The sequence below is a fragment of the Tenrec ecaudatus genome, chromosome X (genome assembly GCF_050624435.1).
Source record: "Tenrec ecaudatus isolate mTenEca1 chromosome X, mTenEca1.hap1, whole genome shotgun sequence".
Classification (NCBI taxonomy): Eukaryota; Metazoa; Chordata; class Mammalia; order Afrosoricida; family Tenrecidae; genus Tenrec; species Tenrec ecaudatus.
Window position 1 is genome coordinate 146,493,157 of NC_134548.1, and position 72,089 is coordinate 146,565,245.

General features: G+C 39.8%; 1 pseudogene; it reads right to left on the reverse strand.

Annotated features, from left to right (window-relative positions):
- Positions 1-35,130: 35,130 nt before the first annotated feature.
- LOC142434516 (cyclin-dependent kinase 2-associated protein 1 pseudogene) lies at positions 35,131-38,472 on the reverse strand (annotated as a pseudogene).
- Positions 38,473-72,089: the final 33,617 nt, after the last annotated feature.

Here is a 72,089-nt window from a genome sequence, read left to right on the forward strand (position 1 = left end):
TACATAAATCATATTGTCTCAAAAGATCTGGAATTTCAGAATATCTGAATACATAACGAATGGACAGAATGAATGCGTTTGTAGGTAAAGTAAGTAGTGGCTTACTAAGTACAATTTAAGATTCCTCAAAATTATTTGAAAAATCCTAGGCGACACAATTCCGGGATTATATGTCTAGAAATAAGGAAACCCAATGTGTTTGTTATGAACATATCTGCTTACAGTGCTCTCAAAATCATATAGGTGAGATAGTAGCTATCCCAGGGAGGTTATAGTTGAAAAAATGTACCCTTGATGTGCACCAGCAGCAAACAAAGGGAAAGAAAACACATGGATCAAATTCACTGGTAAATGAATGATTCTTCAATACCCGTAACCAGATTAAGAGTGGAATGTCTGCCGGAAATTATGCCAAAGGAGAGACTTCTGGGAGCAAATCAAGAGAGATATTCAATAGACTTGGCTTTGAGTCTCCACTCTGAGTTCCAGCTGAATAACCTTGAGAAAATCACTTAGATACTTCCTGATGTGAAAACTAGGAGAATAGCACACAGTTCAATGATTTGTTTCAGGGATTCAATAAAAATTTGGATCCATGGTTTATGATACATGCTTATTAAGTATTGGTTTTCACTCTTCTTTTCTTTTTTTTTAAAAAATATTTTATTAGGGGCTCATACAACTCTTATCACAATCCATGCATATACATACATCAATTGTATAAAGCACATCTGTACGTTCTTTGCCCTAATCATTTTCTTTTTTTACATTTTATTAGGGGCTCATACAACTGTTATCACAATTCATACATATACATACATCAATTGTATAAAGCACATCCGTACATTCTTTGCCCTAATCATTTTCAAAGCATTTGCTCTCCACTTAAGCCCTTTGCATCAGGTCCTCTTTTTTTTTCCCTCCCTCCCCGTTCCCCTCTCCCTCATGAGCCCTTGATAATTTATAGATTGTCCTATCCGGACATAGCTTGTCCTATCCGGAGTCTCCCTTGCCACTCTTCTTTTCTTAAATGGTTAGAAACTGAATGTACAAAAGGTCATCAATTCTGTTACAGCATGCCGGCATGGAGCAGGGGGCCAGTGGAGGGGTCTGAGGCCCGGCCCCAATCTAAACTACAAGAACAGCCGCCCCTCCCCAAGAAGAATTTATTTTAGAGGACAGCACTGAATCTGCAGCTCAAGGAGAGAGACATGTCTGATCAGAACACACAGGAGCAAATGAAGGGGGAGGAAGAGAGAGTGGAGCACATCCTGGCTGACCAAGCATTCAGGACGATATCCCCATTCAGAACAGCCAATGCACAGAGTGCACCATATAGCTGGTGACACTTTGAGACATGAGGTCTCTCGCTGACCCATGGCCTTATGGGGGATGACACTGGAGATGCAGTGGCAGGATTGGTCTAGTCTGGCCCCACCACACTGAGGCAAAACAGTAAAGGCCCGTGGCAGATCTACGGGGGCAGCAAAGGAGGGAGGTCTCAAGGGAGTGCCAAGGATAGATTTGGGGGCCATGATGTGGTACCCCATTGAACTCGACTGGAGGACATTCCTAGAGGTCAAGAAACACACCTTGGTCTATTTACAGGTTTTTCTTTAATTAATTAATTGTTCATTTTTGTTATTGTTTTGTTTTCTTTGGTCACTTTATTTGACTACATCTTGTTTTTTGTGAATATTATTATCTCTGCAGGTCTACCTAGATAAGATAGGCTGGATGATCAGTCTGGAGGAGAAAACAACAGAAACCACAGTTCCGGGGGGACATGGGAGAGTGGAAGTGTGGGGTGGGGCAGGAAGTGGTGTTAACAAACTCAGGGACAAGCGAACAATAAGTGATCCAAAATCAGTGGTAAGGAAGGTGTAAGAGGCCTGGAAGGAATTGATCGAGGGCAATGTAACCGAGAGAAATTATTGAAAACCAAATGAAGGCTGAGCATGATAGTGGGACAAAAGGAAAGTAAAAGGAAGTAGAGGAAAGACCTAGGAGGCAAAGGACATTTATAGAAGTCTAAATAAAAGCATGTACATATGTAAATATATTTATATATGAGGATGGGGAAATAGATCTACATGCATATATTTATAGGTTTAGTATAAAGGTAGCAGATGGACATTGGGCCTCCACTCAAGTACACCCTCAATGCAAGAACACTCTGTTCTATTAACCTGGCAAGATAATCACCTTCACAACACGATCACTGAAGACAAATGGATGCATGAGCAAATGTGGTGAAGAAAGTTGATGCCCCACTGTGAGACATGACATCCCTCACTGATCCATAGCCCTACAGGGGAGAACACTAGAACATATCTTAAAATTTTTGACAATGACAATATTTTGACAGTGGCAATCACTCTTCAATTTGCCATTCCAAACATAGTTGGCCACAGTTGGTGTTGTTATTGTTGTTCGTAGGTGCTTTTAATGCATTCCATCTTCTAATTATTAATGGATGTTTGCAGCTGTTTCTTCTCATTTTGAGTTGTGGCTCATTGGCAGGTGAAGGTCTTTTTCATTTTCCTTTGTTTTAATTTTCCTTTCTTTTATTACACTTAGGTTATTTAATTTTTTCTTGCTGTTGCATGCTACTTTTACTGTTGAATTGCAATTCTGTGCAGAAAATGTTCTTCTTTTAATTGCCTCCTCCAGAGGTGACAGCATCCACCACACTGTCCTTGGTAGGACACTGTCCCATTGCAACTTTATTAGCATGCTAACAACCTCATCAATGTTGGATTTGTGACCTGTAAACTATATTTTTGTGGTTAGGGTGGTGTTCTTCACTTTTAGTAGGTAGATATTGTTGGTCATTCAGGGGACCTACAGTTTATCATAGAGAAGGGTGTCATGAACGTGAAGTAGGGGGACATGAGGTAAGAACCTGGTTGTCTTTGGAATAGCACTGCCACCACAAATAACTGAGTTCCTCCCAATACACACACACGTGCGCGCGCACACACACACATGAACACACACAAACTGACACTACCACCAACACCAAAATCAAGCACCTTAGACGCCTAAGCTGTGGGTCATTGACGACATTTGTCTCCAATACTTAGTCTTAACTCACTATCTGGTTCAGCAGCCCTGGGAGAGTCCCAACAGTAACTTTAACACATTTTGGTCTTCTCCTCCTTCCCTCCCTTCCCTCCATCAAAAAACAGACACATGCATCTCCTTTTTACAACCTATGGAATTAATTTGAATCTTCAAACAATCACCAATATATGCCCATAGTGTATGATCTGGTGTCGATATAGTTCAGGGTTTCTCAGAGCCTGTTCTGAGGCTACATCAGGTACATTAAGGTTGTTAGCAGTTTGTGAGCAAGAGCTGTCATTTGAAGGACAGCAGTTTGGGACCTTGTCTTTCTCTTGCGGTGCAAGTTCGCCTGCTTTGTTTTTCTTCCCATAGTAACAGACTACAATTGCTGATTTCATTGTTAAGTTGGTGTTTTCTTGAATTTTGCTCAAGAATATATTGAAACTTTTCAACCTCTTCTCCATCAGGAAGTGAAATAGAGAGAGGCCAATAATTTGAGAGAAAATGGGAACTGGCTAGCACAGGGATCACCATGAGAGGCGCCATAGTTTGGGGAGGGGTAGCTGGCAGAGAAACACAAGGTCAGAATATATGGGGGGATATTGACAAATGAAGAAGAATCTGAGAAGCATGAATTAGACCATCTAACCTTGTCCTTGTCCATAATTCCGTTTGCGTAGGGGTCCTTCCTGTTTCTCATCTTGCACTTTTACATAATCCTTTTCCTACTCATGCTAGTCCTTAAGGTGGTTTGATTTTCATTTGTGTCTGTTTAGTCCTTATCTATGAGCTCTTGTGTCTGCTCAGCCATGTCTGTCTTCTCAGTGATGTTGTCCATCCCGGAACCAACAGTGAATTGCTCCTAAGTCCTATCAACTTTTCAAACATACCCTATCAGGCATGGAGAAGTACAGTAAGTCAATGTTGTTTAGTGGGTTGGCATGGCAAAGCCATCAGACAATGAAAAACCTGGAGAGGCTCAGACAACACAGAGGCCCTCTCCATTAGCAACTTGAAGGGAAAGAGGAGACCCTCGAAGTAAGTCTACCTGATTGAAGAGGGGAAATGTACCCTCAATGCCATTTGAAAAGCTTTCCCAAACTGGCCCGAGACCCCTGCCATCACATTTCCCTGTGCTCACATGGTACATGGAACAGAGAAAGGATGTACCATGGACCTCCCCTTTCAGTGGTTCATTCTTCTCTTTCTCAACTGTCTCCATAACCTAGCATTTTGGATGTCTCACAGAAAATCTCTCCAAGCAAAGGTGGCCCTGTTGATATATCAGCTTATTGGGGGGGGGGGAAGGGGGGAGGGTGTCTTACAGCTCTTAGAACAATTAAGATATCAATAGGATCAAGCACATTGGTGCATATATTGCCATCATCATTTTCTTAATCATTTACTTTCTATTTGAGCTCTTGGTATTGGCTCTTTTTTTCTCACCACTCACTCTCATGACACCACGACAAATGATAAATTATTATTTTTTTCATATCTTTCACCGACTGCTGCCTCCCTTCACCCATGTTTCTGTTGTTCCACATGTGGGGGTGGGGGATTGATGATCATCGATTGATCATTGTGATCCGTTCTCCCTTCCTCCCCTCTTCTCTCCACCTTTCTCCCACTCTCCTGGAATCACTAGTCCCATCCCTGTTTCTGAGGGATTTATGTAACCCGGATTTCTTGTTTTCTAAACTATTATCTGTAACAATATACATGCTGCAGTCTAGCCAGAAGAGAAATGTAGGGCTGGAGTCATGATAGTGGGGGCATGAGGAAGCCTCAAAGCACCAGCGGAATTTTGTGTGTTTCAGCGGTACTAAGCTGCATGCCCTGGTGGATTCGTCCCTTTCTTGTGACCCTTCTGCGAGGGAACGTCCTCTTGTTCACAGATGGGTTTTGGGTACAAATATAGCCAATGTTAAGTTTCGGTGGAAAATGTGAATTGTCCCACTACATTCTTGGGAATTTCCTTTATGGTACTTAAAGACAATCCAGTTCTTGGGTACTGCCTACACATTGTCTTATCCTACTGCCTTTTCCCAGTGTCAACAGTTTTCAGGTGTATGGCTTTGCATTCATGTTTCAAAAGGATATTTCAGAGTCAATTTTGAAGTACATCCACATCTAAAGGAATCCATGGAATAAAAATAGTATACACATGTATGCACAAACCACAAAAAATAGTTTGAAGAAATTGAAGAATTCTACCAAAGGCTTTGGTCAGAAATTGACCAAAAGTGCAATCAAGATTCATAGATAATTATGGGCAATGGAATGCAAAATTTGGAGACAGAGTGGAAAGAAGAGTTTTTGGACAATGTGGACTTGATGATAGAAGCAAAGCTGGAGATGGTGTAATAGAATTTTGCAAGACTAGAGACTGGGTCATAGCAAAGGCCTTTATCAAGACAGAAAGCTGACTGCACACATTGGAATTCTCCAGATGGATTAGACGGATATCCAATCAGTTTCTTCTGTGGGAAGAGAAGATGGAGAAACTCAATCTCAGCAGCTAAAACAAGGGCAGGGATTGACTGTTGAGCAGACCACCAATTGTTCATTTGTGAGTTCGTTGGTGACATTTGTTGATGACTAAATTTTTGATGATATTAGTATTACGTTTTTAGTCCTGAGCCACATTCAGAAGCTCCAAGACTGAGGGAGTGGCCACCTTACTCTCTACACATCTTGGTCTGCTCTTCCTTCTCTCCCTCCCTACCCTGAAAGAAATCAGAGACACGTATGTCCTTTCACAACCTGTGAAATTTATAGGAATTTCAAGCAATGACCAGTAGAACCTCATGGTGTATGATCTGAAATCCACATCATTCATGGTTTCTCCAGAGTCTCCTCTGAGGCTACATCCATTAATACAAAGTCTTTAACAATTTGTCAGCAAGAGGTGTCACTTGAAGGACAAGGCTTTCCCCAAACCTCTTCTTTCTCTTGTAGTGCCCATTCAACTTCTTTCTGTTACTTCCCACAGTAACAGACTACTCTTGCTGACTTCTTTGCTTGGGTTGGCTTTTTTCAAAAAAACATTTTCTCAAGAACAGATTGGAACTTTTCCAACCTCTTCTCCATTTAGAAGGGAACTAGAGAGAGACAATTAATTTGAGAGAAAACAGGGACTGGACTGGTTATCTGAAGGATTATCATGCGAAGTGGCAAGTTTGGGGAAAGTGTGGCAGGAAATTACAGGGTCAGACAATTGAGGGGAAGGGAATGCAGGTGAAAAAATAGAGTAGGACCACGGATTAGGCCATCCATCCTCGTCCTTTTCCATAAACCCGTGTGGATGAGGGTTCTTCTTCTTCTCACTGCCACCAGTGTAGGCAGTGTTTGCATTTTCCCTTTTGTCTGTTTGGTCACTATCTATGGCAGGCTTTTGCGTGTTCGCATTCATGTCTATGTTCTCAGTCACATCGTCCAGCATGAAACCAACCCTGAACTGCTCTCAAATCTCCTCATCTCCTTCAGTAAACCCTCTCAGTCAATGAGAACCAAGCAGCTTCATATTGTTTGGTCAGTCGTCATGGCAATGTCCTCAGCCAATAAGAGCCATTGACATCACAGAGCACCTCTCCCATAGCTACTTGGATGGAGACAGGGGAACCTAGAAGTCAAACTGCCTGACTGTAGAGGGGGGAATTTTCCCTCAATGACATTTGAAACGTTTTCCCAAATTGGCCTAGGACTCCAGCCACCACATTTCCCTGTGCTCATAGCAGACAGTATACGGAGCAGAGAAAGGATATACCATGGACCTCCCCATTCAGTGGTTCATTCTTCTCTTTCTCACCTGTCTCCATAACCTAGCACTTTGGATGTCTCACAGAAAATCTCTCCAAGCAAACGTACCCATGTCTTTAAAATCAGATTACTGGGGATCTCTTACAGCTCGTATACCAATTCAGACCAATAGTATCAAGCACATTTGTAAATACATTGCCACCATCCTTTTCTAAAACATTTACTTTCTATTTGAGCCATTGGTATTAGATCCTTTCCCCTCCCACTCTGCCCATCCACCCTCTTGACACCACGATAAAGGATTAATTACTTTTTTTCATATCTGTATGGCCAGTTTATTGGGTGGGCTTTTACACCACCCCCACCCTTCTGAAACCACTATGAATGATTATTTTTTCATATCTCACACAGACTGCTGCCTCACTTTTCCGATGTTTCTGTTGTTCGAACTCTGGCGTGTGGGGGTTGCCAGTTATGCATTGAACACTGTGAACTGTTCCACCTTCCTCCTCCTCTTCTTACTTTTCCCCTACCCTCCTGGTATCACTATTCCCATTTCTGTTTCTGAGACGTTTATGTTACCTGAATTTTTTTGTGTTCTGAGCTATTATCTGTACCAATGCACATGCTCCTGTCTAGCCAGAACCGAAGGCATGACTTGGTTCATGATGTGGGCCGATGAGGAGGCCTCAAAGCACCAGGGGTATATTGCGTGTTTCAGAGGTGCTATACTGCACACCCTGGTGGACTCACCCCTTCCTTGTGACCCTTCTGTGAAGGGACGTGTTCTTATCCACAGAAGGGTTTTGGGTCAGAATGTACACAATGTTAAGTGTCAGTGTAAACGTTAATTGTCCCACTACACTCTCAGGAATTTCCTTAATGCTGCTTAAAAGCAATGAAGTTATTGGCGAATGCCTGCCCATTGTCTCATCCTACTGCCTTTTTCCAGTGTCAACAGTTTTCCAGAGTTATGGCTTTACATTCATGTTTCAAAAGGATATTTCAGGGTCAATCTTGAAGTGCAATACTGTCCGTGACAGGATTCTACATATCCACATCTAAGGGAATCCATGGAATACAAATAGTATACACATGTGTGCACCAACCACAAAATCTAGTTTGCAGAAATTTAAGAATTCTACCGACGGCTTCAGTCAGAAATTGAGCAAATGTGCAATCAAAATGCAATGATAATTATGGGCAATGGAATGCAAAAGTTGGAGACAGAGTGGAAAGAAGAGTTTTCGGACAACATGGACTTGGTGAAAAAGCAAAGCTGGAGATGACGTAATAGAATTTTGCAACACCACAGACTGGATCAAAGCAAATGCCTTTCTTCAAGACACAAAAGCTCACTGGACATAAGCAGTTCTCCAGATGGATTAGATGGAAATCCAATTGACTTCCTCTGTGGGAAGAGAAGATGGAGAAACTCAATGTCAGCAGCTAAAATCAGCCCAGGGATTGCCTGTGGAGCAGACCACCAATTGTTCATCCGAGACTTCCTTGGTGACATTTGTTCATAAATAACTTATTGATGATCTTAGTCTTCCATGTTTAGTCCTTACCCACAGTTGGATGCTCAAAATAGGATGCTGCAGGAGCAGCCACCCTCTCTCTATACACCTTGGTCTGCTCTTTCTTCTCTCCCTCCCTACATCGAACGAAATCAGACACATATGTCCTTTTCACAACTTGTGGAATTTATATGAAATGTCCAGCAATCACCAATAGACGCTCATGGTGTATGATCTGATATCCACATCGTTCATGGTTTCTCCAGAGTTTCCTCTGAGGCTACATCCATGAATTCAAGGTCATTTAAATTTTGTCAGCAAGAGGTGTCACTTGAATGACGGCGCTTCCTCAAAACCTCCTCTTTCTCTTGCAGTGCACGCTCAACTTCTTTCTGTTATTTCCCACAGTAACAGACTACTCTTACTGACTTTTTTGCTTTGGTTGGCTGTTTTCAAACAAACATTTTCTCAAGAACAGGTCGGACCTTTTCCAACCTCCTCTCTGTTCGGAAGGGAAATAGAGAGAGACCATAAATTTGAGAGAAACGGGGCAGGTTTAGCTGAAGTTTTATCAGGAGAAGTGGTGTAGTTTGAGGGAAGTGTGGCAGGAAAACACAGGGTCCGAAACTTGTGGGGAGGGGTGTGGCAGGTTAAGAGAAAGAGGAGGGTCACGGATTAGGCCATCTGTCCTTGTCCTTGTCCATAATCCAGTGTGGATGAGGATTATCCTCTTCTCACTGCCACCGGTGCGTGCAGTGGCTGCATTCTCCCTTTTGTCTGTTTGCTCCTTATCTATGGCAGGCTCTTGTGTCTTCCCAGGCATATCTGTCTTCTCAGTCACATCATCCAGCATGAAACCAACCCTACATTGCTACCAAATCCCCCCATCTCCTTCAGTAAACCCTCTCAGTCAATGAGAACCAAGCAGGTTCGCATTGTTTGGTCAGTCGTCATGGCAATGTCCTCAGCCAATAAGAGCCACTGACATCACAGAGCAACTCTCCCATAGCAACTTGGAGGGAGACAGGGGACTCAGAAGTCAAACTGCCTGATCAGAAAGGGGGAATGTTTCTTCAGTGCCATTTTAAATGATTTCCCAAACTGGTCTGAGACTACGGCCACCACATTTCCCTGTGCTCACACCAGACAGTACACCAAGCAGAGGAAGGATGTACCATGGACCTCCCCATTTAGGGGTTTCTTCTTCTCTTTCTCACCTGTCTCCATTACCTAGCATTTTTGATATCTCATTAAAAATTTCTCCAAGCAAATGTACCCATGTCTGTAAGATCAGTTTATCAGGGGCTCTCATACAGCTCCTATAACAATTCAGACATCCATGGTATCAAGCACATTTCTAAATACGTTGGCATCATCCTTTTCTAAAACATTTATTTTCTATTTGAGCCCTTGGTTTTGGATCCTCCCCCCCTCACAGCCCCCCACCCTTGTGAAAACAAGATAAATGAAAAATTATTATAATTTTCATATCTTACACCGACTGCTGCTTCCCTTCACCCATTTTTCTGTTATTCAACACCAGGTGAGTGGGGCTTTGATGATTATGCCTGGATCATTGAGATCCGTTCCTCCTTCCTCCCCTCCTCTTCCCACATTTCCTCTGCACACCTGATATCACTACTTCTATTTCTGTTTCTGAGGGGTTTATGTGACCCAAATTTCTTATGCTCTAAGCTATTATCTGTACCTATGTAAATGCTCGGGTCTACCCAGAACCGAAAAACAGGACTGGGGTCATGATGAGAGGGTGTTGAGGAGGCCTCAAAGCACCAGAGGTATATTGTGTGTTTCAGACGTGCCATATTGAACGCCCCAGTTGACTCGTCTCTTTTTTGTTACCCAACTGTGAGGGGAAGTCCTCTTATCCACAGATAGGTTTTGGGTCAGAATGTAGCCAGTGTTAAGTTTCGGGGGGAAACTGAATTGTCCGACTACACTCTCAGGAATTTCCTTTATGCTGCTTGCAAGCAATCCACTTCTTGACTATTGCCTGATGATTTTCTCATCCTACTGCTGTTTCCCAATGTCAAAAGTTTTGAAGAGTAATGGTCTTGCATTCATGTTTCAAAAGGACATTTCAGAGTCAAACTGCCCGATTGATGAGGAGGAATGTTCTCTCAATGCCATTTGAAAAGCTTTCCCAAACTAGCCTTAGACTTCTGCCATCATATTTTCTTGTGGTCACACCAGACGGTACATGCAGGGAAAGGATGTACTACAGTTACCCCCATTCAGTGGTTCTTTCGACTCTGTGTCACCTTTTTATATTACCTAGTATTTTGACGCCTCACATAAAAATCTCTCCATACTAGTATTGCTATTTTTTAGTTTGGGTGGAAAGTAAAATGTTCCCTTACATGCACATAAATCTCTCCTATGTTTCTTGAAGACAATTCACTTCGTGGCTACTGCCAGACCATTTTTCCATTCCAATGTCCTTTCCCAGTGACAATACTTTTAAAAGGAATGGTTTTGCCTCCATGTTCAGAAAGCACATTTCAAAGACTATCTTGAGGTACAATAGTGTCTGTGATAGGAGTGTATCTATCCACATTTATAGGAATACATTCACTACAAGTATTATAGAATTGTATGCACAAACCACAAAATCTAGTGATGCAGAAGTTGAAGAATTCTATAAACACTTCAATCAGAAAATGATCAAGCATGCAATCAAGTTATATTGATAATTATGGGCAACAGAAATGCAAAACTTGAGAATAAAATTGATGGAAGCGTATTGAAGGATATGAATTGGGTGATAGAGGCAAAGCTGGAGATTGCATGACTGAATTTTGCAAGACCATTAACTTGATCATAGAAAATGCCTTCTGTTAACAACATATAACCTCCTCCCTGGGGGACAGACAACAGAAAAATGGGTGAAGGGAGACGTCAAGATATGACAAAATAATAATTCATAAATTTTCTAGGATTCATGAGGAGGGGGGCCTGGAGGGAGGGGGGAAATGAGGAGCTTATGCCAGGGGCTTAAGTGGAGAGCAAATGTTTTGAGAATGAGGAGGGCAATGAATGTACAAATGTGCTTTACACAATTGATGTATGTATGGATTGTGAGTTGTATGAGCCCCTAATAAAATGATTTTTTTAAAGAAGGAAAGATTATGTTGGATATATTGAATAATGCAAGAACTTTAAAAGGAACTGGAAGAAAAGCACAGACATTGTACCAAAAAGAGCTAGTGGACATTCCAGCATTTAAGGACGTAGCATATGTAGAAGAACTGAAGGAAGTTATTCAAGCTGCACTGAAAGCACTAGACAAAAACAAGGCTTCAAGAATTGCTGGAATACAAATCGAAAACTTTCAACAAGCTGATGCAACCCTGGACGCTTTGGGCTTCTCTAATAGGACATGTGGGAGACAGCTCCTTGGCCAACTCACTGGAAGAGATGCATATCTGTAGCCATTCCAAGAAAGGTGACCCAACAGAGTGTTCAGACTATGGTGTGGTATCATTGATACACACGCAAGTAAAATTTCTCTCAAGATCATACAACAATGGTTGCAGCAGAACATTGGCAACGAGCTGCCACAGATACAGGTCTGATTCACAGCAGAACTTGGAACAAGGAATATCATTGCTAATGTTAGAAATATCCTAGCTGAAAGCAGAGAATACCTGAAAAAATGGTTACTTTTGACTGTTGACTCTGTGGCTCATAACACACTTGGTGGCCTTGTGAGGAATGAAAATTCCAGAACACTTCAATGTACACCTGGGGAACCTGTCCATGGATCAAGAGGCAGTTTTGAGCACATAACAAATACTACCACATGGTTTAACATGAGGAGAGCTAGGGGTTATGCTTGTATCCTCTCACCATATTTATCCAATCTATATGCTGAGCAAATCATCTGAGAAGCTGTATTATCTGAAGAAAAACATGGCATAAGGATTTTAAGACACCTTATTAAAACCTTTGATATGCAGATGACACAATATAGCTAGCTGTAAATGAAGGCGACTTGATTCCCTGGCTGATGAAGATCAAACTTTGCAGCCTGCTGTATGAATTACCCCTAAATGTAAAGACCCCAATCCTCACTACTGGACTTATAGGTGACATCATGCAAGTGGAGAAAAGGTTGAAGTTGTCAAGGATTTTTTTTCAAGCTTGGATTCACATTCAGTGGCCATGGAAGCTTGAGTCAAACAAAGAATGTATAAGGGTGCTTTGCTCAATTGATGTATGTATGGATTGTGATAAGAGTTGCATGAGCCCCAATAAAAAGATTTATTAATTTAAAAAAAGACTCCTTTCACTGGGTGAATTTGCTCCATAAGAACTCTTTAGAGAAATAAAAAGCAAGGATGTTATTTTGAGGACTAGGGTTCACCAGACTTAATCCATGGTATTCTCAATTGCCCCATGTCCATGTGAAAATTGGACATTGACTATGAAGACTAAAAAAATTGAAGCATTTGAATTATTGTGCTGGGGAATATTGAAAGTACCATGGACTACTAAACGGATAAGCATATCTGTCTTAGAAGACTTACAGCCAAAGTGCTCTTCAGAGGCAACGGTGGCAAGACTTCATCTCACATCCCTTGAACATGTTGTCTGGTGAGATCAGTCCTTGGAGAAGGACATGATGATTGTAAAAGTGGTGGGGCAGCAAAAAAAGAGGAACCCTCAGAAATATAGATTTTATTTTTAAAAAGGAACAAATATAATTTATACAACCCACACAAAGAGATCGATTGAAACAGTGGATGTAATCATGGGAACAATTGTGAGGACAAGGCAGTGTTTTGTTTTCTTGTGCATGGGGTCTTCGTGGGTGGGGACAGACTTCATGGCAGTTAACAACATCATGGAAAAGGTTGCTTGCTTTTTGTTGGGTCTGCATTCTGTACCTGACTCATGGATCTCCAGTTCCTCGACTTGAGCTAATGACCTGCCATATGGCCTGCCAAACCTTGGAGCCTTCTCTGGTTTGCCACCTGACCTGCTGACCTTGTATTCATCCCTTTCTGCAGTCATCAGCCTTCCTTCTGATCTTGAGTTCATCACCTATTACAGCTAGGTGAATCAGGAAAAGCCTCCAGCCTTACATCTGACCTTGTGACCTGGAAATTGCCAAGGCTATGATTTTCTCTCATCTACAAATATGTGAGACATTTTCTTGATATTGATAGATAGATAGATAGACAGATAGAAGTAGATTGAGTATATTGATAGATACAAGCTTCTCTCATTTTACTTCTCTAGAAAACTCAGTCTAAGAAAAGAACAGAATTTTTCCATAAACTTTTTGAAATCCCCTTGCCTTACCAAATGAATTTTCCGCTCTTCACTACCTACCTTGAGCTCCAAGATATCTTTCCTGTAATTAAAGTGAACTTTCTTAATCTCTGACCTCCATTTGGTTTTTGGCAATGAGAAAAGTTCACAGAGGAATCCTGGTGGTATAATGACTATGATTTGAGCTGCTAACCTATAAGGTTATTGGTTTGAACAAATTACCCATACTGGAGCAGATGGATAAGGCTTTCTGCTCTCGGCTCTATTCCTCAGCATGTATTTTTCCTCTTTTTATTATATATTTATAGTTTGTGCCTGTTGCTTGCTTTTTTCTTTTATTTTCTTTTGCTGCTGCTTGCCCTATCTGGTTAAAGATAACAAATGTGCCCACACAATCCAACTCAACGACCTACTCTGTACCATCTAGTAAATGATACAGAATGGTCAAAACTAGATTAACCTGCTCTCCACTGCATGACACAAACAACAAACACACATTCATTCAACACACAAACTTCACCCACTCTCACATTCACTACCATACCAGATAGGAAATTAGGTGTCACCTTGTGGAGGCTACAGCAACATACAATCACCAATAAATAAAAATACAGCAACATTGCAATGCCTCAGAGAGAGCAGAATATTCCAATTCACATGAAGAAACAAGACAGAGTGGCTAAAGTGAACAAAATTAAGAGTCAAAATAATTTCTTGAAGGAACAACGTTGGAACTACATGGTGAGGAATTAAAAAGAATATGCAATTTCAATGACTTGGGAGAAAAATCAAGTAAACTGTGTATGAAATCAATGAAAGTATAGATACAAATTTAGATGATCTATCAAAATTTCTACAAGAACAATATGACAAAATAAATGAAAACTAGAAGCTACACAAAACATTAAATAGAAATTCATACTGTTTATTCTATGATTTAACAGACACTTCATTGAAAAAGCAAAGGAGTAGAAATTTATTAATGGAAGAAGGAATTATTAATTTGAAGACAAATCCCCAATTCTAATTTGCTGCAGGAAAATAAGAGAAAACAACAAAAATCTTCATAACTGGACCAGGAGATAACTTTAGAGATTTTCCAATCCTCTCATATGCATGTGAAAGTTGAACAATGAATAAGGCAAGTAGCAGAAGAATTATGGCATTTTCATTATGGTATTGGCAGAAAAATATTGACAGTACTGCAGATTGCTAGAGAATAAACAAATCTGTCTTGGATGAAGTACATCCAGAATGCTCCTTAGAAGTAAGGATGGAAAGACTTTTTCTCACATACTTTGGACATGTCATGAGAGGCAAGTCCCTGGAAAGGACATCATGCTTGATAAAACATAAGATAGGTACAAAAGAGAAAGATCATGAATAACATGGATTGACACAGTGGCTGCAATAATGGTCACAAACATAAAAGCAATTTTGAAAATGGTGCAGGATTGTTTGATCTGTTGTGCATGAAGTCACTATTAGTTGGTCTTAGGACCATGATCTTGGATGACAGTAAGGTCAATTGGCATGCCATAGTCCACAAAAACACAAACACTTTTGTGGTAGTTATGTAATCTGTTGTCAATTTGAAAATGAAGAGTGAAGGGGTGGAGTTTAGCCTGTCAATAAGGTCTCAGCTTGATGACCTCATTTGGAGGCTCTAAGGAGATAAATAGCTCTGTGAGACATTACTGATGAAGAGCACGATGGAGCTATGCTGATGCAGCCAGAGCCCTGTGAGGTGGAGGAGCCACGTGAAGACCCCTGCAAGCGCTGAGATGCCTCCACTGCCACTGGCTCCACAAGACTTTCCACCCACTGGCCTGTGATCTGCCTACATTCAGCATCATTGCATGTGCTATTTCAGTTTGAAGAGGAATTTATAGATTGTCTTCTGACATATGGACTAATATGGAACTTATGAACTTGATCTGGACTGGGATGGAATGTTTTCTCAATATTCAATTGCTCTTTCTTGTATACATATGAGTGTCTATTAATTTGTTTCTCTAGTCAACCCGGGCTAGCACAACTTTGGTAAGGAGTAATTGAAGTCTTAAAAGCTTGTGAGCAGCCATCTAAGGTGCAACTATTATTCTTTCCTTGTAAAGAAGAAGAACTTTATCTGGTGGACTAATGGACTACATGAACACTGGTTTCCACAACCCTGAGACCAAAAGAACTGGATGTTGCCCAGGTCTCCCTAACAATTCCTCTGAAAGGAATCACATTATAAGGTCTAGAATAAAGTGGGAGAATAATATGAAACAAAGCGCAACCTCATCAAAATACCAGGCTTATTAGTTAAATAGCAATTGATGGAACCTCCAAGACTTTCAATCATGGTTCACATCTGCAATTGAACCTACCCTATCACTCAATTTTGAGGCAAAAAATAGATCCAAAAGCTGAATGATTACTTTCGAGAGGTATGCACATATTATAATAATCAATTATTTGAGATCAAAAGGACAGCACTTTCCCAAGAATGAAGTTAGAAGGGTTAAGAAAGAAGGAGAAATGGACACAGGAAAAACAGGGTAAGAATGGATATGTGATGTTACATTGCAATCAAAGAGATGGAACCAAATATATATGGCTTGTTGAGGAAAACTGGTCTGCACTGTGAAACCTCATTCAATGCATAATAAAAAGCTAAAAATATTTTTACATATGCACATGCCTTTATTTAGACCTCTATAAATGCCCTTTGCCTCCTAGCTCTTTCCTCCATTTCCTCTTGTCCCACTATCATGCTCAGCCTTCATTTGGGTTACAGTTATTCCTCTCGGTTCCATTACCCTTGATCATGCCCTACAACCCCCTCACCACCGATTAGGATCACTTGTTGTTCCCTTGTCTCTGGGTTTTGTTAACATCACTTCCTCCCCCCCCCCATCTTCCCCTCTCCCATGTTCCCCCAGAACTGTCGGTCCCATTGTTTTCTCCTTCAGAGTGTTCATCCAGCCTATCTTATTTAAACAGACCTGTGGAGATAAATAACATGCACAAAAACAAGACAGAACAAAACCAAGCAACAAAAGAAAACAAAACAATCACAACAAAAAGCCAATGACAAAAAAACACACAAATAAAACCACAACACAGCAACAAAAAAGAAAAGTTTGTAGTTAGTTCAAGAACTGTTTTTTTGGGCCTTTATAAGTGTTTTCTGGTTGAGTCTGATAGGGTGCCAAGACCTGGCCCCCAAATCTATTTTTGGTGTTGCCTGGAGACTTCGTTGCTCTGTTCCCCTTGCAGCTCTGTTGCATGCCCTTAGTGTTCTTCCTCATGAACCCAATTCCACCTCACAAATCTGGCTACACCAGAAGATGTACACTGGTACAGATAGGAACTGGAAACACAGGGAATCCAGGACGGATGATCCCCTCAGTACCAGTGGTGGGAGTGGCAGTACCAGGAGGGTGGAGGGAGGGTGGGATAGAGAGGGGGAACCAATTAAAAGGGTCTACATATAACCTCCTGCCTGGGGGACGGCCAATAGAAAAGTAGTAGAAGGAAGACTTCGGATAGTATAAGGTATGACAACATAATAATTTGTAAATTATCAAGGGGTCATGAGGGAGGGGGAGGGAAGAGGGAGGGAGAAAAAAATGAAGAGATTATGCCAGGGGCTTACATGGAGAGCAAATGTGTTGACAATGATGAGGGTAATGAATGTACAAATGTGCTTTACACAATTGATGTATGGGTGGATGGTGATAAGAGTTGTATGAGCCCCCAGTAAAATGATTTTTAAAAGCTAAAAATAAACACAGTATTGATAATACTACTAATATGTAGCCAATGGTTGGTATCAATGGATACAGCAGCTAAGAGATAATGTTCAATAGTTACAAAGAACAAAATTGTCAGCATGTGGCTCACACAGCTCAAAAAGGAAATGGTCTCACCTTCTCAGCCAAAAAGTTCACCAGTGTTAGCAGCAGCAGAACAAAAATCTCTGAAAATGCAGTTTCAGAGAAGTGTAAGGGATTTGAGATGGGTCTGCATGTATCAATAAAAGTAACCCAGAGTGAACACTTGCATTTTGTGATCAACTGATTTCAAAGGAAAGAAATTTAGTCACTAAACCTATTGTTTTTGGGTATTCTTAGTCATAACTGGTGTGTTTCTGAGCACAATGCAAACTATAACACTTGATTTAAAACCTCCCAGACCAATCAAATAAGGTTCACTTTGGAGTTTAGTGTGTGAAGGAGAAGTTTTAAACCATGGCTGCTCATCAGAATCCTCTGGGCTGCTGTGATGGTCCCACACAAAATCTATAATTAGAATCTAGCAGTCGGCACTCAATACATGTTTTGTTTGACAGTAAGCAACTTCATTGTGGTCTACTTTTCATCCCAAAGTGCATCTTATAAGAGTTCAGTTCAAATAAATATGAACACTATCATTTCACAATTAAGATATCAAACATTTCCATCACTCAAAAAAAACAAACAAACAGGACTTCCAAACAATTCTTCCTAGATCAGTCATGGCTGAAGAAGTTAAATGAGAATTTGTAAAATTTATTTGTAAAACGTGTTAAGTGGGACAATAACTGGAAAAATAATGGATCAGTGCCCTGCTAGAGACTTAACCTCTCTCTTAGAAAACAAGGGAAACGTGTGCATTATATAAAAATAGAATCTATTAACTAGTACTGTTGAAAGCCACAGTACCCACATTGAAACCAAAGATGGGAATCAACTGTACCATTTTCAATACATAGCTTCATAGTCATTGCATCGGTATCTTTAAAGGACATAGTCTCCCATTCCAGGGCTTTGCTTCATAAATTTTCCCATTCTGGCTGTCATTCTGATTCACCCAAATTTAATACAATCAGATTTGCTCTAATTTCTCATTGTTAGCCATGACTGAAATGGCTGAACTGAAGCTCTACCCAAAAGTACCTCCCACCTCATTCCAGTCTACTCCAGGCACCTACTGATAATCTTTCTTCACTTCATTATATATTGGATTTTCATAAAAGTAAATTCTTCCAGAAGCCAGCACATATAATTTTGTAAAGACTTTAAAATTTATCGTAATGTTGGGAAAAACTGATACAGAGGTTACTCTAAAAGGCAGAGTGAAAGATAACCAACTTGAATTGGATATAAGTCTAAGGATTTGTAATTTAGAGGCATGTTTCTTTAATTTATGACTTGGGGAAAAAGAATCCTTGTTAAATTCCTATTGTTCCAAACTAAAAGTCATGCAACGCTTTGGATGAATATTTGGACTTAGATTTCACCACATTTTGCAAACCTATTATCTGCAAATTGCTACTTAGCAGAGTAAAGCACCCATCTTCTCTTTAATTCATTGTAAAATAAAAATCTCCTCTTCCTTTTAAAAATACATATTAGCACTTTGGGCCTGATTGGGTTTTCAACAGTTTCTGTTTTTTTACCCCATATTGGGGTTTATCTATGATGTATTTTGTCATTGGGGTAGCCCCCTGAATGTTTTTTGGTATATGAATCCCAGGATTGAGGAACCTATAGAGACAGCAAGTAGAGTAAGGGTTCCTGGGGGTCACAGTAGAGGACTAGGCTAAAGAGGAGCTGATCTTAAGTAGTTGAAGAAGAATTGGAAGGTTTTGAAATGGATTGTGCTACCAATTGTACAATATTGTTTGCTGTGATTGAACTATGGAATGATGTAATATCTCTATGAGTTCCCAAGAAAATGGTTTTGCCTCAGGGGCAAGTCATTGAGATATCAGAGCATATTACTTTGCACTTTAGGACTGCAGTGTTGAAGACGAATAAACTCTGAAGGTGAGGCGGCATTGCATTGTACATACCTCTTATAGTGTTGAGCCGTGCCCATTATAATTGGGCTGATAAGCATGAGCTCAATCAGTAAGTACATACACAAAGCCAATTCCCCATTGCCATGGAGCAGTGGTCTGGGCTATGCCACTACTTCCCAGGCTCTCAAGTGTCCTCACCTGAAAAATTATGAGACTAAATTAGATTCTTCCAAAGATATTTGTGACCGCAACGTTCTGTGATTCTGCATTTTTGTTAATTTGTTGATAGAAATATTTCCTAATGTTCATGCCTAATATTTATTTATAATGTTTAAACAAAGACTTCATCAGAAGCCTATGATGTCAGATTCTCCTACCTCTTAGTGTGACCACAACATCTATGTCAGAGACAAGACATCAATGTGACCTCTGTTCATATGGTGCTGGTTAGGTGCTTTGATTATAAATAGTTTTTAATACTGCTTTGGTGGACATGCCAGATAACAAATGTTACCAGGAGAGATTATACCATTAGGTGGTTGTATCAGGTCTACGTTTCCTTTTCACTATGTAAGAAATGAAAATCAGCAGAATTACCAAGGTTTTATATGTATATGGCATTTTCTTCTTCCTTGAAGTAAAGTTTTATGAAATACTCAAAAGAAATAGACATTTGAAATCTAACTTTAGGTTTACTCAGGTCAAACACCTGACATTCCGGACCTGCAGAAACACTTTTTGAAAAATAAGACTTCCCAAGTAATAGGAGACCAAGAAAATACTGGATTTACTTAAAATGAGGCTGTTACCTTTTAAGGAATATGAATAGAAAAGAATGCAAGGGGCAGCTTTCACTTCTATTATAAAGAAGAGCAACATAGGCATTTAGCTTAAAGAGCAGCACAAAACACTTAAAAACTGCCCGACCACAAAAAGAAAACAAATTCCCTACTGAAGAAGGGGAGCTACTTGGATGCTACAAATAGTTAAAGGGAAGGTTTGAGCCCACAAGATGCATCATGACAGTACAAATCCTGGTGGTTTATTTCTCAAATATCAGACATTGAAAATAGTAGGAAAAAATTCTGCTCTGACACTTAGGGACAACATGAGACAAAATCAACTCCCCAACAGAGAGAGAGAGAGAGAGAGAGAGAGAGAGAGAGAGAGAGAGAGAGAGAGAGAGAGAGAGAGAGAGAGAGAGAGAGAGAGAGTTAGGTTTTTCATCAATTTAGCTGGGCCTGGATTCTCAGTGGTTTAGCAGTTGAATAAAGCCCTTAATCCCCTATGATGTTACTTAACCCAACGTAATCAACTCCATAATGGGGTCTGCTGTGAACAGCCAAGCAGTTGTAAGAATATTAGGGTATGCAATCTCCTTAAGTAATTGAACCAGAAGTAATAGAAAGGAACCTTCCTTAGGCTTAGGGGGTGGCCTATTTCCTATATAAGGACGCTGTAGAGAAAGCTTGCTTGCTTATTGTTGGGTCTGGCTGTTGTATTTGGCTCTTCAACTCGATTCTTTGGACTTGAGCTAACAGCCTGCCATATTGCCTGCCAACGTGAAGAGCCAGCAGCAGGTTGACATCTTACTTGCTATCTTCCCTGCCAACCTCAGATTCATTCATGTCTGCAGTCACAAGCCTGGCCTGCTGACATTGGATTCACCTCTGTGGCCTATGGGGTTACTGTTGTACTGGATTCATCAGCTGCTGAAACTATGCCAAGCGGGAGAAACCTCCAGCTTCATATCTGACTTACAGATTTAAATCAGACTGAATTACAACTTCTACAAATATGTAAGGCCTTTTCTTTATACAAATCTCTCTCCTCTTCCTCCTCCTGCTCCTCCTCCTCCTGCCGCCCTCCATGTATGTATACTTGTATATGTATAAATATAAAATCGCTTTTTTTTGTTTCTTTAGAGAACCAAATGTAACACAGTTTATTCCCCCTTATTTTTATCCCATGGGACAATGATGTGGGAAATGGGCCAAGGAGGCCAAAGGATGCGAGTGCTCTGTGCTGATGGCAGGGAACAGTATCGCTCTAGAAAGGGGAACTAGGGACTGTACAGGTGCACGCCAACAGTCCTGGACGCTGACATCTCTTCCTTTCCACTAGTGGTCGGGTCCTTCCTTAGGTAAACTTTGCATGTGTTCATGCTCCCTATAGTACAAAGAATAACCCGGCTCCGTGGGACCCCTAGTAATTGCTGGGGGTGCTTAGGAGAGGAGGGGAGGTGGTGGGTGGGCAGAGAGAAGGGGAGAGGGTGATCTGTGAATGGAGGGCGCACTATGAATTAAGCGAGAAGTGGGAACTCTGGGAGAGGCTGCAGTAACAGTGAGCCAGCTGGCATCCCCTCTCTGCCTACAGTTGGGTCGGGCTGTGCCTGGTCATGGCTACACTTTCAAAAGATGTCCTGTTGCAAACAAACACGAATTTCTTGCTGCGCTAATGACAGGTAAGTGGCACAGTGGGCAGAGCAAGGCTGCTCTTCCTGGCTCCTTCTCTTTCTTTGACAAAGGTAATTTGCCACATCAACTTACCCTTCGCAGGCACGAAGCATCAGAAGATTAGCTATTAAAAGAAAGACATTTGCTCGCTCATTACTGCCTGCAATGTAAAACGACCAAAGATGCAAAGTGTCCTGTTTTCACCATTAAAGTAGAAATTATTTCCGGCAGCTTTAGGAGGAAAATGTAATTATTTTCCTTCCTGTCACAGAGTCTCCTTACTGACCTAGAGATGAGAGCACCCTATTAAAATAGCTTCATTTTCCTTTGAACTATGCCACTGGATGCTACCCTGGCCTGCAGGGAGTTCGGTCCCCCATTCCTCACCCCTAGAAATGCAGTCTCCAAGGATAGAGGTAGTTAGACAGCACCGAGTCATGTTTTAAAGTCATTTTATTGGGGGCTCATACAACTCTTATCACAATTCATACATATATCTATTGGGTGTCAAGTACATTTGGATATTTTTTGTCATCATTCTCAAAATATTTGCTTTCTACTTGAGATCCTCATTTCCCCTCCTCCCTGCTCCCCTCTCCCTCATGAATGCTTGATAATTTATAAATTATTATTTTATATCTTACACTGTCCAGCATCTCCCTTCACCCAATTTTCTCTTGTCTGCCCTGCAGGGAGGAGGTTATATGTGGATCCTTGCAATCGGTTAACCCTTTCTACCCCACCTTCCCTCTACCCTCCCGGTACCCCACTCTAACTACTGGTCCTGAAGGGATCATCTCTCCTGTGTTCCAGTTCCTATCTATACTAGTGTACATCCTCTGGTCTAGCCAGATTTGTAAGATAGGATTGGGATCATGATAGTGGTGCAGGGGTGGGGGGAAGCATTTAAGAACTAGAGGAAAGATGTATATTTCATCATTGCTATACTGCACCCTGACTGGCTCATGGTCCTCAATCTGCACTCCCACTCATTCACAATGATAATATTATTTTGTTATTTGATGCATGATACCTGATCCCTTTGACACCTCATGATCACACAGGCTGGTGTGCTTCTTCCATGTGGGCTTTGTTGCTTCTCATTTAGATGACCTCTTGTTTACCTTCAAGCTTTTAAGGCCCCAGAAGCTATATCTATTGATAGCCGGGATCCATCAACTTTCTTCACCACATATGCTTATGCATCCATTTGTCTTCAGTGATGTTGGAAAGGTGATTATCTTGGAATGCCAGGTTAATAGAACAAAGTGTTCTTGAATTGAGGGTGTACTTGAGTGGAGGCCCAATGTCCATCTGCTACCTTTATACCTTTATACCAAATCTATAAATATATGCACCATGTAGAAGTATATTTACATATGCACATGCCTGTATTTAGACTTCTATAAATGTCCTTTGCCTCCTAGACCTTTCCTCTATTTCCTTTTACTTTCCTCTTGTCCCACTATCATGCTCAGCCTTCATTTGTGTTTCAGTAATTCCTCTCGGTTACATTGCCATTGATAAATCCCTACCAGGCCTCTTACGCCTTCCTTGCTACTGATTTTGGATCACTTGTTGTTCCCTTGTCCCTGGGTTGGTTAACACCACTTCCTTTCCTCCCCTGCCACTCTCCCATGTCCCCCTGGAATCAGTGGTCCCATTGTTTTCTCCCCCATATTGTTTACCCAGCCTATCTTATTTAGGTAGACCTGCAGAGATAATAATATGCACATGAAAAACAAGACAGAGAAAAACAAAGCAACAAAAGTAAACAAAACAATAATAGCAACAGAAAAACAAATGTACCGAAACAATAATAGCAACAGAAAAACAAATGTACCGCCACAGAAAAGCCTATAAATAGTCAAGGTCTGTGTGTTGACTTGTAGGAGTGTTTTCCAGTTGAGTCTGATGGGGTGCCACGCGCTTTTAAAAAAAAAATCAAAATCCATACTGCCACTCCCTGACTATCTCAGCTCTGTGACTCATGGTGAGAAACAATGGGCCATCTACTTAGCAACAGATCCATCCTTACTTGCCTGCAGACATGTGGGATGAAACATACTTATAGCTCCACCAACCTGATACAGAACTCATTGACTCTCAGATTTCTCAGTTGTCTGGGTTGTTGTGTAAATCTCGCTGTGCTGGTGAATTGCCTCCTTGCACTGGATCTTTGCACCACCACAGCCAAGTTTGATCAACAGCTATGATCCATAGATAGAACTCTGGTAGCATAGTGGGTTACATGTTGGACTGTGAACCACTAGGTCAACAGTTTGGAACCACCAACCAATTCATAGAAGAAAGATAAGGTGTTCTGTTCCTTACAAGAATTACCACCTTGGAAACTTAAAGAGGTATCTCTGTTCTTTCCTATCGGTTCTCTATGAGTTATATTTGACTAGATGGCAGTGAGTTTGGTTTGGATGGTTCATTGTCCTTCTAGACAGTGAGTTGGTCATAAATTTAACTCCTTAGCAGTCAATCTCCTGCACTGTTTAAAAGAGAAACACAGTGAGATAGTGCTGATTCCTCAGTGAAACCTAATCTTCATGAATACAGGACTAATATTACATACAACTGTGTATTTTTAATAAAGATGCTTCATTAGGATTGTCTGACAAAATAATCTTATAACCACCTGTTATAAATTGCATTGTATCCCCCTAAAACTATGTATTGACAATTCTTACTCATATACCTGACACGTAGTCCCATTTTTGAATAGGTTTTTCAATATTATGTTAATGAGGCCATGTCAGTGCTCTGTCTTAAACCAATCACTTTTTGAGATAGAGTAGTTCAGACATTTCTTGTAGAAAAGCACATACAAATGGAAAGGAAGATATGCATCACATGTAGCTCATCAAGGAACCCAGAAACAGAAGCTAAAGAGCGACAAATACTCTGTTACAGATCTGACAGACAGGGAAAGACTCTTCTTAAAGGCAGTGCTTTGAAGTCAGACTTCTAGATTTCTAACTGTGAGAAAATTAATGACTGTTCCATAAAGCCTTGTGTTATGAGTGCAAGTCAAAAAGTATTACTGTAAATTTACAGAAATATTTATTAATCATCATCAAAACACAAAAATATTCTACATGTTCTACAGGTAGACCCATATATTTCTTTTTTTAATTAAATGCTTTTATTGGGGGCTCTTACATCTCTTATTATAATCCATGCATCCATCGATTATTATAATCCATACATCCATCAAGCACATTTGTACATATGTTGCCATCATCATTTTCAAAGTATTTTCTTTCTACTTGAGCCCTTGATACCAGCTCCTCATTTTCTCCCCTTCCTCCCCCTCCCACCCTCCCTCATGAACCCTTGATAAATTATAGATTATTATTCTCATATCTTACATCATCCTCTGTCACTCTTCACCCACTTTTCTGTTGTTCTTCCCCCTGAGAGGAAGTTATATGTCAACCTTTGTGGTCAATTCTACCTTCCCCCCCACCCCCCCCCTAATCCTCCTGGTATCTCTACTCTCATTGTTGTCCCTGAGGGTTTATCTATCCTGGATTCCCTGTGTTAGGTGCTCTTATCTGTAGTAGTGTGTACGTTCTGGTCTAAGCTGATCTGTAAGGTAGAATAGAGGTCATAATAGTGGGGGTGGGAAAGCATTAAGAAACTCGAGAAAAGTTATGTGTTTCTTCGGTGCTATACTGCACCCTGAGTGGCTCAGTTCTTCCTTGTGACCCTTCAATATCAAAATGTAAACATATTATTCGAAATATTCTCCAGGTAGATCCATACTTTTCTGAATGTAGGTTTTCCTCTCTCTAACCTTTTCCCACTGAAGAAGTCTGGCCCCTTCAATTTACAAAACATCAAAAAGATACTTTGGCATCCTCAAGGAACTGAAATTGTGTTCCTTTTAAGGGAGTTTGGGGAACAATATGATAACTGAAGGAATGAGATCAGTTATAGGTTGGATGGGCAAGGGTTTCTCAAAGAAATTCCCATCAGTCTTGCTAACCTTGACGAGCAAGCGAACACTTTAAAATAAGCCCCCATGATTGTTCTGTGTCTTTTGAAGAAATCTATCAAAACTCCTCTTAGAAATAAAAACAATGACTGCCATGACCTTCTGTACTGCTCTCTCAGTTTTGAATGTAAAACGCCCAACATAAGCCACATTTTCAGTTTGGTTTGGTTTTAGAAAGCAAACCAAAATGTTCAAGACCAAGAGAGCATGTATGATATTTACACATGTAGATACATGTGTAAATATATTGTGTCTGGAATAAGCCTGTGCATGTATAGACTCAAATAATCGTAGCAATACATTTTTACTTACCTTCGAATGTATGTTATGGCAGCACTAGATAAGTTAGATATCAGAATAGATGAATCAGTAAACCTCCCCTCACACGATGGTTTAGTTCAATATTTTTCATACTTCAGTGAAAGTTCACTGCTGTAATTAGTGTGCACATTTTTACTAGCTATCATCAACTCAAGGCTGTCTCATGGTGATAACTTCCACAACAGAATGAGATGCTCCCCAGTCCTAAGGTAGCCCCATGACTGATTGAAGATTGGACCATTGTGGTCCATGGAATTTTCATCAACTTATTTTGGGAAGTTTATCATCAGAACTTTCTAGTATGTAAGCCTGGGAGCTAAAATGAAACCTGCTCAGCATCATAGCAACATACAAGCTTCAACTGACAGATAAGTGGTTGCTGTGAATGTAGTACATTGAATGGCATCAAAGCCTGGGTTTCTCACATTGAAGTAGAAAATGCTACCATTGAGTAACCAATGCCTCTTTAATATTGCTCTGTGCCGCCAGTCAGTTCTGACCGTATGTACAATAGAATGAAAGACTGCTCAGTTCATGTACCATTCTCAAAGTTGATATGTTGAACCCATTATTGCAGCTGTATCCTGGATCTTCCTCTTTTTTACTGCCTTTCTACTTTACCAAGCTGATATCCTTTTCCAATAACTAGTTTCTCCTGATGACATGTCCCAAGTATGTGAAGCAGAGTAGCCCCATCTTTCCTTCAAAGGAACATGATAGACTTTTCCCAAGACAGATTCGTTTATTCTTTTGGAAGCCCATGGTCCTTTCAATATTATACTCCAGCACGACAATTCAAATGCATCGATTCGTCTTCAGTCTTCCTTATTCACTATCCAACTCTTACATGCACATGAAGCGATTAAAAATGCCGTGTCTTAGGTAACGCGCACCTTTGTCCTCAAAGTAACATCCTTGTTATTAAATACTTTAGAGAGGTCTTGTGCACCTGATGTAGCCCATACAATGTGGTGGTTGATTTCATGACTGCTTCTTCCATGAACGTTGATTGTGGGTCCAAGCAAGATGAAATCCTTGACAACTTCAACCTTTGTCCATTTATCATGACCTATTGGTCCAGTTGTGAGTTTGGTTTTCCTTGCATTTTTAGTTTAATTTTTACATTTGGTTTTCTTTACATTGAGTTTTAATCCATATTGAAAGCTTCAATCCTTGATCTTAATCAGCAAATCCTTTAAATTATCCTCACTTTCAGAGAGCCAAGTTTTGTCACCTGCATATTCCCGGTTGTTAGCAAGCCTTCCTTCAATCCTGTTCCTACTCCTTCTTCATAGCATCCAGTTTCTTGGTTCATTTTCTCAGCATGCTGATTGAGTAAGTGTGGGGAGAGGATACATCCCTCATGCAAACCTCTCTGGCTTTCAACTATGCAATGTTTCTTTGCTATGTTCAAACAACTACCTCTTGACCCACTTATAGGTGCCACCTGAACAAAATAAAGAAATGAAATCTTCACAATTGGACCAATAAGTAACATCATAATAAAAAGAGAGAAGTCTGAAGTTGTCAAGGACTTTACCTTGCTTGGATTTACAATCAATGCTCATGGAAGTAACACTCAAGAAATTAAGCGACACATTACATTAGATAAATCTGCTGCACAACCTCTCTATCTATCTATCTTTCTCAAACCAATATTATCTATTGTTAACTTATCAGTACAGAAGCATAAAAACCAAGGAACAAGCCAGATATTTACAACACAAATTCAATTGAACAGATGGTGGTCAAGCCTTAAACTCAGCGTGAAAGATCGCTAGGGAGCCTGCTTGACTGTCGCATGAGTGTCATCACACTGGAGCTCCTTATAGACCCAGCTTGGTTTTTCTCCAATGTCTTATCTGGGAATTACACCTGATCTTATTACCAGTTTTCATTCAAATCCATTGGGGAATGGGCCGATTCTGCTTTTGTTTTCTTGGCAAGGAATATCTTGATCCTGAAAGTCATATGAGAAGACGTAAAGACAGAAAATTGCCACACTAGGGATGGTGGAGAAACAGGAAAAGAGACTGGAAGTACGTTTTAGAAGGCCCTGTCAGGTCAGAGCCTCACGGCATTGCTTTAAAGTAATGAAGAGTGAGAATGTCACTTTGAGGACTTAGGTGCACCAGACCCAAGCAAATAACCTCTTATGGACATTGATTCAGGAAGACTGAGGATGAGTAAATGCATTTGAATTATGGTGCTGGCAAAGAATACTGAAAGTGCCATGGATTGGCAAAAGAATAGCCAGATCTGTCTTGGAAGAAGTATAACCAAAATGCTCCTTAGAATGAAGGATGGAAAGATTCATATGCACTGTTCTTGGAAAGGACACCATGTTTAGGAAAGCAGAAGGGCAGTGAGAAAGAGGAACACCTTTGATGAGACCGATTGTCACAGTGGCTCCAATGATGGAGTCCAACATCACAATTGTGAGAATCAAGCAGTGTTTTGTTCTGCTGTAAACAGAGTGGTTGTGAGTCTGGACTGACTCAAAGGCACCTAAAAACTCCAGGCCTTTGCACAATGCATTATAATACTTCATCTCCTAGAGCTGCCCTTTGAAACTTTCAAGTCAGTTCTTTCACTTCTTCCAGTCTTCCATCTACTTTTGTTAGATACACTGTGATTAAGAGCAAGTTTTAGAGACTCTTCTCGCACCCACTATGATTTTTTCCTCTTTGTCTTTTAAATAACTTCTAGCATCTTCATGTCTCATGTTCTTGAGATCATCCTACAGCTCAAGTCTCTCATTAGTGTTCAATGAACTCTCAGAAATCAGGTGGGATATACTCAAGGCTCTGCTAGACGTGTTTTAATATTTTTCAGCTTCAACTTGTATTTGAATATGAGCAACTGATGGCTTGTTCCACAGCCAGCTCATTGCCTCATTTTAGCTGCTGATAATGAGTTTCTCCATCACCTTTTCCAAATGATGTCATAATTTGACTAATGTGCATTTCATTTTGCAAAGTCTATGTGTATAGTTACCATTTATGTTGCTGCAAAACAGTATTTTCAATGAAGAGGTAATTGATCTTGTGACTGCCTGCTTCATTTCAATGACCAAGGTCATATATTCCAACTATTGTCTTTTCCTCTTTGTTTCTAACTTTTCCATTTGTCTGCCACAAATTACCAATACTGTTTGACCATATGTTTGATCAATTTCTGCCAAAGGAAGTTAGTAGAATTCTTCAATTTCTTCATCACTAACTTTTTTGTTTGGTGCATACAATTTGAATTATGTATTAACTGGATATCCTTATACAGATATCAAACTATCACAGAGAGCATTGTACTTCAAGTTAGATCCTGAAATGTCCTTTCTGACAATGAAAGCCACATCATTTCTCTTTGAATTTGCATTTACAATATTGTCTGTTGGCAATGGTCAATGTCCGTACACTTAAACTCATTAATACCTAAGATATTGATCCTTTTGCATTTCATTTTTTATGATTTCTGATTTTCTTAGATTCATACTTCACACAATCTAAGTACTAATTATTAAGAGACATTTGCAGCTGTTTCTCCTCATTTTTAGTCATGCCTCATCAGCAAATTAAGGTCCTAAAAACTTCAATTCCACCCCAATCTTTAAGGTCTACTTTGAGAAGGCTACTTTTCCTCAGTCATGTTTTGCGTACTTTCAGACTTGAGGGGTACATTTTCTGGTACTCTGTTGACAATGTAGTGCTGTTTATGACAGGAGTAGTATATCCTGAATTATGTATCTTTTAAAGATTTTTATTATGGAACAGAGCCTGGGTATGCATTTAGTAAGGTACAATTTAGAGGTGTGGAGGATTGAGTGTGGCGATGATATAGACAAAAGTGTCTGGATTGAAAAAATATATATGGAATGCACAGTCTTTTTAGATCAATTAGAAATAAGGGCTGAAAGCAGAGAGAGAACAGTTATCTTTTTAGATTACTCCAGCTAGTCTAGCTTGAATAACTGAATTTATTGGAGTGTCACTTTCTAAGCTAGAGAAGTTTGGGACTGGGGACATACATTAGTGTAAAAATGAGTTCAACCAAGCAACTGTTCTTCTGGTCATTTGCTTCCAGTTTCAGAACTCACATCTACCAGGCAGACCCTCTCATACGAAGTCTAACCAATGATTACCTGTTACTCACAAAGAGGATCCCTGTATTCTCATTTGATGTGTGGATTCAGCATACTGACAACACACAATAAGAAGTATCTTGATACACAATTTGATCAATTACCCATTTGTTTTCAATTAGCAAAACTGGAATTCTTAAACCATATACTAAAATGTCTGAGATTCTTTCTCTTTTAATTTAAAGGTCATATCCTTATAGACTATGTCTTGAGCATACCAAGGAAAGTATAGCATTGTGTGGTCTTTTGAAGACCGCTTGGGGAGAAAAGTTTCTTCCTAGAACACTCATATACTGAAGGATCACAGTTATTTGACCACCTGCATCACCAGTGACGCAAGTACCAAGACCTCAGGCATCTGGGCACATTATTACACTTTTGCATGTCAAGGGAGGATTTGTCAAGGCTGTCATTCTTAAAGACATGTAATAAAAATGTCTAGATCTGCTTCCTTCTTAAGCAAGAGAAAAAGTCTATGTTACCATGACACCAAACAATTTAATAAAAGGGAGAGAAATCCAATCAATAAATCAATCAGTCAATTCTTTCATTACCAGAAATATCAACTTACTGGGTATAATGTGACCTGCTTTTTTACTATCTTGAAGAGACAAACAGAATGTTTTCACCAATTTTCTGTATAATGATATAAATAATTCAAGCAAACTGTTATCTTTCCAATTTTCCCACTTTACTGTATATATATATATATATATATATATATATATATATATATATATATATATATATATATATATATATATATATATATATATATATATATATATATATATATATATATTAATGTTAATGCTGCTGAACTTGGTTGGTAAATCCTCTAAAATAATCATATAGTTAACACCACTGGACAACTTAAGTGACCTTCATGTCAACCTCATTAATGGAAATCAGACTTGCAATAACATAAATTAATTTGAGCACATAAGAATCTAATTGCTTTTGACTGATTAGCTATACATAATAGAGACATGATGACTGTATGTAAGCTTTAACTCCTGTCATGTAGCTGTGTGTTACAAAGCCAATTATAGGCACTTTGGGGAAATGGTAAGCATTTATAAAGTGGGTTTTGTGGATTTTCTGTAAGTTTGGTACCAGCATGATAAATATCTCTGTGGTCATGGCCAGGATCTGTTTGCCTATTTATTTTTCTGTATATGTGCCATCTATTTATACCACTACTGGAAAGAATTATTTGAAAACTATTGCAGAGATACATAGGATAAAATATATAAATAAATATTAATGTATACAAAAAAGAATTATTTTGTGTTATTTTATTTCATTTTAAACTTTTTATTGTAAATTAGATGGAGGTTTTACATTTCAGATTACCAACACTGAATTCAACAGCTAAAACTACTTATCAAGTCCCCTAATAGTCCACCCTCTTCCCTTCCCTTGACCTCTTTTCTCCCTCTTGAGGATCACTATCTTCCCCTTCACCCAAGGCCACTTGTCACCTTTGTAAGGAATTGTGTCAGCTTCTCTTCCTTGCACTCCGCCCCACCCCTTCCCCCAGCTTGGTAACCTCTCAAGTCTGTTTCTTTTGGTCTGAAAACCTTGGCCTTTACACCCCCCCTTACAACAGGGGTCTAATACATTATTTGTTTTTTGTGATTGGCTAACTTCAGTTAGCATAAAGTTCCCTACATCATAAGATAAGATGCTTCATGGTTTCAATATTCATTTTTAGATATGCACAGTAATCAATTATGTGCATATACCAGTGTTTCTTTATCCATTATTCTACTAATGGGTATTTAGGCTGCTTCCAAAATCTTGCTATTGAGAACAGTACTGCCACGAACATCTGTTTGCATATGTGTGTTTGTACTATGATTCTTACTTTTTTATAGAGATCCAGTACAGGGACTGCTGGATTATATGGAATTTCAATTTCTAGTTGTTTCAAGTAGTACAGAATAGCTTTTCACAATGATTGTACATATTAATAGTTCCACCAGCAGTATATGGGGATTTCAATCTCAAATAAAGTATGATTGATGTGCAAAGGGTAGGTCATAATTTCAGTATTGGTAAGAAGTGACCCACAAGTATGACCTGAAAAATACACAAAGACATTTTTGCGGAAAGTCCTCTTAAAGTTGAAATTTGTACTGTAGAAAATAATATCCTCAATAGTATCCTGAGAGTAAAGTATAGTTTCATAGGACCTCTTTTGGTGGTATTCTCCCAAGTAGGTCAATGACAGTATGTCAAAGGGCAATTTCATTTAGTGAGTCTACAAAAGCACAAAATAATATAGTCTAAAAACACACACTGTCCAGTGATATAATTTGGGTCCCAAAGTACATATCTGGGTAATTGAATGGAATATTTTTTAATTTCAGAAGAAACCCAAACAAAATCTGCTGTGTATATCAATTCTATTTCATAGTGATCCTGTAGGACAGAGTGGAATTTTCCAACAGGAAGGTGCATGTCAAGGTTGTATTCAATGTCTATGCTGAGCAGATAATCTAAGAAGCTGAATTTTATGAAGAAAGACTCAGCATCAGGATTAAAGTCAGATTCATTCACAAGCGCTGATACAGATTCCAGTACCCTACTTGCAATAAAGGAAGAGGACTTTAAGTACTTGGTAATGAAGATCAAGCTACAACCTTCAGCGTGAATCATGTTTCAACATGAAAAATAAAGAAGTCTCACGATTGGGCCACTAAGTAATACCAAGATAAAAGAAGAAAAGACTGAAATTGTCAGTTTACTTCATTTCACTTGGACCCCAAATCAATGCTCATGGCGGCAACCAAGAAATCAAATGATTTCCTTGCAGAAATCTTTTGCATAGAAAACCGACTTCATTCAAGTTGATTCCAACTCATAGTGACTATATTTTTTTTTCTAAGAGTGTAAATCTTACTGGAATTTACAGCTTAATATTTCTCCTGCAGCATAGTGGATAGATTTCAACCTGTGACCTTGAGGTTAGCAGTCCAACGTTTATCTGACAGCTGGAGAACACGGTAAAGTGTTCGGGAGCAAAGAGGTCACGGTGAACAGTAAGGTGTGCCTGACCTAAGCCATACTATTTTCAATTACATAGAAGCTGGACACTGAATAAGAAAGAGTGAAGAACAATGGATGCCTTTGGATTATGGCGTTAGCAAAGAACATCGACTATTTCCAAAGAACAAATAAACCTGTTTTGGAAAAAAGTACAGCCAGAATGCCTCTTAGCATCGAGGATGGTGAGACTTCATCTCACATACTTTTGACATGTTATCAAGATGGACCAGTGTCTGAAAGAGAAACGTGTGCTTGGTTAAACACAGCGTCAGCCAGATGGGCTGACACAGTGGTTGCACCAATTAGCTCAAACATAGCAGCCATTATGAGGATGATGCTGGATGCTCCAAAGTTTCATTATATTGTGTGTAGGCTCACTATGAGTCAAAATCAATTCAGCAATGCCGCACCATAACCACAATCTTTATGAAAGCCAATTGCCACCTCTTTGCCCCACGGAAACACTACGGGGGATCTGCTGACCTTTCAGTTAGCAACCAAGCAGTCCTCTAGGACTCCTGAAAGCTAGAACACATCATTATTTCATCTCATAATTCAGCTTTAGAAAAGATTTAATTAGTACCAATTAAGAAGATACTCTACTGACAACCTGGAGGAAGATGTTCCAGGCTGTCAATTTTGCTAAATATAGACTCAGAAATTGTAATAGTTGCCTAACTAGTTTCACGGTAGATATTACCTTATGAAACCTACTTAACTTACTGAATACTCACTTCTGAAACAATCTCACCATCACCAAGTTGCTTCCAACTCACAGTAAACCTTGGGAGAGAGTGTAACCAGCTCTTGGGTTTCCGAGGCTAGAAGTCTTTCCAGGAGCTGAAAGCCTCATCATTGATGCGGAGCTTGGACAACCGGCCTTGTGTCTAGCAGCCCACCTCACAATCACTATACAACCAGGGCGCCTTTGTATATGAATGAATGATGACATATTGAATATTTTCCAAAATATAATCAAAGTCCCAGAATTTTATAGCATTGTCTAATATATTTAGTTCAGTTTTTGTTAACATTTTAGAATGCAATGGTTTTTAATATATGCACATCACTATGATCTAATTTTAAAACACTTTTATCACTTCGAGAAGAAATTCCAAACACTTTAGCAGTCATAACTCACCCCCCCCCTATTTTCTCCGCTGCAGGCAACCACTAACTCACTTTCTGTTTTCATGAATTTGTCTATTTGGAATATGTCTTATAAATGGACTCATCCACTCTGTGGTCTTTTGTGACCAGTCCTTAGTGTAGCGTTTCGGAGGTTCCATTCTCTATTTCATTTATTCTTATTTAAGTTTTATTGTTTTCTTTTTTTCTAGGTTGAGCTCATAGCAGCTTCATAGGACAAAACCGAACTGCCCTGTGGGTTTCTGAGGCTGTAAATCCCTACGGGAACAGAAAGCCTCATCTTTCTCAAGCAGAGCAGGCACTGGTTTTCGCTGCAGACCTTGTGATTAGCAGCTGAACGTGTAATCCACTAGTCAGAACTGACTCAGTAGTGAGGAGGTTTTTACCTTTCTAGGTTTAATTTTTGCTTTTCTTTCTCTAATTTCTTATGGATAAGTTTCTGATTTAAGGTCTTAAGACTATAATTCTTAAACCATAAAGTCATTTACAGACAGCTTTAAATTTCTCTCTAAGCACTGCTTTAGTTGCATTCCATATATTTTGGCTGTGTTTTCATTTTCATTCATCTCATAATTATTTTCTAATTGTTCCAGAGATTTATTCTTTGATTCAATCATTGTTTAGGATCATATTATTTATTAATTTCTACATAATAGTAAATTTTACTAACTTTCCTTTATATCTAATTTCATTTCATAGGGTTTCAAGAATAAATTTGGAGAACTTCAATATTTTAAAATTTATTGATTCATGTTTTATGACAGTATGTGGTATTTCCTGGAAAATGTTCAGTGTGCACTTGAATTTGTTTTCTGTTGCTCTAGTTGTCCCATAGTTGATTAGGGCTAGCATTGTACAGTATTTCAAATATTTTATTTCCTTGTTTATAGTATGTTTGTGGTTTATTTTATTATTTTTAAGTAGAGTAAGAAAATATCCAAATATTGTTTTTAAATTTTCATTTTATCTTTGAATTCTACCAATTTTATCTTCATTTCATATTTAGAAAGGATGCATATGTTTATAGTTATTGTATCTTATTGATGGATTATTTTCTATTATTCTGAAATATTCTCCTAGTCTAAAATAACATTTTTGTATTAAAATCTATTCTGTCTGATATTAATGGAGGTATTTTATTTCATTTTTTATTATTTACATGGTAGACTTTTAAATGCTCTTTTACTTTAAATATATTTGTCTTAATTTAATGATTTTTTATGAAAATAAGCTTTAATACTTAAAATAATAAATACATACAAACATACATGCAGTTTGGGAGTCCTTCCCCTCTCCCCAGTTTTTGGGGGGAGTGGGATCAACACACAGGAAAATGAATTCTGCTCGCAGGAAAATGAAATCTACACACAGTCAGGAGTTGTCCTTGTTCGGTTTGGTCAGTTGCTCTTTCTTCTCTATTTATAACCTGTGCATTTTTTTAAAAAATTAACTTCAAAGTACTAAAATTCATGCAAAGGCTGAAGCAAAAGAGTTCTGTAAAGCTGGACCTACGTATGATGCCAAACCGGGTGTAGTTACGTAGCAGGAATGAGCAGTCAATGGTGGTAAGACATTAGATAAAACCATGAACTTGTTGTTAGCTTATGAAAGGAGACACAGGATGATTTGGGGTACACAAAAGTCTTCACAAAAATATAAAGAGTATAATGAGACCCTGGGATCTTGGGGACAAACTAGAGTTTGCCATCAGATCAGTCACTCACAATTTTTAAATCAATGCTTTAACTAGTCACACCAAAGACAAAACAAAAAAAGAGACAGAAACCCCTGGGAAGTGGCTAACTACTGAAAACGTCTATAATCCTAACCCACTGCGAAGCCTTCCTTCAACTCAGGAGAGGGCAGGCTCACAACCTAGTGAACCACAGCAGGGAAATGGAGAAGGGAAAGGACAAATAGACTGGGCACTTTGAAAACAAAGGAAATGGGGGCAACAAGCTGTCACACCTCATCTTGGGAGAAGATGGGAGGCCTTGAAGGTGTCCCGGGCGCTAGGACCTGGCATCCCGCTCCGTCTTGACCAAGCACTCTCCAAACAATCCTCTGGTGTGAATGGTGCCTCCTTTCTGCCTCTCCATGGTGCTTTTGCTCCCTGCATAGATGGGTCTGATCTCCTTCCACAGCTCTTCCAAGATGGCCATCAGCTCAGCATACTTGCTCTGGGGTAGCTGGCTATTCCCAGTGTCGGGGTGTACCCGAGGGACGGACTGTGACCCTTGGTCACTCAGCAGCTGGCCGTACTGTGAGCTTGTCGCCATGCTGGTTGAAGGAGAATGGACACTCCTGGCCACATTGAGGACAGAGCTGGTATGTGAGGATCCAAGTTCAGCTTGTACGACAATCCCCCCTCCCCCGCGGGGCACGCAGAGGTGGTCGCGAGGGAGGGCTGTGAGGTGGCTGCGCCCTGGACCCATCCGTGCACTTTTTCTTGTGGCTGCCCGGGTGCACTGGCGAAAATGGCGGTCCCTCACACTGCCCGTTGCTGCAATCAATCACCCAGACCTTGGCGGGCATAAGGGCAGCGGAACACTTGGTACGCAGCTGGCGGGGGCGAGGACGCCCTGAGGCCATTCTTGTGTCCGCTTAGCTCCCGTGCACTTTTTCTTGTGGCGGCCTGGGCGCACTGACAAATATGGCGGTCCCTCATCCTGCCCCTTGCCGCAACCCATCACCCAGACCTTAGCGGGCACGGGGGCAGCGGCGAACTTGGAACGGAGCTGGCGGCAGGCCAGGAAGTGGCAGTGCCTTCCACTCATCCTTGTGTCCGCTCGGCTCCCGTGCACTTCATCTTTTGGCTTCTCAGGCACACTGGCAAATATGGCGGTCCTTCACCCTGCGCCTTGCTGCAATCCATTACCTAGACCTTGGCGTGAACAGGGACAGCCGCAAACTTGGTACGGAGATGGCAGCGGACCAGGAGGTGGCAGTGACCTGTGCTCATCCTTGTGTCCGCTTGGCTCCCGTGCACTTTTACTTGTGGCTGCTCGGGCGCACTGGCGAATATGGCGGTCCCTCATGCTGCGCCTTGCTGCAATCCATCACCCAGACCTTGGCGGGCACAGGGGAAGCTGCAAACTTGGACGGAACTGGCGGAGGGCCAGGTGGTGGCAGGGCCCTGAGGCCATCCTTGTGCCCGCTTGGCTCCTGTGCACATTTTCTTGTGGCTGCCTGGTTGCTCTAGCAAATATGGCGGTCCCTCACCCTGCCCCTTGCCGCAATCCATCTCCCAGAAGTTGGCGGTCAAAGGGGCAGCCGCAAATTTGGTGCGGAGCTGGCGGCGGGCCAGGTGGTGGCAGCGCCCTGTGCCCATCCTTGCGCCTGCTTGGCTCCCACGCACCTTTCCTTGTGGCTCCCCGGGTGCACCGGAAAATATGGCGGTCCTTCACCCTGCCCCTTCCTGCAACCCATCACCCAGACCTTGGTGGGCACAGGGGCAGCTGCAAACTTGGACGGAGCTGGCAGCGGTCCAGGTGGTGGCAGCGCCCTGAGGCCATCCTTGTGTCCGCTCGGCTTCCGTGCACTTTTTCTTGTGGCTGCTCATGCGCACTGGCGAATATGGCGGTCCCTCACGCTGCGCCTTGCTGCAATCCATCACCCAGACCTTGGCGGGCACAGGGGAAGCTGCAAACTTGGACGGAGCAGGCGGAGGGCCAGGTGGTGGCAGCGTCCTGAGGCCATCCTTGTGTCCGCTCGGCTTCCGTGCACTTTTTCTTGTGGCTGCTCATGAGTACTGGCAAATATGGCGGTCCCTCACCCTGCGCCTTGCTGCAATCCATCACCCAGACCTTGGCGGGCACAGGGGCAGCCGCAAACTTGGTGTGGAGCTGGCGGTGGGCCAGGAGGTGGCAGTGCCTTGCGCTCATCCTTGTGTCTGCTCAGCTCCCTTGCACTTTTCCTTGTGGCTGCCCAGGCGCACTGGCAAATATGGCGGTCCCTCACCCTGCCCCTTCCTGCAATCCATCACCCAGACCTTGGGAGGGTGGGGGGGCGGGGCACAGGGGAAGCGGCAAACTTGGTGCAGAGCTGGTGACGCTGCCAGGAGGGGGCAGCTCCGCACCTGCACCCCTAGCGTCAGGGCGCCACCTTCCGGTCATGCCCAAGCGCTGTAACTTGGCTGAAATAAATGTTTTTTCTATGATACAAAGCAAACAGTTACATCATATTTTTCAGCCATTTTTGCCAATCTATATGTTTTCATTGAAGATTTTTATCCACTTACATGTAATGTGATTATTGCACTATTACCATTTACAATTGTGAGATAAAATTTACTTTCCATATGCCTTGTTTCTTTTGTACTCTAATTTTCTAGTGTTCTCTGTCTTATGTTAAATAATTTGGGGGTAACATTTGAGTCTCCTTTTTCGTTTACAGTTTTTGAGTCATTTTCTTTGTGGTTGCCCTGGAGATCTTAATTATTGCCTTAATCTATAAAAACGAATTTGAGATAATATGTATTTGATTTTCATTTTATCTAAAACTTTGTTCTTATATAGCTCCATTCTCTCCTATTTTCTCTATACCCTTATTATAATACCAATTATATATTTGTAATTTATAAACCCATCAACAAAATTCTGTATTTCTTACTTTATGCAGTTGTCTTTTTAATCAAGCACTAGAAGAAATTTGTTGCAACCAAAATATGCATTATAATATACAAGTATACATTTACCTGCATATTTATCTTTACTGCTACTCTTTATTTCTTAATATGTATTTCATTTATCTTCTTGTATCTTCATTTAAGCCTAAAGGGATCCCTTTAGCATTTCTCATTGAGAGTTTTGCTTATGACAAAATCTCTGTTTCTAACATCTTTATTTTTACATATTTGAAGTATAATTTTAATGGATGTAGAAATTTTTATTATATTGATCTCAGGATTTCTTTGGCCTCTGTGATTGTCTTTCACATTTGTTGAATTCTGCCTGAATCTTTGAGGTCGCTGAAATGATTGTGATTCTTCCAGCCTCTTGGTAAGGTCTTTCACTGTTCTCTTCACTTCTTTTGCCTTATCCCTTAACACTTGTATTTCCCTTTGGAGAGTGGTTTCTGTCCTCTCTATTTTTCATCTGTCTTCTTTATCAATTCCCTCTAAACAGCCACAAGAGTCCTCTAAGGTCACTAAGCAGCATTCTAAAGATTTCTTCCTGTGGCGGTTAAAAGTCTGCTCCTTTCATATACATCTCAAGTGAAAATTTTCTCCAGACACTGCTGTTTCTTTTTCTCGCTTTCTTGTAGTCACTGTTGTTGTGCATAGTAGCTTACAAGGCATTTTGGTGTTGATGGGAGTGATTGCTACATGTGATGCATGAAGCCCGGTGGAGAGGGCTGGCCAAGTCAATGTGCGGCTTATGCAGTGATGCAATGTGGGTTGGGGTGACCAGGGACTCAAAATCTTCATGGAAAGATTTGTATTTTCTTTTAGTATTTTCAATATGTTATTCCACTGTCTCCATGGTTGCTTATGTGACATATTCAGTTCATTGTATTGAAAATTTCTTCTATGTGAGGAGCTGGTCCTCTCTTGCTACTTTCAAATGTGTTTGTTTGACATTTTCATTATGTTCTGTCAAAGTGAGATGCGATTCTTTGTTAATTTATTGTACTAGCAGTTAATTGAGGTTTCTGGATATATAAATTTTTCAGCAAGTTTTGGAAATTGTCAGTCATAAATTGTTCATATATTCTTTTTCTCACTTTCTCTAAATTTCTTTCTGTCTCAAACTCTCATTAGGCATCTGTTGATATGCTTGATGGAGTACGATAGGCCTCCAATGTTTTCTTCATTCTTTTTTTTTTTTCCGTTCCTCATACTGGATGATTTCAGATGACCTCTTTTTAAGTTGAAGGATCTCTGATGGCACTGGGAGATAATCAATGAGCAGTTCAAACCTACCAGTTGCTTCTGGAAGAATGATGAGTCTGTCTGTGCCTGTAAAGATTTATGGTTTCAGAAACCTTATTGAACTGGAATTGACACAATAGCAGTGGGTTTGGGATTTTTTGGTTTGGTTTTGAAGCTTCCAGATCATGGGTTCTCTTGGTTACCTTCTCAAATTTGCTGTTGTGCCACTTGGTGAATTTTTAGATATCAGTTAATTTACTTTTAAACTTCAGATTTTCCGTTTTGACTTTTAGTATAATTTCTCTCTTAATATTCTCTATTGGTAAAGTATCATTTCATACTTTCCTTTAATTTTTCAGATGTGGTTTAATCTATTTCTTTAAATGCACTTGTAATTCTGAATTTTGAAGAATTCTAATGTCTTCAGCCTTGATCAAACATTCAAACAAGATGCATTATAATTATTGTCCATTTGAATACAAATGTTGGAAATTAAGAGGAAGGGCAGTAATCAGAAAATAGGAACTTTGTGAAAGAAACAAAGCTCGAGATCACATTTTAGAATTTTATAAGACCAACTATACCCTTTTTTAACAACACGAGTGGTAACTGTACAGCCGGAATTCTCCAGATGGGATACAGAGAAATAAAAAATTCATTACCTCTGTGTTAACAACTATGGAGAAGGTCAACATCAGAAGCTAAAACCAGGCCAGGGGCTGACTGGAACAGGCTATCAATCACTCATATATAAGATGAAGCTGAAGAAAATTTTAAAAAGTCCACTAGAGGCAAAGTACAACCTGAATTTTAAGAACATATTTGCTGCATTGAATATAGATGACAGGAGGCCTAATGAGCTATGGGAGGACACCAAGAACATTATTCATGAAAAAACAAAAGGTCATTAAAAACACAGGAGAGGGGGAAAAAAGGTCAATATGGACGTCAGAAGATACTCTGACACTTGCTCTTCACATTAGCATAGCTAAAGCAAATGTAATATTTGATGAAGTCAAAGAATTGAATAGAAAATTTCAACAAAGGGAGGCTCGAGAAGACAAAACTAAATATTATAATGAAATGGGAAAAGACCTAGATTTAGGAAACCAAAAGGGAAGAATCAAATCAAAAGCTGAAAGAACTCCAGAAAAAAATAGAACATTGAGTTGCAATATTGAAAGATGCTGGATGCATTAAAAGATGGAAAGAATACAGTTACTGTGCCACCATTTCAGGAGGTAGCATATGAGCAAGAGTACTGAAGGAAGAAGTTCAAGGTGCACTGAAAGCATTAGCCAAAAACTAGGCTCCAGGAATTGATGGAATACCCACTGAAATATTTCAAGAAGCTGATAAAACAGTGGAAGCACTTACTTGTCTATATGAGGAAATTTGGAAAACAGCTACTTAGTCAACTGACTGGGAAAAATCCATATTTGCACCCATTCTAATGAAAGGTGACACAACAGAATTCACCAAGTATAGAACAATATCACTGATAACACATGTAAGTAAAGTTTTACTGAAGATCATCTAACAACAGTTGCAAAAGTACATTAACAGGAAGCTGCCAGATTCAAAGAGGAGTTGGAAAAAGAGATACCATTGCTGATGTCAGATGGATCTTGGCTGAAAGCAGACAATACCAGAAAGCTGTTCATTTGTATTTTATTGACTATGTTGATTATAATGAATAGCCCTGAGAAGAATGGGAATGCCAGACATTTTAGTGGATGCATGTGGACCTTATGCCAGTTGTTTGAACAGGAGAATGCTGCAGGTTTTAAAAATCAGGAAAGGTGCGCATCAGGGTTGTATCCTCTAATCATACTTATTCAATCTGTATGCAGAGCTGTATTATATGAAAAATAATGTGGCATCAGAATTGAAGGAAGGCTTATTACAAACCTGTGATATGCAGATGACACAGCATTGGTTGCTGAAGGGCTTGAAGCACTTGCTGAGGAAGAACAAGGATTGCAACCTTCAGTATGGATTAGAACTCAATGTAAATTAAGACCAAAAATCCACAATTGGGCCAATTGGTAAAATCATGAAAAATGGAGAAAATATTGAAATAGTCAGAGATTTCATCTTTCTTATATTCACAATTAATACTTATGGAAGCAATAATCAAGAGCTCAAAATATGCATTGCAAATGTTAAGTTTGCTACACAAGATGCCTTTAAAGCATTTAAAAGCAAAGAGTTACTTTGAGGATTACGGTGCACCTGACCCAAACCAGGGTGTTTTCAATGGCCTCATATGCATATGAACATTGGACATTGAATAAGAACAACCAAAGATGAATCAATATAATTTAATAGTGGTGCTATCCAAGAATATCTCCTCAAGATATCAAAATGTGCTAGACAGGGTTCTCTAGAGAGATAAAACCAGATTGCTGATAATTTTATAGATTTAGATATAAAGATAGATATAACACAAGAAATGAACAATTAAATTATAAAGAAGTACAAATGGCTCAGTGTGACTCACTCCGTGAGATAGTTGTGAGACATTGTCAGTCCTTCAAGTCTTGAGGGCCGTCCGGTAGTCCTCTGTAGAGAGAAAGAGATAGACTATCTGGGCACAGGCAGCAAACAGCAAGGCAGGTCACCAACCGTCAGCCAGGTCTAGCAGAAATAATGGGTGGTGAGTGTGTTTCCTGGGTGCTCTCAGCAATAGCTTGTAAGGCATCTCCCTCAGGCAATGCTACTGATGCAGCCCCACCTGGCATATCAACTTGAATAGTTTGACTAATCTGCTCAGGTGTGGATTGTGAATTAATACTTTCAGCTGGGAGGGGTGGATCTATTGACTCGGGCGAGTCAATTGTTTCTAAGGCCTCAATATCCTCCTCTTCTGGATCAACGGCCCATATGTTCCTATCCCATGTTTCAGGGTCCCAACTTTTCCCAATCAATGCCCTTACTTTGGTTTCAGACACTGCTCTAGACCTGCAATTTAGCTGCCATTGTAATTTAGCCACTCATATAATGAGACTCTGGACCTGGTTCTCAGGAATGTCAGCTCTTTCACTAGAGGAGAGAAGGCTCTCCTTTGCAGCACAGATGGAAGTTTTCAAATCCATTAGTCTGCACCTGAGGCGTGTTTTTGAGGCTCTGAGATCATCCCTCTGCTTAATCACACTTTCCATTGTAAGAAGGACCAGCCAACCAGCTTCCCTATGCTTGTCATCCTTACAAAATTCCTGAAAAATATCAAACATACGATCACTCAGGGCCTCTCCTTTAACCAGCACCTCATCTATCGGTGGAGCTACTGTAGGTATTATCTTTGCTATTTCACACCATGGATTAGAAAGGGTAGCAGACTTGTCCATGCTTTGGGGTATTGAAGTAGCCTCACTAGTGTTAAGACTAATCAGGCTGGAGAGCCAATTTAAGAAGCCCATATTTATTATTTTATTTCTCTAGAAGCATTCCTGGTATGGGCACCACGGCTGCAACAATGGGTTTAAGCATAGGAATAATTGTAAAGACGGCACAGGAACTGAGAGTTTTGATTTTGTGTGTGTGCATAGGGTTGCTATGGGTCAGAGCTGACTCAATGGAAGCTAACAATATCAACCACACCTCATTTTAAGATTTTTGTCTACTGACCAGCACTTGAGTTCCCTCTGAAAGTGTCTTACTAACTGGCGTCTGCATAAAGAATGTACATTACTATTTCAGTGGTGCCCTATGCATTTTTGTGGGAAACTGGATATTTGAAACTCTGAAAATCAGTTTTCCTCATTTCTATGAGTATGTTGTTACTACTGCTGCTGCTGCTGCTTGTGTTTGTTTAGTGGTAGTCTTAGAGTTACGGTATAAATTATGTATTCTTTGTTGGACATGATCGCTAAATTTTCTCATCAATTAGGTTTTTGGTTGCCTACTGATTGGACTGACTGTTAACCACACTGTAAGGTAAGTGGTTCAAACCTGCCAGCTACTATGTGGGAGAAAGTTGAGGTCATCTACCCCCATAAAGATTTACAGCCTCAGAAATTCACAAGGGAAGTTGTATGCGTCATCATTGACTAAAAGGCAGTGGGTGAGTAGGTTAGTGAGTAGACTGATGTTTAATTAGAAGCCTTGAACCAATAAGTCTCTCACTTCTTGCTGAGAAGTTCTCTGTGTGTAGTGGGGAACATAGGTGCTATGTCAGGCAGTTTCCAAAACACACTAGTTTTTAATTCTTCCTGCAGAACTTCAAAGTCAGAGATGAAATATTAGAGTTTTATTGGGCCTTTTTGGAATATTCACACAGTCCTGTGCTCTTACACAGCATTCTAGAGTCTCCGAAATATGTAGCAGCTCTCTATATAGATACTATATTCCTTTGTCTTTTACTTTACATTTTCTATCAGTTTCTTATTTGCCTGAACAGTTATCACCATCTTAGGCAGGTGCGCTATTAAGTAATTGGCACCAATTGTTTTTTAACAAATACCTAGAATATGAGACCTGTGCCCAGAGCAAGCTTTGAGTCAGTTCAAATAAAGAAAATTCCTATGAGGGAGGCCATTCATGAGCTTCCAGATAAGTCAAGTAGTACAATTTTCTTGTTTTAGGAACTTTGAGTATCTCTAAACCCAGTTTATATTACATCACTAGTTTTTACATATTATCATGGTGAAGGTATTGCTTTTCAAAGCTACTGTATAGTTTGTAAGCAAAGGACGAGATTAGGGAAAGCAGAAATACCACAAATCTCACTGTTTTTGTTGAAATTCTGATGTCTTTCTTAAATAAATATTCCTCAGATCATTGTATGCCTTGCATTATTTTTCAGAGTTCTGGGGGAAAATTGCAACAATTTTGTCAATATTCACACTTTTTTAAAAAGATCATTTTATTGGGGGGTTTTACAGCTTTTATAACAATCCATACATCAATTTTATCAAGCCTATTTGGACATACATTGCCATCATCATTTTCTAAACATTTATTTTCTATATCAGCTCCTCTTTTTTCGCCATGCTAGTCCTCTGGTGACCCCTTGATATATGTTACGGTCTAGCCCACAGTGAAAGACAGGACTGGGGTCATGATAGTGGGGAGTGAGGAAGCCTCAAAGAACCAGAGGAATATTGTGTGTTTCATCTGTGCTATACTGTGCCCTGGTTGACTCATCCCTTGCTTGTGACCCTTCTGTGAAGGGAGGTCCTATTGTGTACAGATGGGTTTTGGGTCTCTGAGCCAAACCCCCTCATTCTCAACAGTATGTTTTTGTTTTGTTTTGGGTCTTCTGATGCCTGTTACCGGATGCAGTCAACCAGTCATGATCACACAGGCTGGTGTGATTCCACCATGTGGGTTTATTGCTTCTCTGCTAGATGGCAACTTGTTTAACTTCAAGCCTTTAAGACCCCAGACACTATATGTTTTAATAGCCAGGCACCATCAGCTTTTTTCACCACATTTGCTTATGCACCCATTTTGTCTTCAGCGATTGTGTTGAGAGGGTGAGCATGACAGAAAAAGCATAAATAATTCCAGGTCTGTCCACTGATGTTTGTGACTAGGGGTTCCAGGAACTGCCCCTCCTAGCCTGAAGTCTATTTTGGGAGCTCCTCGTGTGCTTTGTGGCTTTGTTTTGCTCCCGTTGTTGATCTGTTATGTTCCCTTCTGGGTTTACCTCACTAAGGGTGGGGTGGGGTTGTGTCAGACCTGACTCACTCCCCACCGTGTGCCCACAGTTTTATCCTCTGTTGCAGTATGTTCCAATGAGTGGACACCATGTCTCAAGCTGTCATTGACCCTACAGTCCTCTTTGTGCCTTAGCAGCTCCATGCAGAGACGTCATCTTCAGGGTTTGGTGTGCTAGTATGAGGTCTAGTCCCTCACTCTTTTTCCTTCCTGGTTTGCTTCCATGGGTGCATTAGGCTGGCCCCTCTCACCAGTCGGTAGGTTTAGTGTTGTCCTCTGTAGCACATACTTCCCGGGTGGGGGTCAGTTTGGCTCTGATTGGGACCGGCCCTGAAGTCCCTTCCTTTCATAAGTTGCGCCATGTGGTTATGTTGCCTTTAAGGTTTGGTGTGCAGTGGTGAGGTCTGCACGCACATTCTAATTTCTGTGGAGAAATAAACATTACCCTCCTGGATGGATTAGTGCCCTGCTTCCCCAAAGCCATCATTTCCCCCTTTATTTCTCCTTTTCTCCCCCACCCCTTTTCCCTTCTTTCTCTTGGGATGACATGTACATTCTTAGGTTTGGTCTGTCCCTCACTCATTTGCCTATACCTCAACCTATATAGTGTGAAGTGGCTTTTCTTCTATACTTACTATGCTGATTATACTTACCTCAGTGGACTCATGCTGTACTTGTTACTATTTGCAGATGACATGATTCTCTACATTGAAAATCCCAAAAGTTCCAAAACAGAAGCAATTCTACTCTGTCCTATAAAGTCACTGAATCAGAATTGACATGATGCCCGTGAGGAAATGGTAAATTGAATGATTAAATGGTATCATATGTGAAATTTATTCCCCCAAAAAGCCATTAACAATCTTTCAAAAGGCAGCTAGAGAAAGCAAAGTATTAAGTTGAAATGTGCAAATATCCAGAAGGAAATTTGTTCTACACTTTTCACATTGAAAGAAATGAAGGAAATTCAAGTCTCCAGTTGAATATTGAAAAATTTATTTTTAGTACATAATTCACATATCATAGGATCAAATAGGTCAATCATATCAAGAAGAGTTGTGCAATCATCACTACAACCAATTTTAGAACATTTTCTTCTTTCTTGTACTCATTTTTATTCCCCAACCCCCTGCCAGACCCACATTAATCCAGTTACTGTTGCTATAGATTTACCTATCCTGGATTTCATATATAGAAAAAAATATTTAAAAACTAACAGCAATAACACTATAAAACAGATTTAAAACTTCACTTGAAAAGAAAGCAGAAAATATTTAAAATTCGAGGCAATTAAAAATGAGTCACAAGTTGGATCAAATGATAAGATGTTAAATTTTGAACTAAGTGCACTCTGCATGATATCAAAGGTATTCTCATCACTGGTTTATGGTCAGAGGAAATTCACCAGAGGCTTAATCTATGTGTATTACCCTTTCATTTAAAAAAAAAAAACAGAAACAACTTTAACATGAGTCAAAAGGGAAATCAAATGATATGGGAATACATTTTAACCTACGATATATACTCGAAAATAAGCCGACCCGAGTATAAGCCGAGGTACCTAATTATTACCCGGGGAACCAGAAAAACTGATTGACGAGTATAAGCCTAGGGTGGGAAATGCAGGATGTGAATTAACACAGAGACCAGAGGGGAGAGATGGAACACAGCCACAGCCACATCCTTACCAGTTCAGCTGCCGGTGTAAGTGAATCACTACCGGTGCTTCTGCAAATTGGAGCCGTCCACTTCATAAGATGACTCTGATTGGTTAGATGTGAGTAAACAAACATTCAAAGCCTTGTAGTGTCAGCGGGGCTTTGAATGAACAGCGGAGGAACGGCATTCACCCGAGAGATGTGACACCTCACTGGAGTACCACTGACCTGCGTAGAAACCGAACCCCAGTTTTTCAGTACATTTTTTGTGCTGATAAACTCAGCTTATACACAAGTATATATGGTAAATATATCTGCCCAAATCAACTTTTCTACGCTCTCTGATAACAATATCTTTCAATTTTGGTCAGAGGGTGTCCACCAGAGGCTTAATGTATGTGTCGACTCTCCAAATAGATTTTGGGCTTCTACTGTCTACCATAACTCACTCCCTTCTAGTCCATGCTGACTCACAGCTGCCCCTATGGGTTTCTGAGACTGTAACTGTTTACAGGAGTAGAAAGCCCAGTCTTTTCCCCAAGGAGCTTCTGGTGGTTGTAAACTGCCAACCAGAAAAATATCACAGTTGGTAAAGTATAGAGGGTCAACAAAAAGACATCTGCTTAGGTCTTTTCCTTATTTATTGTCTTTTAAATCACCCTTTGCATTAATACTGAATGATGCTCTTGATGTCATCCCACACCTCGTCAAGTCTTCTGCTATCGATGTTTCGTACCCCGTCTCTGTTCTTGAGATCGTCTCCAAATTCTATAGGATATACTCAAGGTCTACTTTGGATCTCGTGGACTTGTTTTCATTTTATTCAACAACCTGTAATTACATATGAGTGATTGATGATCTGTTAGACAGTGGACCCCTGGCTTTGTTTTGCTTGATGATTTGGACCTTCTCCATTGTCTCTTCCCACTGATGTAGTAATTTTGATTCCTGTGTATTCCATCTGGTGAGTTCCATGTGTACAATCACTGTTTGTTGTAGGAAAAGAGAATATGCAATGGAGAAGTGTTTGGTCTTGTAAAATTCTACCATAAGAGTGACAGCTTTGCATTTATTTTTAAGGTGATATTTTACAATCTATTGATCCTCTTTGTTACTAGATTTTACATTTCCATTACCAACAATTAATAATGCATCTTGATTGCATGTTTGATCAATTTCAAATGGAAGAAATTGGTAGAGTAATTTCTTCATCACTAGCTTTAGTGGTTACTGAGTACATTTGAATAATAGTTATATTAACTGGACTTACACAGATATTATCCTATTATCCTCTTGCATTGTAGTTCAAGATAGATCTTGAAATGTTCTTTTTAAAGATGAATGTGACACTATTTCTCTTGAGTTTGTCATTCCAGGCTTAATAATCCATATGATTATCTAATTCAAAATGTCCACTAATAGTTTATTTCAGCTCAGTAATGCTGGAAGAGTGAGCAGAAGCATTATCACAATGGGAAAAAATGTATCAGTGCAACTTTCATGGCTGCCTTTGCTTACCAATTTGGTTTTCAAATTTCTTAAAGCTTCCTATCAAACCCCATGATTACTTTTAAGAAATCTATCTAGATTAGCCCTTGAGAGTCCGCAAAAAGGGTTGCCATACAGAACTCTCTTCCCCGAATTTAAGGCCACCATCCACTGATCCTAAAGATATGTACAAATACTTGTTTTAATAAACCCATCCATATATGAAGTGGAACCCTACTAGTAATGCCATTTTACTCACCTCTGTATCTTTAAATGTGCTCCCATGTAAGTAAATACATTGTTGTATATTGTGCTTGGTTATATGTGAGCTAACTAAATGCTACAGTAATTCTATTACAAATGATAGTTTGAGTTTGTGGGTAGTTCTTCTGAAGCTATTACTTCTGATAGTAGTTAGATAGCAGCGACAATGTATATTGAAGCCATTCAATTAGATACAATAAAATTAAATCATCTTCACATATAAAAATGTTTATCCTTATCTTTCTTCTGACATGTTCATAAATCAAATTATCCAAATTAATATCCAATTATGAAGAAACAATTTTAAGAGAAAGTATGGCCAAAGCACATGTCATTTTACTCTATTCAAAATTATTTTATTGACTCTTGGCTTCCTTGTTGGTACTACATTCTATAGTAGAAATTATAGGAATCACTAGCAAGAGTTCATACAGTTTAACCTATGTGAACTGTATTATCATGAGTCAAATGAAACAGTGATCAATAAAAGCTAAAAATGGGATAATTGTGGAAAGATAGTGGTGTAAACAAATGTTATTCGGACCCAATTCAACAAATGCAATAAGAAATTCGAAAATGAAATGGTACATGGATTTGGCAGACCCTGAATCAAGAAGTAGAGGAATGCAGCAGGGAACTTCATACAGGCAAAAATCAACGAATCAGCAATGATTCACTAACAATAGAAAAAAGGCATTTCTCCCAATACTCCTACACCTCCCTCAAGCCATGTGGGCTACTGGATGCTGGAAACTATGGTAATGATCCCCCCAAAATTACTTAATTTTATAAGCACCATTGCCCTTGCCGGTACAAAGAGACAGGAGACCGACTACTGCACTCCAATCAACAAAACGGACCTCCTTGGAGATCCGTTTGAAGAGTGCAACATCTCCCCAACCTGGGCACTGTCAGCTGAAAGCCTGCTATGAATGACTACAGAAATCCTTTGTAGTGAAGTCTGCTCTCCTAGTCAAGACTCTGCCTGTTTCTTTGTGAACCTATTTTTAGGAAACTGAAACCAACAGGACAGGCCACCTTCGGAGTGAGTTCTGGTCTGCCTGCTCCTCCTTTAAGTCAATGCTGCAGACTCCTTGAGGGAGGCATCTTTAGATGATGCCCCCATGGTTGGAAAATATGGCTTTTGCCATTTAAAAGAAAAGCTTGGAATTGTATGATTTAATTTTTCAAGACCAATGGCTTCTTCGTCATTAAGATTAAAAAACCCACAACAACCAACTATACAGGTGGGCTTACCTTTATGGAATCCACAAAAATCAAATTGACTACATTTGTGGCAAGAGATGATAGAGAAGGTTAATATCAGCAGCTAAAACTGGGCCAGGGGCTGACTGTGGAACAGAAAATCAGTTGCTCGTCTGTAAGGTCACGCTAAAGTTCAGAATGAAACAATTTCACAGGAGCCAAAACATGACCTTGGTCTATCCCACCTGAATTTTGAGAACATCTCAAGAATATACTTAAATCATTGTGCACTAATGACAGAAAACTTGATAAACTGTGAGAAGACATCAAGAACAGCATACATGATGAAAGTAAAAGGTCATTTATAAAACAGAAAAGATCAAAATGGAAGCCAGAATAGACTCTGAGACTTGCTCTTGATCATAGAGTAGCTAAAGCAAATGTAATAAATGATGAAATAAAAGAACGTAACATGAATTTTCAAAGGACAACTTGAAAAGACAAAGTAAAGTATTATAATAAAATATGACAGATCTGGACTTAGAGAACCATAAAGGAAGAACGGGCCCAGCATATGTAAAGCTGATAAAACCAAGGTGGGGTGGGGGGTGGGAATCAGGCCTCCAAGTGGTGCAATATTAAAAGGTTCTATGATAGCGGTTCTCAACCTGTGGGTCATGGTCCCTTTGGGAGTCCAACGACCCTTTCACCAGGGTGGCCCAATTCATAACAGTCACAAAAATGACAGTTATGAAGTAACAACGAAAATAATTTAATGGTTAGGGATCACCACAATATGAGGTACTGTATGAAAGGGTTGCAACATTAGGAAGGTTGAGAACCACTATTCTGTGACAAAATACTGACTAATGCAGAGAGCATTTTAAAAAGATGGAAGACATACGCAGTCACTCTACCCCCCCAAAATAGTTAATATTCAATCATTTCAAGAGTTAACAATGAATCAATTGTATTGAAGGAAGAATAAAAGGCATTAGCAATATGAAAGAATACCAATCAAATTATTTCAACTATCTGATTAACCACTGAAACCACTCACTCATCTATTTCAAGTAATTTGGATGATGGCTACTTGGCCAACTGACTAGAAAAGATCTGTATTTGTATCCATTGCAAAGAAAGATGACCCAACAGAGTGTGAGAATTATAGAAAATATCACTGATATCACATGGAAGTACAATTTTGCTGAGGATCATTCAATTTGGTTGCAGCAGTACATCAACAGGGAGCTACCAGAAATTCAGGCCTGATTCAGAAAATGAATCGCTGCTATTGTGAGATGGATCTTGGCTGAAAGTAGAGATTGTTAGAAAAATGTTTCCTTGTGTTTCATTGACTCTGCAAAGGTCTTCAACTGTGTGACTCCTAACACACTATGGATAAGATCAATAGGAATGCAAATTCCAGAATACTTCATTCCACTCATGCAGTGCCTGCACAGGAACCAAAAGGCTGTCATTTCAAGAGAAGAAGCAATAGTACAAAATCAGGAAAGGTGTGAGTCAGGGTTGTATCTTCTGATCAGTATGTTGAGCAAATAATCCGAGAAACTAGACTATATTAGCAAAATCACACCATCACAATTTGAGGAACTCTTATTAAAATTTATGATATTTAGGTGACATAATCTTACTGATAGTGAGGGAGACTTGAAACATTTGATGATGAAGATCAAGGATTGCAGTCTTCAATATGAATTACAACTCAATGTAAAGAAAACCAAGAAGCTCACAACTAAGCCAACAGATAACATCATGATACAGAGAAAAATTAAAGTTGTCCAGGATTTCATCTTTATTGGATCCACAATTTGCTTCATATGCATATGAAAGTTGAACAATGAATAAGAAAAACCACAAAAGTCCTTTGAATTGTGGTGGTAACAAAGAATATTGAAAGTACTATGGACTGCCAGGGGAAAAATTTATTTGTCTTGAAAGAAGATAGTGAGACCTGGGATCATGTATTTTGGAAACATTATCAGGAGAAACCAACTCCTGAAAAAGGACATCATGCTTGGTAAAGTAAAAGAGGAAAATCCTGTTAGACGGATTGATATAATGACTGTAACAATACAGTCAAACAACTGTGAGGATGGTTGCAGACTGGGCAGTGTTTTATTCTATTGTACATATGATTGCTATGATTTGGAGCTGATTCATGGTACCTAACAAAATGGAATGTATGGTTAATTGACTCCATGAACAACTGCCTACTTTGCCATTGGACCAGAAAAACTGGATGGTGCCCAGCTACCATTACTGAATATTCTTTTTAAATATTAACTGAAGAATCCTGGTCACAGGAGAGAAAATGTAGAACAGAATTTCAAATTCTTGGGGACTCCAGATTGTCTGGAAATATGGAGGGTAGATAACCCCCTGAAAGTATTATCCATAGATATTTAAACTTTAACAAAAAATATTCCCTAAAGCCATCTTGAAATAAAATTGTCTAACTGGTAATATAGATCCACTTTGAGAATTTGGCTTTTAAGAAATAAGATCAAACTGACAACAGCAACTATAAAGATTAGATAGGAACCATAGGGAGCCATGTGTGTATATTAATTAGGAATAACTCAGAAAAGCAGGTGATAATGGTTACAAAATTCAAAGAATATAATCAATGTCAGTGTACATTCGGAAGATGTTGAATTGATGTATGTTTTGCTGTATATAGTTTAAACAACAACAAAATAAAGAAGAATTTAGGGTGACATGGTGAAAATTATCTCATTCTCTTCTCAGTATATAATTCCACTAAGTAATAGGAAGCATCAAATCTTTCATTAGTGTATAAGCCTCACTGAGCGTTTACCAGCGCATCTTGTAAAATATTCACCAGAGAATTCTAGACTTGTACCTTGTCAAAGAGGAGACTAGCGTACATTGCCAATGGATAGTCTACAAGGTCTAATATTTTGTGTGAGTAATGGAGCTGCCCTTTAAAGATAATTTAATAGTCTATATTCTCGGTTCAGAAATGCTCAAATGATACATCTTAAAAGGTAAACATATTGGTAAGTATTTTAAACACTATTTTAGCATTTGAGAGTAATATTTTAACATTTTAGAGTTAAGATTCAATGGGTGTTATACTTAATTGGAGGTATACAGTCGTTTGTACAAGATGAGAGTGAATTATTGAACCTGTGTAAATAAAAAAAAACTAACAAGAAGATCACAGAGAAGATCTGTGATCATAGGGCAGAATTAATTGACTGAACTGCCTGGAGAATTTTCCTGATTTTTGAACCAACAGAGTTAATAGCAGATGAGAAACCAACTAGTATATTTCATCATTGTTGGAGTGATGACAACTTACATATGAACGTATATATTGAGTGCTGTACCTCCTGGTGTGTTGATTCATCATGAGAATGGATGATCATGCTGTAAATCCAGTAACAACTAAAATGGAAATTTGGTCTTAAAACTATGAACATATTGCTGTTGTGTTGATTCTGACTCATAGACTATAAATACCCTATTGAAGATTGCTGATAGCTGTGAAACATAATTCAAAGGTGGTAACTTTGTTTCCTCTCAGCTGAATAAATCCTTAGCATGATCAAAATGATGAAAACAGTGAAGTTACGTTTCTTGAATTTGGTCTATGTTATGCTGTATATATTCCCAACAACAACAAAAATAAACTATTTTAAATGTATGGACATGAGGACTGTGACCAGGAAGCTTAACTGGAAATAGAAATCTCACAAGTTACAAAAGTGGAAATCAGGATTGGATAAAAACTAAAGTAAGCAAGTGAGATAAAGTTTATTGTGCCAACCTGGTGGGTTAATTGAAGGGCGAAGAGATAAATGGCTCAGCGAGCCTCATCTTTCTAGGTCTCGGGTCTCTTGCTTTTTGATGGTCAGACCAGGGTGCAGCCGCCATAGCCAGTTCCCTGCTTCAGCTGGCAAGGCTACTGCCTACAAGACATCCCTGAGGAGAAACCACATGGACCTACCCCAATGCAGCCCTGGGTGCTGGAGCAACCGTGTGAAGACTCTTGCCAGTGCTGAGATGCACTTACACATTCACTGGTTCGACTTTCCTCCAGAAGTTGACATCATTTTGTGTGTTTTGTGAGTTGGAGGAGGGCTTTTGGGATTGGTGTAGGACATATGGGCTAATGTTGGACTTGTGGGCTTGGGCAGCACTGGGTTAGGATGTTTTCTTGATGCATACTTACCGTTTATATAAAACTTTCCCTTATACATAAGAGTTTCTGTGGATTTGTTTCTCTAATGTACCAAGACTAACACATTTATTGTGATAGGTAGGTTTATTGTACCAACATGGCCAATGAACACATGTGGGATTAATTGAAGGCCAAGGAGATAAATGGCTTGGCGTGCCTCACCTTTTTTGTCTCTTGCTCTTTGATCATCAGATCAGTGTGCAGCTGCCTTGCTTGTTCTGTGCCTTGATTTGCAAGTTATACTACCTGTGGGACACCTAACCATGGACCGTGTCACTGTAATTTGAGGTTCCTTCAAGATCTTCTTTGCCACACTATTGGAATATACATCTCTTGTGCTGAGGACTGTCAGACCCTGTCACCTGGATGACTGTTGGTTACCTGCCTTGCTGTTTGCAGCCTATGGCCAGGTAGCCTGACTTGCTATACAGAGGACTACCCAGCAGTCCTCAAGACTTGAATGGCTGCCAGTGCTGCCTCACGGAATTGAATTGCACTGAGCCATTTGTACTGTTCTATAGATTAATTAGATGCTTATTTCTTATGTTATCTACCTATCAATATAAATATATATAAAATTATTAGTGTCCTGGTTTTGTTTCTCTAGAGAACCCTGTCTAGCACAGCAAGTATCACAAAAAAATCTGTGTACAAAATTGCTCTTACAGAGTTGCTGCTCTTAGAGGCCATCAAATCAGCTCTGATCTTGTGTATAACAGGAGAAAAGTTTGCCCACTCCTGTACCCTCTGGATCTGTAGAAAATAATCTAAAATATGGCACTTGATTTTGTTTTCAAATAACAGTTCCCTAATTATAACAAAGGAGTCTCTGAGTGGAACAAACAGTTAAGCACTTTATTACAAGGTTAAAGGCTCTAAATTCAAACCCACCCAGAGGTACCTTGGGAGACAGTTTTGACAATCTGTTTCTGAAAGACCACAGCCTAACAATTCTATGGAGCTGTTCTCTGAATACGTGGGTGGGTCACCATGAATTGGAATTGATTCAATGGCAACTAACAACAACACTATGAAAGCAGTAACCAAGAAAATAAAAGGCTTGGCTAAGGTGAATACTGGGTAGAAAAGTGAGTTGCAAATATCATTATAACAATGTTTGTTAGAACTTGGAAGTAAAGGCTTAAAATTATGCTATAGAAAGACAATGAACCAACTGAGTTTTGACATATACCCAAGCCATGTAAATTTACTTATAATGGGGAAAGCCTTCTATTCTCATTAGGAAAATTAGGAATCTAGAAAGAAAATTAGGAATAATAGGAGTCTAGAAAGGAAGTATAAGCAAGAAATTAGTGTATGATTGTGTACCCTCCCCCCCCCAAAAAAAAAACTTGAAAAAGCTCTGCCCAGAACATTTTTCCCCACTAGTGGAGCATCGAGCAACTCTCTCTGAGTTAATGAACCCACTGGCATCTCCTGGGAAGCTTCTGTGGTCACAGTTAATTTTTTCGTAAAAACAGTTTCACTCAAACCTCGGTTTTTGTGATGGCCAATTTAAGAGAACAGCATGTGGTTGTGAATTTTTGTTTTCTGTTTGGGAAAAATGCCGCAGAAACTGTTGGGATGTTGAACACAGCTTACAAGGACAGCACTATGGGGAAAACTCAAGTGTACAAGTGGTTTTCTCATTTCAAAAAAGGTGGTCAACTGATGAAAATTTCTGCACTTTTGCTTGCAGACTGGCAACAGGCCATTGAAGATATGGGGAAGTTCTTGGGGACCATATTGGATCTCGGTTGAGTGACTGTTAAAGGAAGATTTGGGAATGAGAAGAGGCAATGCGGAATTTGTGCCTGGGGTTCTGATTGACCAAAAAAAAGAGCATGAACTGGAAACATGCTATGCTTTGAATGCATAGCTCCGAAGTGTCCCGACTTTTTGTTTTTCCCCCAAGATTATTATTGCTGAGGAGACAAGGTATTAATCTTATGACCCCAAAAGCAAACATTAATCAAGCCAGGGGAAGATGCCACCATCACCTTGGGCACCCCCCCCCAAAAAAAAAAAGCTTGTCAAGTGAAGTCAAAGATCAAGTCAGGATGATGCTCATTTGTTTTTTTTTTAAGTGATGGGGATAGTGCATTTGGAGTTTGTTGCTTCGGGTCAGACTATTAATCAAGCTTTACACTTAGAGATCCTGAAAATATTGCATAGCAGTGTGCAACAACAACAAAAAAAGAGCCCGATTTGTGGCAGAAAGAGGACTGGTTTTGCCACAACAATGCCCCTGTTTGCACAGCCATCTCAGTGTGCCAGCATGCCTCTCTTGCCCCATGCACCTGACTCGCCCCATGCAATTTCTTTTTGTTTCTGTGAATGAAGAGGGCCATGAAAGCACAGTGATTTTGATGACTTAGAAGGGGAGAAGAAAAAATGAGAGAGGTGCTGACAACCATCCAAACAGATGAGTTTGCAAAACGTTCCAAGAATGGAATCGCAGATTTGACAAATGTATGAAGTGTAATGGAGAGTATTTTGAAGGTGGTAGGTTGTTTTGTAATAATATTTAAATACATAGCTTTGAAAAATTCAGGGGTTTTTTTTGGGGGGGTGGTGACCCTTCATATGGTAGTATGGAGATATGACTAGTCATGATGACAAAGACTAGATTTTTAAAAGCATATGCAGGAAAAGAAATCACCAAATTTCTGTTATTTCCTTTTATGAGATCAAGTTGAATCATCAAAGTGAAAACAGCTGGATTATCATCCTCACCAATAGTCAACATTTTTTAACTTATCAATAACAATGTTATAATAATGACCAAGAATTGATTCCCTCAAGTTAATCAGGTAACTATTTAATCATTTGTTCTTAGACCTCCTATGTATGTATGTGACCAAGTTAAGAAATCTTTTGATGCCACAGTTGTGTCATCTATAGAATTATCAATAAAACAAAAAGAGGACCGAATACACAAGTTGGGATAAAATTATTGGAGATAATATATGCACTGTCATTTGACTATTGCCTGGCTTGTAATGTTGCCAGGTGTCATCCATGGCAATCTATCTAGTTGAGAGTCTTCCTTTTCACTGCCCCTCTACCAAACACAATGTCCCTTTCCTAGGATTACTCTCTCCTGATAATATGAGATCAAGTCTTGCCAGCCTTCATTCTAAGGAGCATTCTAACTTTGCTTCTTTTGAGAGGGTTTTGTTTGTTCTTTCAATATTCTTTTCCAACACCATAATTCAATGCATCAATTCTGCTACTTTTCTTATTCATTATCCAGGTTTTGCATATACATATGAGGCAATTGAAAATACCATGGCTTGGCTCAGCCACACCTTAGTCCTCAAAGTGACATTTTAAAAAATCATTTTATTGAGGGGCTCTTAAGAATCTTATACCAATCCATCATTCAATTGTATTATGAACACTTGTACATATGTTGGTATCAACACTTTCAAAATTCTTTCTTTCTACTTAAGTCCTTGGTATCAGCTCTTCTTTTTACCCCTCCCTCTCCCACCCTCCCACCCCAGTGAATCCTTGATCAATTATATATTATTATTGCTATTTCAGGTATTATACCATCCATTGTCTCCCTTCACTCACATTTTTATTATTTGACCCCTAGAGGTGGGGGGCTATATATACTACCTTTTGATGGGTTCACCCTTTCTCCCCCCCCACCCCACACCACCCCCCTATCCTTATGATATCACTACTCCCACTACTGTTCCTGAGGGTTTTATCTGTCCTGAATTCCATGTATTGAGAGCTCTTATCTGTACCACTTTGGCTCTTAAACCCTTGAAAGACTGCTTTTGAAGCATTTATCTTTTTATTTTAGGATCTCGCCTTTATGAGCATTGATTGTGGCTCCAAGCAAGATGAAATTCTTGACAGCTGCAATATTTTCTTCATTTATCATGTTACTATCTATTAGTTAGGTCATGAGGATTTTAATTTTCATTGCATTGAGTAATGAGTTATGTTTTGTGCTGCTAGCTTCAAGGTCAGTAGCTCAGACCCACCAGCCACTCCACAGGAGAAAGATGAGGCAATTTTCTTCCTTAAAAATCTCCAGTCTTGGAAACCTTGTCCTATAGGATTGCTACGAATCAAAATAGACTTCACGATAGTTGTTTGTTTTGTTTAAATTGAATTTTACTCGATACTGAAGGCTTTGGCCTTTGGTCAATTCTACCAAATACTTCAGTCAGAAATTTATCAAACATAAACAAGATGCATTGATAATTATTAGCAATTGGAATGAAAAAGTTGGAAACACAGAGGAAGAAACAGAAGTTGCAAAATACGGTCTTGGTGATGGAAATAAAGCTGGAGATCACATGATAGACTTTTTCACAACCAGGGACTTTTTTATAGCAAATACTTTTTTCAACACAAAAGGACTTCCCAACACATGGACTTCCTCAGATGAGGAAAGCAAATTGACTACATTTGTGGGAAGATATGATGGAAAGCCCAATATCAGCAACTAAAACCAGGCCAACATCTAACTATGGAATAGACCATCAATTTCACATATGTAAGTTCAACAATGTTGAATTAAATTAAAACAAATCTGTGAGTCAAAAGATGACCTTGAGTCCTTCCAACCAGAATTTTAAGAACATCTCAAAAACAGATAGAATGCTTTGTTTACTAATGGCAGAAGACTTTATGAGCTGTGGGAGGACATAAAAATCCATGGGAAAAGGTCATGGTAAAGAAAAAATATCAAAGTGGATATCAGAAGAAAATCTAAAACTTGGCCTCAATCATAGAGACAGTGGAAGAAAGGATGAAGTCAAAGAGCTGAATAGAAAATTCAGCATCTTGTGAGGTCAAAACCAAATATTATCATGAAGTGTGAAAGGATCTAGAATTAGAAAATCAAAATGAAGAATAGACTCAGCATATCTGAAAATGAAAGGAGTAAGAAAAATGTCAAGCCTTGAGTTGTAATCTTGAAAGATTCTATGGGCACCAAAAGAAGATAGAAAGAATACAGAGAGTCACTGTACCAGGAGGTAGCATATGAGCAAGAAATAGAGGTGGTGAAGGTAGAAATTCAATGGCTATGTGTGTATTAGTCAAAAACAAGCTCCTGGAATTGATGGAATACCAATGGGAATGTTTCAACAATCTGATGAAGCACTGAAAGTACTCACCCATCTATGCCCGGAAATTTGAAAGACAGCTATTTGGTCAATTGACTAGAAGATATCCATATTTGTATCCATATTTGTATCCATTCCAAAGAAAGGTGACCCAACAGAATGTTTACACTACAGAACAGTAAAAAAACCTGCAGAACAATCTCATTCAAGTAAAATTTTGATGAGGATCATCCAACAACAATTGCAGGCTGGATCTAGAAGAAAAGATGTCAAAAATATATATATCATTGCTGATGTCAGATGGATCTCAATTCAAAGCAGAAACTACCAGAAAGATGTGTATTTGTGCTTTATGCCAATGCCAAAATATTCAACTGCGTGGACCCTAATAATCTAGAAATAAACCTGAGAAGAAAGGGAATTCCAGAACACTGCCTCGTACTCATGAGGAACTTGTTCATGATCCAAGTGGCAGTTGTGAAAACAGAACAAAGAAATACTGCAGGTTTTAAAATCAGGAAAGTTGTGCTCCAGGGTTGCATCCTCTCACCATGCATGTTCAATGTGAATTCTGAGGCAATCATCAGAGAAGTTGGCTTACATAAAGAAGAATGTGGCATCAGGTTTGGAGAAAGACTTAGTAACAACCTGTGATATACAGATGACACATCCTTCTTTGCTGAAAGTGAGGAGAATTTGAAGAACTTGCTGAAAAAGTCAAGAATTGCAGCCTTCAGTATGGATTACAACTCAATATAAAGAAGACTAAAATTCTTACAGCTGGACCAACAGGTAACATCATGACTAATGGAGAAAACTTTGAAGTTATTAAGGATTTTGTTTTGCTTGGACCCACAATCATTGCTCATGGAAGCAGCAGTCAAGTGATAAAACGAAACATTTAGTTAGGCAAATCTACTGCAAAAGTTTAATTAAGAGTATTTTAAAACAAGGATACTACTTTGAAGACTAAGGTGTATTTAGCCTAAGCCCAATATGGTATTTTCAGTTACCTCAGATGCATGTGAAGTTGGACATCAAATAAGGAAGACCATAAAAGAATCGATGGAATTGTAGTGCTTGAGAAGAATATTGAAAGTAATATGGACTTCTAAAAGGACAAACTGATCTGTCTTGGAAGAAGTGCAGCAAGAGCATTCCTTAGAGGCAAGGATGGAGGGACTTTGTCTTACATACGTTGGACATAGTGTCAAGAGAGACCAGTCCCTGGGGAAGAACATTGTGCTTGGTAAAGTGGAGGGACAGCTAAAAGAGGAAATCCCTCAACAAATTCTTTAATTCTCCTACTCAGGACTTGCTCATATGGAGAATTGAATCTGTCTCCATGGTCATATCAGATTGAAATATGAATTAATTCAATATGGCATCTCGTCACCAACAAGAAACATAAAATGTAAGCCAGATATGCTATTTAGCACCAGGTGGTTCAAAGACAACATTTCACTAATGCTTTCCCTAACAACCCTAAATTTCACCAACTTCTCTAAAAAAAAATCAGCCCATGTATAGGAGCCCTGATGACATAATGATTATGCATTGGACTGCTAATGGCAAGATCAGCAGTTCAAAGCCACTGACTGCACAAAGGGAGAAAAACCAGGCTTTCTACTCCCTTAAAGAATTACAGTCTCTGAAAAACTTTAAGGTTAATCCTATCCTGTTCTGGGGGGAGGGGGGTTCACTAAGTTGAAATTGACTCGATAATAGTGAGTTTAGCTAACCCATATGTAGAATAGACATGTCTTCCTTTATGGGCAGGAACGAGCCCCCGGAGGACCATATGGCCGGCCCCACCATGAGACATAACATCCCTCACTGACCCATAGCCCTACAGGGGACAAAAATGGAGACACAGTGTAGGAATTGCAACCAATCTGAACCCACCACACCAAAGCAAAACACGAAGTGCATGGAACAGAACAGCAAGGGGAGTAGAGCAAGGAAGTCCTGAGGGAATATAAAAAATGGACTTTGAGGCCAGGGCGTGGCTACCCATCATACCCAACCAGAAAACACTCTTAAAGATCAACAAACAGACCTTGAACTATTTACAGGCTTTTCTTTTGTGTGTTATTGGTTTGTTGTTTTGTTTTCTTTTGTTGCTTTGTTTTGCTCTGTCTTGTTTTTGTGCATATTATTATCTCTGCAGGTCTATCTAGATAAGATGGGCAGGATAAGCAATCCGGAGGAGAAAACAATGGGACCAACACTTCCGGGAGGACATGGGACAAGGAGAGGTGGGGGGAAAGGAAGTGGTGTTTACAAACCCAGAGACAAGTGAATAGCAAGTGATCCAAAATCGGTGCTGAACACATGTAAGAGGCCTGGTAGGGATTGATCAGGACCAATGTAACCGAGAGGAATTACTGAATCTCAAATGAAGGCTGAGCATGACAGTGGGACAAGAGGAAAGTAAAAGGAAATAGAAGAAAAAACTAGGAGGCAAAGGGCATGCATAGAGGTCTAAATACAGGCATATACCTATGTAAATATATTTATAAATGAGGATGGGGAAATAGATCTATGTGCATATATTTATAGGTGTAGTATTAAGGTAGCAGATGAACATTGGGCCTCCACTCAAGAACACTTTGTTCTATTAACTTGGCATTCCATGATGTTCACTTTCCTGACACGATCGCTGAAGACAAAGCAGGTGCACAAGCAAATGTGGTGAAGAAAGCTGATGGTGCCCGGCTATCAAGAGATATAGCATCTGGAGTCTTAAAGGCTTGAAGATAAACAAGCGGCCATCTAGCTCAGAAGCAACAAAGTTCACATAGAAGAAGCACACCAGCCTGTGTGATCACAAGGTGTTAATGGGATCAGGTATCTGGCATCATCAGAACGTAAAATGACATCATTGTGAATGAGGGGGAGTGCAGAACAGAGACCCAAAGTTCATCTGTAGGCAACTGGACATCCCCCTACAGGAGGGTCACGGGGAGCAGGCCAGCCAGACGGGGTGCAGTGTAGCAACAATGAAACATACAACTGTCCTCTAGTTCTTAAATGCTTCCTCTGCCCTCCCGAACTATCATGATCCCAATTCTACCTTACAAATCCTGGTAGACCAGGGGATGTACACAGTTGCAGATAGAAACTGGAAACACAGGGAGTCCAGGACAGATGATCCCTTCAGGACCAGTGGTGAGAGTGCCGATACTGGGAGGGTGAAGGGAAGGTAGGGTAGAAAGGGTGAACCGATTGCAAGGATCTACTTATAACCCCCTCCCTGGGGGACAGACAACAGAAATGTGGGTGAAGGGAGACGTCAGACAGTGTAAGACATGACAAACTAATAATAATTTATAAATTATCAAGGGTTCATGAGGGAAGGAGGTGGAAAATGAGAGACTGTTACCAAGGGCTCAAGTAGAAAGCAAATGTTTTGAGAATGATGATGGCAACAAATGTGCTTGAGACAATAGATGGATGGATGGATTGTGATGAGTTGTATAAGCCCCCAATAAAATGATTTTTTAAAAGAAAATACTACCCCCCCCCCAAAAAAAAGAGCATGAAGACTCTGAACAACTTCCCAGGGATATTTTAGCATATCTTTTAACCAAGAATTTGCTATCAGGGCAGCTAAAATACCTGCTATGGACGTGCATCTTTCATGGGCCTCTGAACTTTCTATTTTATGCTGCCTTTGGTGAGCAGTGTCTGATATTTCCTCCGCAGTCACCAGGGAAGCTGCAATGGGAAGTGCCAGGGACCTCTATGATACAATGATGTGATAAAAGGCAAGAAGAGGCCCCATGCGGATAAGTATGTATGGGCAGTGTAATCCAGTGGCCCACTCCCAGGCTGGCACACTGGGAACTTCTTGCACGTGATGTTGCTCATAGTTCTTCATTGCCAGGGGGCTTCCTGCAAATTCTCAGCAGAGGGAAACATAGGAGTGATGAGCCTGCTTCCAAAGCCCTTTTCTGACAGGCTTCACATTCCGTGCATTCAAGCTGCACTTGAAAATATCAATTGGTTTGTCATCTTTTTAGGAGCCTTCCAAATGGATTACCTTTCAAAGTCATAATTGGAAGCCAGCTGAGAAAACAGCAGGCATTTGATAAATGTGTCTATGAATGAATGAGTGAGTGAGAAAAATGGGTGAATGTGTAAGGGTGTGAATGAAAAGCTTACCAAGTACAGACCGGAGTCTAAATCTGTAAATGAACAGAAAAGTACATTTCCGGAGGAAATTATTTCATCTCAATTTGAAAATATAAATTTCTGGCTTCCCAGGCTGTAGATAATATATTGTCCCACCTGGTTGATTTTTATATTGACTATTATAGCTTTCCTAGGCAAAACCAATTATAGGGAAAACAAGAAATGCACTGATCAATTTTCATGTCCTCTGTCCTCTTGCATCTCTTGGATTCAGTTGAGATAGCCAAGCCTTGCTGACTTTGACCCAAAGTTGCACCAATTCAAAGAAGTTCCAGCTATATTTGATGACGTGTTTGCTCATTAGAAAGTATTAAAAGGCAGACTTGAGAGGGACCAAAATAGATAGTGAATACATCTTTTATGACCATTATGTAAGGCCATTTGTCATGATTACTAAAATTTTATACAACGCTAATTGCTTGTATTTACTGAACAATGAACATACTCTTCCAATAAACTATTCTGTGATGTAGAAATCAGTAAATTATGAGCTTTAGTTTCTCCAGAAGAAAATGAAGAGGTTCAAAAGATTACCTTGACTTTCTTAACAGTCATTTCAATGACACATAACAGATTTCTTTAAAACTGGAAATTACACATTACCTAGAAATTAATTTTCATTTATAACATTTGCAAGAAAACTGAAAATATTTGTGAGCTCAACAGTTTCTTCATTTTAAAAATTGTCACATTAACTGCGGACCCATATTACAGCAATCTCCATTTTAAAAAAACCCATCATGGAAACAAAATGAACTTATGTTCTATTAACAACTTTCCTCTAGGTCTCTGGTGCTTCCTTTACCCCATGGTCATGACCTCAATTCTACTTTACAAATCGGATTCGACCAGAGCATGCACACTGCTACAGATAAAAGCCCACAACACAGGGAATCCAGGATAGATAAGCCACTCAGGGCCAACAAGGAGAGTAGAGATACCAAGAGGATTAGGGGGTAGTTGGGGAAGAAAGATCAATCGATAACCCCCTCCCAAGGGGACGAATAACGGAAAAGTGGGTAAAGACGATGTAAGATATCAAAGTAATAATCTATAACTTGTCAAGTGTTCTTCAGGGATGGCGGGCAGGGGAAGGAGGTGGATGAAATGGGGAGCTGATATCAGGGGCTTAAGTAGGAAGAGAATGCTTTGAAAATGATGGCAGCATATAATGTGGCAATGTGCTTGACACCATGGGTGAACGTATGGATTGTGATAAGAGATGTAAGAGCCCCCAATAAAAAGTATTTTTCAGTGATGACAATGTAAAAAAATCTAAACGTGTTAAAGGTGTCAAATGTATGGAAATCAAGCACATCAGAAGTCCTGGTGACTCAATAGATAAATGCTCAGCTGCTACCAGAAAGCCTCAGGGTTCAAAGTTAACCCAACATTTTACTCGAAGAAAAGACATGGTGATCTGCTCCATTACATACCCAAACACGAAAACTCCATTTTTGTCAAGTTGATTCCACTTCGCAGTAACCCTACAGTCCGTTTCCAAGGTCATAAGTTTTTATGGAAAGAAACCGTCTCCTCTTTCCCTATAGAGTGTTGGTAAGCAGTTCACAGCTTTAACCACTGGGAAAATAGGGTTCCTTCACTTAAATACTACAGCTTAGAATACCCTACATGGCAGTTTGCATCTGTCATCTACTGCCACTAGAAGTGAGAATTGCCTCCATGGCAGCTGACAACAAGAAAAAAAGAAGAAAAATACATCACTGAAGGGTATAAATGAAGACGCTTCCTAATATGCAAGGAATGTGGAAAAAAGAAACTACAAATGGCAGTTTCCACTCCTAGGAAAAAGAAGAACAGGCATATATATGAGCAAATAATAAACCCCACATGCTTTAAAAATAAATGCCTTTCTACATGGGTAAACAGGGTCCCTCAAGAAGAATGGTTGGTGCTACCAACAGTTAGACTACTTGGTTACTAACTAAAAGGTTGGAAGTTTGAGTCCACTGCCTAAACCATAAAAGAAAAGCCTCATCATCTACTTTCCAAATATCAAGGGTCGTCCTGAGATGAATTGATAACGTTGGCATTTGATTTCATTTTCGTCCTTTCTTCTCTCCTTCCTTTTTTTCCCCCTCTTTTTAATGGGACAATGAGGTGGGAAATGGGCCAAGGAGGCCAAAGAATGCGAGTGCTTTGTGCTGATGGCAGGGAACAGTATGGCTCTGGAAAGAGAAACTAGGGGCTGTATCGGTGCACGCCAACAGTCCTGGACGCTGACATCTCTTCCTTTCCACTAGTGGTCGGGTCCTTCCTTAGGTAAACTTTGCATGTGTTCATGCTCCCTATAGTACAAAGAATAACCGGACTCTGTGGGACCCCTAGTAATTGCTGGGGGTGCTTAAGAGAGGAGGGGAGGTGGTGGGTGGGCAGAGAGAAGGGGAGAGGGTGATCTGTGAATGGAGGGCGCACTATGAATTAAGTGAGAAGTGGGAACTCTGGGAGAGGCTGCAGTAACAGTGAGCCAGCTGGCATTCCCTCTCTGCCTACAGTTGGGTCGGGCTGTGCCTGGTCATGGCTACACTTTCAAAAGATGTCCTGTTGCAAACAAACACGAATTTCTTGCTGCGCTAATGAGAGGTAAGTGGCACAGTGGGCAGAGCAAGGCTGCTCTTCCTGGCTCCTTCTCTTTCTTTGACAAAGGTAATTTGCCACATCAACTTACCCTTCGCAGGCACGAAGCATCAGAAGATTAGCTATTAAAAGAAAGACATTTGCTCGCTCATTACTGCCTGCAATGTAAAACGACCAAAGATGCAAAGTGTCCTGTTTTCACCATTAAAGTAGAAATTAATTCCGGCAGCTTTAGGAGGAAAATGTAATTATTTTCCTTCCTGTCACAGAGTCTCCTTACTGACCTAGAGATGAGAGCACCCTATTAAAATAGCCTCATTTTTCTTTCAACTATGCCATTGAATGCTATCCTGACCTGCAGGGACTTGGGTCCCCAAGTCCTCACCCCTTGAGATGCAGGCTCACCAAGGATAGAGGTAGTTAGACAACACTGGGTCATTTCTACTTATATCCTAGTCATGGGTATAAAAGGATTTTTAGGGAGGAAATGTAATGCTTAGTACTCAACCCTCCCCTTTATCAATGTTCAGAACTCAAGCAATCCAGAATGTAGTGCCCCTTTCACCATGAAGAATTGGTGATAAGATCTACTTGGGTGCAAGTCCTTGCCTTCTTCCGTATAGCCAAAAGATAAGGCACGTGTCACTCCACCTATATTGACCCAGAGCCCATTGATTATAATCATACCCAATATCTCTCAGCTGACTTGACTGTGGAGAAAATTTGCTTGTGGTGGTGATCCGCTTCTCTGCAGGCTCCAGTGTCCTTTCCTTATAGCCAGTGTGCTCATCATAAACTTAGCCCCTGTCTCAGACTCTTGACTTCTCGATTTCAAAGAGGAATCCAGTGGTACAGTGTTGGTTTCTTAAAAAAAAAAATCATCCTCAAAAATGAAAGATTAACATTCTATACTCCTTTCTCTTTTCTAATAAAGATTCTCATTGGTATCGTGGAAAATAATATCACTTGACAGTGAATCCAAAATACATTTGAGAGATCTACACAGGAAATAAGCCTCCAGTGATTTCCCTCTAATCATAATTGAGTAATGGGAATAAACTGGTTACCAAACAAAGAGCATTGGAGAGAGGACTAAAGGAGATTAGAATGATAAAGCTGACTTGAACAGTTAAAACCTTGTTACTTGATTTCCCCTCTTCTAACGCTTTGTGGTTGATCTGGTTTTCAATATTTTCTAGTTTTTTTCATATTGAGATTTATCTCTGCTGAATTTTGTCATTGTGGGTAGACTTCTTACATCTTTGCTAAGTGTTTTTCTATTTTTCGGTACATCAAACTCAGGACTGATGAACCCACAGAGACAACAAGTATAACAGGAGCTCCTGAAAGGAACGATGGGCTAGAGGGGAGCTGGCATGAAGGAGTTAAACAGAAAGAATATGTTCTGAGACTGATTGTGGCAGTGATTGTACAATACTGTCTGACGTGATTGAACTGTGGAGTGGTATGAGGTCTGGACTAGCTCCTAATAAAATGGTTTCAGGAAAAAAAGGAATATGGGTATCTGGAATAAAGGATTCAAGAGGCCTCCTCTCACCATTCTTGATCAATATTTTAACCTATCCCCAGAGAAGCCACTGCAGTGATATGAAAATAAAAGTGATTTACATATTTTAAATATGATTTTATAACATGGCTACTGTTTTTGCATCCACCATATTTTGTCCATATCCAATAACTAAATATGTTGACATTATAATATTGACCCTTTGTTCCTGCATTATGGTCAACTAAGGTGCTTTAAAGAAATATCTCTCCTGATGATGGATGGCAAATCCCACAAGTCTTAGGGTATATGTTTAAAAGACCACTTCATTCCCAAATAAAAATTGTGAGCTACAAATATTAACCCTCAGAAAGGGAACACCGAAGATACAAGTGTTATCAAAATGTGGTGAAGACATTAGGTGATGCCTGACTATCAGATAAAATAGCATCTGGGGTCTTAAACGCTGGTCTCCAAACTTGTAGCCATATAAGTGAGATGTCAACTAAGTCCACATGGAAGAAGCACACCAATATCAGTCACTGAAGGACTGTAAATCATATAATCCAAATGTGAAGGAGGGATTAGTATCAGATCCTAAATTACGAGAATCCTCTTTGCCGAAGGCTATGGATGACAGTGGGAGTCCAAGATTCATTTTTAGGAACTGCATAGGAAATAAGCCCCTGGTGATCTCCCTCTATCCAAAATTGAGGGGTGGGAGGAAAGGGGTTACTAAACAGAGGACACTGGAGAGATGAGGATAGAAGATCAAAGGCATGAATCTGACGTGAACAGTGAAAGCTTTGTCAGTTGCTCCCCTCTCTGATGCGCGCTGGACCTGATCTGGCATTGACCATTGTCTGTGTGTTTGCTTTGTTTCATTCACAGTAGGATGGAGATCAGAGGTATCATGTCATTGGACGACAATCTCTTACAGTTGTGTTATATGCTTTTCTGTTTTTCAGTATATGACACTCAGGATTGATGAATCTATAGGGTCAGTAAGTAGAATAGGGGTTTCAGAGGGGCAAGGGGGTATAGTGGGGGAGCGCAAAAGGGATCCAATGTCAAGGAAGATAAAGAATGCTTAGAAACTCATTGTGGTAGCACTTGTGCAATTCTGCTTGACATGATTTAACTATGGAATGATATGATAAATGTATTAACACCCAATAAATAAGTAAATAAATAAAATTGTGAGCAGCAATTCAAGCAGAGTGAAAGCCAAAGGACAGTTCAGTGTAGCTTTAAAAAAAAAAGATGTCTCTATCAGCATTCCATTGGAATCCTGAGCACTCGATCGAGTCAACATGCCACAATTTCAGGATTTAGCATATGAGCAAGAACCAATGTTGCTGAAGGAAGAAGTTCAATCATCACTGAAAGCATTATCCAACAATAAGATTTCAGGAATTAATGGTAGAGCTATTGAAAGGTTTCAACAACCTGATGAGGTTTGGGAAATGATCATCTGTGCAAGAAATTTTGAAGGCAGGTATTGGTCAAAGTATAGAAAAATATCATTGATAACACATACAAATAAAAATCTGCTGAGCATCGTCCAACAAGAGCTTCCTGTACTAAAATTGACAAGGAACTGCCCGTGGTCAGGTGAGATTCTGAAGAGGACCTGGAACAACGGATATCAGACGGATCTTCACTGAAAGCATAGAATACTATCAAGATGTTTACTTGTGTTTTATTGACTATGCCAAGACATTTGACTGCATGAATCCTAAAAAACTATGGTTAACCTTGAAAGAATGGGAATTCCAGAACACCTCATTGTGTTCATGTGGAACTTGTACATGGACCAAGAAGTAGTTGTGCAAACAGAACAAGGGAATACTGCATAGTTAAAAATCAGGAAAGGTGTGCATCAGGGTTTTATCTTCTCACCATATTTTTTTCAATCTGTATGCTGAAAAAAGCACCAAAGAAGCTGGTTCATATGACGAAGAATGTGACCTCAGGATTGGAGGGAAGGCTATTAACCTGTGACATGCAGCAGACAAAATCTTGCTTACTTAAAATGCGTCAACTATGAAGGATTTTCTGGTCAACAAATGAAGCCGTCAGTATGGAGTACAACTCAAGGAAAACAAGAAACAAATCCTCATAACTGTATCAATTTGTGGCACCATGATAAATGGAGTAAATATTGAAATTGTCAGGGATTTTGTCTTGCTTGGATCTGCAATCAATGCTCATGGAAGCAGCAGTTACAAGATCAAAACATTAGGTAAATCTGCTGCACAAGTCCTTTTTTGAATATTAAAAAGTAAGGATATTTCTTTGAGGACTGAGGTGTGTCTGGCCAAGCCATGGTATTTTCAGCTGCCTCCTATGCATGTGAAAGTTGAACACTGAATAATGAAGGCCAAAGAAGAATGGATGAATTTAATTGTGGTGCTGGAGACGACTATTGAAAGGACCGTGGACTGTGAAAAGGACCAACTGACGTGTCTTGTAAGAAGTGCATCCAGAGTGCTCCTTAGAGGCAAAGATGGTAAGACTTCATCTTACAAACTTTAGACATATTGTCAGGAGAGATCAGTCCCTGGAGAAGGTATAGGCACAATGAAAAAGAGGAAGGCCCTCAAAGAGTTGGATTGACACCGTGGCTACAACAATGGACTGAAGCACAGGAACAATTGTGAAGATGGCCCAGGACCAGGAAGTGCTTCATTCTGTTTGCACAAGGTAGCTACGGGTTGAAACGGACTCAATGGCACCTACTAAGAACAACAAAAACAAGAACAACTGGGCTCTGGACTAATGACCAGAGTGGATCGTTAATCCTGGGGCTCATTCATTGAGGTGAGAAACCTGATATGTGGTAATAAAACTCTAGGACAGTGGTTCTCAAACATCCTAATATCACAACCCTTTAATACAGTGCCTCATGTTGTGGTGACCCCCAACCATAAAATTATTTTCATTGCCACTTCATAACCATAATGTTGCTACTGTTATGAATCAGGTGACCCCTGTGGAAGGTTCATTAGACCCCTGTGGCAACCCACAGTTTGAGATTCGCTGCTCTAGGAGAATGTGATCCCCTACCTACCAGAAGTAGTAAACACATGTGAGACAATACCTGTGGAACATGCAATATTCACAGATCAATGATCACAGAATGAGTTGACAATCAAACATCACCAAGTGTAAGCGAAGGCCACAATGAGGAAGAGTACTCAAAATCAGCAGATAGTAGATCTGGACACCTAAGATATGAAGATAGTGAAATCAACTGTTCTTTGGTGCCCTCCAGCCAGGTCAGACTCAACCACCCTCGCAGTCACTGCTGTTTGAAACCATTGTGTCAGCCACTAGATCAATCCTTCACCTCAGTGTTCTTCCTTTTGTACCAACCTGCTTTACCAAGCATGATATCCTTTTCCAGGAACTGGTCCCTGCTGACAACATGTCCCAAATCTATAAGACAACATCTTGTCATCCTTGCTTCTAAGGGGCATTCTGGCTGTGCTGTTTCCAAGATAGATTTGTTTTATTGTTTTGTCTGTACATAGTTCTTTCCATATTCTTCACCAACAGTACAGTTCAAATGCAGGCAGTCTGGGGTCTTCTTTTTTAATTATTCAACTTTCACATGCATTTGTGGCCATTAAAGATACCATGGCTTAGCTCAGGCACACTTTAGTCCTCAAAGTGACATCTTGGTTTTTCAATACAATGTGGGGTCTTGTGCTGCAGATTTGCCAATGCAATATGTCATTAGATTCTTTGACGACT